At 36.8% G+C, this 68,300-nt stretch overlaps 3 protein-coding genes and 1 long non-coding RNA gene across 7 annotated transcripts; all 4 read right to left on the reverse strand.

Moving 5' to 3' along the window:
* Nucleotides 1–13,168: 13,168 nt before the first annotated feature.
* LOC127153222 (CD276 antigen homolog) lies at nucleotides 13,169–28,673 on the reverse strand. 2 transcript variants are annotated; one of them, XM_051094198.1, is made up of 4 exons: nucleotides 28,651–28,673; nucleotides 16,031–16,071; nucleotides 13,665–13,991; nucleotides 13,169–13,488 (listed from the first exon to the last, which is right to left on the reverse strand). In XM_051094198.1, the coding sequence occupies exons 1-4, from the start codon at nucleotides 28,659–28,661 to the stop codon at nucleotides 13,169–13,171; spliced, it is 699 nt and encodes a 232-aa protein (XP_050950155.1). In that variant the 5' UTR covers nucleotides 28,662–28,673. The 2 variants fall into 2 exon arrangements, with proteins under 2 accessions (XP_050950155.1, XP_050950154.1); XM_051094197.1 differs by lacking the exon at nucleotides 28,651–28,673 and adding an exon at nucleotides 16,242–16,389.
* Nucleotides 28,674–32,606: 3,933 nt separating this feature from the next.
* On the reverse strand, nucleotides 32,607–35,481 carry LOC127153373 (uncharacterized). Its single transcript, XM_051094437.1, is given in 3 exon segments — nucleotides 32,607–33,028; nucleotides 33,031–34,315; nucleotides 34,402–35,481. Coding segments are annotated over 3 exon segments (2,787 nt in total).
* Nucleotides 35,482–37,325: 1,844 nt separating this feature from the next.
* On the reverse strand, nucleotides 37,326–41,387 carry LOC127153229 (uncharacterized). Its single transcript, XR_007825220.1, has 4 exons — nucleotides 41,311–41,387; nucleotides 39,329–39,393; nucleotides 37,951–38,047; nucleotides 37,326–37,516 (listed from the first exon to the last, which is right to left on the reverse strand). It is a non-coding gene; the product is annotated as an uncharacterized LOC127153229 (long non-coding RNA).
* Nucleotides 41,388–57,598: 16,211 nt separating this feature from the next.
* On the reverse strand, nucleotides 57,599–61,570 carry LOC127153880 (V-set domain-containing T-cell activation inhibitor 1-like). Of its 3 annotated transcripts, XM_051095152.1 has the most exons (5): nucleotides 60,886–61,570; nucleotides 60,275–60,315; nucleotides 59,867–60,193; nucleotides 59,640–59,713; nucleotides 57,599–59,209 (listed from the first exon to the last, which is right to left on the reverse strand). In XM_051095152.1, exons 1-5 carry the CDS (start codon nucleotides 60,894–60,896, stop codon nucleotides 59,174–59,176), a joined length of 489 nt encoding a protein of 162 aa, XP_050951109.1. In that variant the 5' UTR covers nucleotides 60,897–61,570; the 3' UTR covers nucleotides 57,599–59,173. The 3 variants fall into 3 exon arrangements, 2 of the variants coding, with proteins under 2 accessions (XP_050951109.1, XP_050951108.1); XR_007825357.1 differs by lacking the exon at nucleotides 57,599–59,209 and having other exon boundaries at nucleotides 59,408–59,713; nucleotides 61,394–61,570; XM_051095151.1 differs by lacking the exon at nucleotides 57,599–59,209 and having other exon boundaries at nucleotides 59,408–59,713.
* Nucleotides 61,571–68,300: the final 6,730 nt, after the last annotated feature.

Consider the following 68,300-nt stretch of genomic DNA (forward strand, 5'->3'; position numbering starts at 1 on the left):
CATTTAAAATCATTATTAAAAATTATTGCTATTATTTTATGAAGGTTTTTATTTCTAGAAGTACAACAAACTAGTTTTGTTCGGATTAATTTTGGTTTAAGTGCAGCTGAAATGCTAATTGTTTTCCTCATTGGTCTTTTAGTACGCTGCAGTGGACTCGAGCCAACAGCATCTGTGTGATTATATTACATGTTCTTGGAGATGATGTGAATTATTCTGAAGAATAAATAGTATTGGGGGAAACTGGGGCTAGTTGTCATACTTTTCCAGTAAAAAAAAATATTATTTCTGTTTAGACATAAAACTTAATTACTCACTTGCATACAAAAGTATTAAGCTAAATATTGAATGTCAGAATAAATACTGAATGTAATATTTCCACCATTAGCAACCAGTGAAAAGATACAGTTTAGAAGTTTATACAGATACACATTAAGCATCATTGTTGGATTCAATGGAAAATATTCCTTTAGTTATCAAGTCTAGGTTTTTTTTTTTGTTTGTTTGTTTTATCTGGTTCATTTGCATTTAGCCTTTAAAATGTTTTTGTATGTAACAAATTAAAACAAATAAATAATAAATGTTATAATGGTCAATCAAATATATGTTGCTATTTGATAAAAGGGAAAAAGTTATTTTGTGGAAATGATTTTTGTAATCAAGAATGTTCTCATGCATGAAATTATACATATCTTATAAAAATAATTATTCTAAACATCAATATACTTATACTTTTTCTTAATATTACTTTGCTTTGTTAGCTTTTTCGAAAATTAAAACATATTTTTGTTGCATATAGTTTTTCTAGTGGCCCAGTTGGGCTAATGGTTAAAATTTTTATTTGCCCTGCCAGCATTTTCACTGGCCCTGGCACTAACTAAACTAACTAGTTGTTTTTGTTGTTTTTAATATAGGGATATGACAACAAAATTTTAAAATCCAGTTTAATTTTACAATTCTGATTAACAATTTTTGTACCACAGCAAAAACTACCAACAATATAATGTTAAAACATTATTAAAGACAAGTGAACAATTAGTAAAAATAAAAAAAAAGAAAGAAAGAAAGAAAGAAAGAAAAAGAAAGAAAGAACAAATAATAATAATAGTACAAATAATTAAACAGATCAAAGACACAAATTAAACAACGCTTTAAGTTTTTCAGGTTTGTAGGTGTTCATGTGCGGAAATGGAATAAGGTTACAGATAAACTCGACTGAAGTGCTAAACCAAAACCAAAACCAGTCATTTGATCAATTGAAAGCCAATGACAAACAGTCATTTATGTATCTCAGTTTATTAACCTCAAATAAAAAACAGCAGCATTGAAATATAAACACTGCTGTACTTCATATGATTATTGTTTGTATATAGTCTAGATATACATATTTAATGACATGTAAACCAACTTTTTACTTGATACTGAAGTTTACATTTCTGTGAATGTGCAACAGTTAATAGACTGTTTAAATCACCATTACATCTTTTGCATTACATTTATAATTATGGAAAATGTTAAAATTTACTGAATTTGAATTTCAAAACTGACTGAATATTATCTATGCTGTGACCAAGCAAACAGGAAGGCGTATGCAGGGTTTTATAAAAAACTTCAGTCCCAGATTTTGATTTCTCTGATTTCTCTTCATTTTAACACGTTTGAAGGCAAAAAACTGGAAAACAATTAGGCTAGCTTAAATCAATATCAGTGAGTTGTGTGAGTTTTAGGGTTATTTCAGTTCAGAATGGCGAAATTAGCCAACATTTATTTATTTGCATCCCTGACATTTCTGTCATTTAAAAATTCAATCGTAAAGCAGATGTCAGTTTGTTAGTGTCAGAGATCTGTGTGCCATTTGGACTGTTTATGTTTGTTTTTCCCGTTGTGCCCATATTTGGTTCTTCCTGTCCTCATTTTGTCCTGATTAGTTAATTTGCTCCACCTGTCTGTGTCTTAATCACCACCCTTTATAAGTTGTTCTCAGTTCTGTTTCTGTTGTCCGATCTCAAGGTTATTTTGGTTGTGTGTTCTCCTGTCATTGTTGGAATTACCAGTTTGGATGTGATTAAAGATGCCTGTTCGTTTTACTCTCGTCATCGTTCGTTTGCTTGCCACACGCAACCCGTGACAGTTAGTTGGTTAGTTAGTTTAGTTTATTTTGCACTATGGCGTTATGCAATATCCTTCCCTCTATCAAGGGTGTAGATTTGCTCTGGACATTGGTGGTTAGTATGTAGCATATCAGTTTCTTTCACAAGACTGATTTCTGACAAATAGTCGTCATTAGATTAGGAGAACTGACAGGATCATATTTATACTTTTACATTTAGCTGTTTAATCTGTTGTTAGTTTTAAGTCCGTATTCACAGACTATAGCCTGCCCTGCTATAATGAATGTGCGTCAAAGCGGTAAAAACAAAAAAACACTAGCATTAACGTTAACTGTTGTCGTTACTTTGATGGACTTTGATGGATTCACTAGCGAACTTGAAGTGACTTACACTTTTCTTTGAAAAAAAGCTCCTTATGTCCAGCAACTGGAATATAAATACTATGACAATCACACTATTTCACATATTGTTCATACAAGATTGCCTTTTGAGCATGAGCTGAGCCTTTTGTACTGCATAAGTTTTTGTAGTGTGATTTTGTATGTGGTCAGATAGCCTTTGGAGTCTTATCAGTCTGGTTCTTAACTACATTCAGTTTGCAGAGGTGGAACCTGGTCGCATTGTACAATGGTTTATATTTACAGTAATGAGTAATGTTGCTGTGCTGACACTCAGCACCAGGATACTGGATTTACATAAATAACATGATATTCTGGTGCTGAGATACAGCTGAGGCCCTAAGAGCCCATGACCCTCAATTGCCCTTAAAGAAACTCGATAAAATGTCCCAAGACAAAAGACTCACACCCAGGATTTGCTTTCATGTTTTTGCACAGTTTCACAGTTTTTTTTTTATTGTCATTATTATTAAAAAATACTTAAAGGCAGATTCAAAGTGACTATTCAAAGTGAACTTGTGAAGTGAATTTGCTGACAAAAGATAAATTGGTCATGGTGAGGTTTTTTTTTTTGTTGTTGTTGTTGTTGTTGTTTTTTTGTTTTTGTTTTTGTTTAAATGAAACCATTTGAATTAAAAATATGTGCCTCTACATATATTTCTGCAACAGTGTGATTATGTACCTAACTGCACGCTTTGCGGCAGTTTCAAATTGAAATGTCCAGAGAGTGGCGCTAAAACACACGTTTAATACGTGACCTTGGCACGTTTTTATTACGTTGGCACAGGCTCATATTGCTGCATTTTTATATGCTGCTTGAGGGAGAGCGGGGCACAACCTAACACTTTTTGAATTTCTCAGTTTGTGTAAATTCATGTGGGGTTCAGAGTATTTTATTTTATTATTATTATTATTATTATTATTATTATTATTATTATTATTCACGTTAATTTCACACTTGTCTTGTAGGTATATGTCGCTTTGTTTCATAATTACAGTGTATACGTTTTTCGTTATTTACCTCAAAAGATAGGAAGTGAAAACACACCCCCAAACACAGTTTTTTATAGAACACGAGACACAATAACGAGCCAAAATACTTTACATTTCTTGAAATAATAATTTCTCAACATTAAACATCGATTGTCAGTCTTTATTCACCTGTTTCTTGTGGTTTCTTTTTAAAACCCATAAAAGGAAATAGTGAAAATTACATGGCTAATGTCATAGAAAAGCATAATAACGGGGCAGATTGTAACGCAGTGTTACAACTTTCCCCATCAGCACGACTGGAATATAAAACTGGTTAGTGTTTTCTGCTGACTTGCCACGCATTAATAAACTATCTGAACTGATAAATAACAGATTGGCGATTAAAATAATAGCAGATTTGTCTAATTTTAAATGAGTACTAAAAAAAGAGAAGAAAAATGCACTTTAGCCAGAAATTTACTTTTACTATGGTAAAATATATATTCAGCGATATCATCAAAAGGCTTTTGAATTTTGGCGCACTTTTTTCTCTGTATAGTGTTGCTATGGCAACTAGTAAATACCGTAAATTTTGTTATGCTAGCATGTGTGGAAATATTTAAACCACGTGTGTTACAATTAACCCCTCCTTAGTTTGTGACGTATTGCAGCTGTTCAGAATTCAAATATTCGGGGCGTGTCGCTAAAGGTTAATGCTGTTTTATTGGAAATATACCCTACACCAAACCCAATCCAACCCTAAACCAAACTGTAGTGTTAACAAAAGCAAAACTGTTTTTTTTAAAAAAAAGCATTTTGTTATGCAGCCGTGCTGTTTTTACTCCAGATTTGTCTGAAGCTACAGCTAATGCTGTTTTTTATTTATTTATTTATTTATTTATTTTTAACAGGGAAGGTACTGGTAATACTTAGCAACAGCTGCTTTTGCTCGTGTGAAATTGCTTAATAAACTTTGCATATGGATGCTGATAATTTTCATTACACTGACACATTGAACAGATTCTGTGAAGACGGTTAACGTTATATTTTTGGACACTTAGTCCACAGTCGTTTTTGTTTGTATCAGAGCTCCTCTGCTGCCCTCTGCAGGTCATTTATGATAGGCAAATAGGTTAACTATATCCAATATTTCCCTGATCATCCAGCATTACGAGAAATAGTCAGTGACCAAGTCCACCAGCTAAACGAAGACCATACCAGTATTAAAAAAAAAAAAAAATCTATTTTTTTCAACAGGTTCATATAGACATCTACTCTTTCATACTATGACAATCACACTATTTCACATATTGTTCATACAAGATTGCCTTTTGAGCATGAGCTGAGCCTTTTGTACTGCATAAGTTTTTGTAGTGTGATTTTGTATGTGGTCAGATAGCCTTTGGAGTCTTATCAGTCTGGTTCTTAACTACATTCAGTTTGCAGAGGTGGAACCTGGTCGCATTGTACAATGGTTTATATTTACAGTAATGAGTAATGTTGCTGTGCTGACACTCAGCACCAGGATACTGGATTTACATAAATAACATGATATTCTGGTGCTGAGATACAGCTGAGGCCCTAAGAGCCCATGACCCTCAATTGCCCTTAAAGAAACTCGATAAAATGTCCCAAGACAAAAGACTCACACCCAGGATTTGCTTTCATGTTTTTGCACAGTTTCACAGTTTTTTTTTTTATTGTCATTATTATTAAAAAATACTTAAAGGCAGATTCAAAGTGACTATTCAAAGTGAACTTGTGAAGTGAATTTGCTGACAAAAGACAAATTGGTCATGGTGAGTTTTTTTTTTTTGTTGTTGTTGTTGTTGGTTTTTTTTTTTTTTGTTTTTGTTTTTGTTTAAATGAAACCATTTGAAAGACATGTGATAAGGAAGTGTACCTCATGGAATGAGTTGTTTATTGGTAAATATTTGCTCTACAGTCACAGCATCTTCTCTCTCTCTCTCTCTCTCTCTCTCTCTCTCTCTCTCTCTCTCTCTCTCTCTCTCTCTCATGAAGCTGTTATCAAGAACACTGTTTTAGACTGTTTTAGAGTAGAGATTAAACAATCTTGTGCTCTTGTACTCTGGATCCTTTTTAATAATAAATAACTGCAGGAAAATTTATCACCAACAATCTCACTGTCATTGTCTTTTCCATTTATGTTGGTGGCAGAGTTATATCAGGAGTGCTATTTTTAAAGTAATCGAAAGTGTAGAATCGATATTCTCAATCTGCTGTGGGTGGAGTGAGTAGGCTGGTATGTGTACACACTGTCATGTCATGGCATTTTTCATATAAAAAAAATGAAAAGAATGCAGAAATTCCAGTTACATACTCAATTCCAAACATGCATCCTTGTCATGAATTCACCTTTCAAACCTTACAAACAAACAAGTTGTTGTGTGTTGCTTATTTGTTTTAATATAACTGGATTCTTCTGAACTCTTTTTTTCTCTAGTATTAAAAGGTCCTGATAATGCTAATATTTGCCTTCAGTTTGACATATTATTCATCCAAGAAATATCATTAATGCAAGTCTTTTGTATTGTATGAATTACAGCGTTAATGTATTGTGTTTTGTATTATAGACTGAAATTATGGACAGTATATGCTTATATATTGATTGTGTGTGTGTGTGTGTATGTGTGTGGCTGTAGGTGATATTCTTCCACATCTAAACTGGGTGAATACCTAGAGATACTGTTCAAAATAAACTTTTAGTGTATTCAGAGTCTACAAGGAAGTTTTTTTTTTTTTTTTTTTTAAACCAGAAACAATGTAAGAGGAAATATACGTAATATCTTAATACGTAAAAAAAAAAAAAAAAAAAAAAAAAAAAATAATAATAATAATAATAATAAAATAAACACTGATAACATTATTTAACACAAAGCATTAATTTTCAAAGAAATACCTTTCATGCAAAATCAGAACATTTGTTTTGTATGCATTATATTATGTGTTTGTATTGTGTTTCTGTATTATAGTAATCAGACTGGTTATATACACATATCATTTAGTTTATGATGTTTCACATTCACTAAGGCGTGGAGTTTCTGTGGTGATCCACGGCTCCAGGAGGCTGAATATATAAACACTGCCACAAATCAAAAGATCCAAAACTGATTTTTCTACTGATTACTGGTGCCAAGATACAGCAGGGACTCCCGGGAACCACCAAGAGCCTCAGTGGGCCCTCAAAAAAGCATGTACAGAGCCCAAAACCATGTCTTTAGGACATTCTGGTCATTTTTCATTCAGCAAGCATTGTTAACCCAACTGTTACAAGTCATGTGCCAAATTCCCACAATATTCAACACATTTAGATGAGTGCACTGTCAGAAAGTTATGAGTTTTTTTTTAGGTGAGTTATATATGAGAAACGTTTACTTTAAGTGAAAATTGTATCATTTATAACACAATCTACACAGTTGATTGGGTCTTGAATGTGAAGATCATTCACATACAATAAATCATGAGGCTCTGCTTCTCTGTTTGTATTTGAGAAAACTGAAGTAGATTCGATAGACACTAGGCAGCATATTTTCACATCCTCATGAAGTTTTATAACATGTATAGACATAGATCTCACGCTCGCTCGCTCTCTGTCTCTCTCAGGTACAGTGTGTTTTATCATACAGCTAAATGTATGTTGTATCAATTTCTTAATCTATTTTGTAACCAGTTTAAGTCTAACTATGACCAAATACTTTTGGTTTCACATCATCATGCTGATAAGGTTTGTTTGGTCATTCTGCAATCCTGCAACCATTTGTTTTTGTTTCTGAAGACAGGTTTGGGACAGGAAAGCAGAAGCCTTTGATCATTTTCAACCCTACAGCACCAATAGGGATTTTGCCTATAGGATGCCAAAATGCTCAGGGATGGTTAAAGAGAAACATTTAAAGAAGTTGTTCTTCATTATTAAGCAGGTCACACTTATGCAATATGAGGAGGAAGAAAGATCTTTCTGAAGATGGCAGTGCAATGTCTAGACAAACTAGTGCAATGTCTTGCAAAAGGCATGAAAACAACTAATATTTCACAAAAACTAAAAAGATATAATCAATTTGTGAATGACTCTCACAGGGCAGCTACATAAAAACCAGCTAAACAGCAAACAGCAGGGTTGTCACGGGCCCCTGAAATCCTTAAAAGTTTGTGAATCTGAAAAAAAAAGTAAAGGCCCTGAAAATTTTTTTGAAAATAAGCATACATAGACACAGGTCCTTAAATGTGCTTGAATTTATTTTGTGCAAGAAGTTTTCTGGAAAAAAAAAAAAAAAAAACCCTATTATTTATTTCCGCCGGACTGCTAATGTGCACTTTAAAAACTGCTGGGTCAAAACAACCCAGTCGCTGGGTACACTGTAAAAAACAATTTGTTGAGTCAACTTAAAATAATTTGTAACCTGGCTGCCTTAAAATTTTAAGTTCAGTCAACTCAAAAAAGCTTATTCAACTTGAAATATTAAATTAATACTAAGTGACAACTTAGATATTTGAGTTGAATCAACTTAAAAGTTTAAGAAAGCTGGGTGAATTACACATCTGAGTTTAGCAAACACAAATATCTAAGTTGTTACATAGCCTAAACTTAACAAAAACTTGACTAAACTTGAAACTTTTAGTTGACTGAACTTAAAATTTTAAGACAGCAGGGTAACAAATTATTTTAAGCTGACTCAACAAATTGTGTTTTTTATTTTTTACAGTGTATGTCCATATTTTACCCAGTGCTGGGTTGCTTTTAACCCAAAAGTTTTTAGAGTGTGTTATTTCGCCAACACTTCATGCCCTATAGATATTTGCTTGCTTTATTTACATCAGTTATGTTAAGTGTTTCCTGCTTGAGGTACTTTGTGTTGTATGTTGCCATGACATTCACACACGCACGAGACTACTACACTCTAAAATCTGCTTGGTAAAATATGGACATACCCAGTGATTGGGTTGTTTTGACCCACCGTTTGGTTTACCTAGAAGGTTGGGTTAAACAGGTAAACATTTAACCCAACCTGGGTCAAAACAACCCAATTGCTGGGTATGTTCATATTTTACCCAGCACTAGGTTCCTTTTAACCCATCAGTTTTAGAGTGTATGGTGCCTCACCGTTTCACAGACACACCATGAAACCATGCAAAAATAGGCTCAAAGCACTATGCCTGGAAAATGCAAGTTTCAAGATATTTGGCCCACCAAAGAAGATTACAAAGAATGGCTTGTAAGATCCAAAGAGATCCAAAGGACCTCCACCAAATATTCTTCAGTTTCTTATATATTCTTCAAAACAAAAATACAACAAATAGAATATCAAATCTCTGTCATATGGCCAAAAATAAATGCCTTGTCCCATTGGTGATATATGTACAATAAAACAAAAAGAGAAGACCTTAATATGTGAGTGCGTATCGTGGTTTTGTATCAAGTGATTTAAAGGGGTCATTGGATGCCCATTTTCCACAAGTTGATATGATTCTTTAGGGTCTTAATGAAAAGTCTATAATATACTTTGGTTAAAAATTCTCAATGGTAGTGCAAAACAACACCCATTTTACCTTGCCAAAATCAGCTCTGCAAAAATCATCTAATTTTAAGGGGTTGTTCTTTTAAATGCAAATGAGCTCTGCTCACCCCGCCCCTCTCTTCTCTCTGTGGAGTGATGAGCTGTGCTCTGAGAGATTGTTTACTTTAGCTGTGAAACTTGCTAACTAGCACATTATTAGGAAAGGTGATTGCAGCAATTCATAAAAAAAAAAAAAACTTTATACTGACTTCTGGTGTAAGTGAAGCTGGACCATGAATGATGTGCGTGAACATAGACGTATTTATTTAGATCGGGAGGCGCATTCCCTTCACAAACAAATGTAATCCACTGCATCTTCAGTGGGTCAGATGTCAGGAGTAAATGACAACCACTATGTTCATTATTACATCCAGCAACACAACACCTCAATCGCTCAATCGGAGATATTCTTGTCTAACTTACATCGCTGCTCTGGCAACCGAACAATGGAGGTCGGACTGTTACAGCTGATTTAGGTGGATCTGAGGTAAGATGCTCATGTCAATCAACTATCGTGGGAGCGGCCTCACACCGACAGGCATCTGGGAATGGCTCGATTTGAAAAAGGGGATACTATTTTTACAGATTAATTAAAAACCACTGCATGGATTTTTATCATTATAGAGTAGATGTAAGCATACACTGTTTTACTGTGTAAAAATGAACTTTGCATCTGATGACCCCTTTATTGGATTAACAAACCCAAATGAGAGATCAAGTGACAAAAGAGTGCGGTGCAAACGGCACTGCAAAAAAAAAAAAAAAAACGGATGCTCTCACTTAAAACATGTCCCCCTTGAATTTAAGGGTATTGGACCTAGAAAGTTCTTGAAAGGTCCTTGAATTTGAAGTTAACCAAGGTGTGGGAACCCTGAAACAGGTATTTGAAGCTGCAGGTGTCTTTGGAGTCTGAAGAGTCTCTGGTATATAGAATCCACCAAAATCTGACAGTTCAACAGTTGTGCATAATGCCGCATTTCAGACCCCTCAAACAAAACTCAACAAGACAAAACGTTTTCAGTGGGCTCAGAAAAACTTATTTTCAAACAGGTTTATTCACAGACGAATATGTGCTATATTGATGGTCCAGATGTATGTAGTTCTGGATTGTTGGTGAATTGTCACCTGTTCCAACAAACTGCAATGTCAGCAAAGAGGCAGCAGGTGATGATTTGTGCTGGAATATTGGGAAGTGGCATGTAAAGTCCCTCAAGAGTCTCTGAGGGAGTCACAATGATCTCTGCTAGATATATAGAGTTCATGACTGAGAATTTTCTGCTGGAGTGATAAAAAGAATCATGCCTTCTGAAAGACGACAATTTTCATGCAATATAAATGTATAAACACTTTGAACATTTATGTATTAATATGATATGTGTTGAGAGCATTCACATCAGGTATCATTAGAAACAATTTCTTCTGGACAACTTAAATGTAGATGCCTTCGATTTGTGTCCACATTGGTATCTGGTATAAATATATATATATATATATATATATATATATATATATATATATATATATAAATTCCCTGACCTCAATCGAAAACCTGTGACATCCTTAAATGGAAGATCTTTGAGGGTGGACAGTTCTGGGAGGCAATACTGGCATCCTCAAATGAAATACAGGTAGAAACTTACAAGTTCAGTGGAAGAGAGTTGCTAACTTAAACTGTAAATAGTTTTGTTGTTGTTTTATTTTATTTATTTTTTACATTTTTTTTTATGATCTGTTAGTACAACACATATGACATATGACCATTATAACCCACTGGACATTTTAAAACTGCATTCTGCATATTTTCATTATCTTTTTTTTTTTTTTTACTTGTAATATCCATGATGTTTTTGTTTTTTTTTTGTCATATGAACAAGGAGAAGTATACACAGTGGAATTTGTTTGGCTGAGACAATCAAGAAAAGTTGCTTTGCATGCAAATGTCTACTAAAAAAAAAAAAAAAAAAAAAAAAAAAAGTTAAATATTTTTATGGGAAAACACACACACTCTTACAGATTCCATTGTATTTAAACATTTTATTGGGTCTTAAAGTACAGTGAAAAACAGAAACACAATGTTCTGCAAATACCTGAGAATACTGAAGTAGATTTGAACAAAATAATTTTCACTATGAATATGTTCACTAACATGAGGTCCAGTGATCCAAAATATGTCTAATTAAAATTTACAAACATTTGTAGAAAAGTGACCCTGGCTGTGAAAACCCAGTCCTTTTTTGTGACTTACTGTTTTCTACATAAAATTATCCTTCACAAGTTAACAGAACAGAACATTCTGTGAAAATGTAACCTTGATATCTTTAACATTGACATTGGCCATGTCAAATCTTGAAATCATAGTAAAATTAATGGTTGAAATCAAACTTTGATGCTTGCTATCTCATAATCAGATTCTGAGACTTTAGCATGGATTTCACAGGCAGGGCCACAAATGTTAAGGCAACAAAATATTGTCAGGCTTATTTTCCTTTAACTATAAAATGCATAATAAGTATAAAAAAAGTTATTAAAGAATAATAAGAATAAGAATGATAAGAATAGCACTTGCAGATGAACATTAAGTTTTGGTAATTATGAGTGTTGTGCTTTGGCTCCATTTTTTCTGCAGGGATGAATCTAATGGTTTGAGCTGCACCACTAAAGTATGGAAGCCCATTTACAACATACAATAAAATTGCCTCACAATTATGACAATGTCGAAATTATGACATAAAAGGTCAAAGGTATTAAGTCAAACTGACAAAAAATTACACTTTGACCTAATTCAGTTTCTTTTTCTCAGTATTAAGACTTGTTCAGTTTTTTTACTTACAGTTTAATTTTTAATTTTTTTCTTTCTTTTTCACATTTGACTACATTATCTCAATTTTGATTATATTATAAATGACTTTTTACCCCACAGTTTCAATTTTTACCAAAAAGTATTTTTTGGATTCAAGTTTTGATTGTTTATCAGTGCGAATGACAGTAAAGACATCAAAATATCAAACACTCCTAAAAAAATAAATCAATAAATAAAAGAAAGACAAACATTACATAAGCAAGTTCCTTATATGCCAATGTTGTTTTGACTTAATAGTAGGCTATTTAACGACAAGCAGATCAAAACAGCATAGACCGGAAATGTTACCAACATAAACATTGAATTGTGAACCTTGTCAATGATCAGGAAATGATGCTATTGCTAAGAAAATGAAACATATTTCAGAAAAATACAGATTCATGTTTTATGGGTACATTCACTTGCCCTTTGTTTGAAAACCCATTTCAGTTTAAGGTTCATTTGTTGTTACTATGACATTGGCGACTGCATATAGTGACAGCCAGTGTTGGGAAGTAACTAGTTACATGTAACGGAATTATGTAATTTAATTTCCAGTGTTTCCTGTCATAACTATGCAAAGATTTGATTTCAAAAACATTATCACAGCGATTAAACTATTTCTTGTTATGGTTTTAAATCTTTATTTAACATCAGAATGATCTCAAAGTAAGTGTGATTTTGTGGTAACTGAGCTTAAAAATTAAACTATTATAATCTTAACACAAGTGATGAAGGATTTTGAAAGTCTTGCAGAGTTGTGTCAGTCATTGTTGAGTATACTGTACATTAACCCATGGTTTGCATGTTTTAAAAATAATTAAAAGCATTAGAAATTTAGAAAAGTAATCAAAACGTAATCAAATGTAATCAGTTACATTACTTTAGTAAAGTAATTGAAAAGTTACACTACTTATTACTTTTTAAATAGGGTAACTTGTTATCTCTAAACTATTACATTTTGAAAGTAACCTTCCCAACACTGGTAGTAGCCTGACCTTCTTTCTACAATTCACAGATACACACACAAAGACACACACAGGCAAATGATGGAAGTATGCAGTTTCCCAGAGCAGAGTACTCTGCAAGCTGATAATAATTTTTAACAATGCTGAATATTTGGGGAATCTGCTTGAATTTGTCATCACCAAGTCACTCTAGACTGCTATGCAGCCTTTCAATGTGCACATGAGGAAAATACAGTAACACACTCACTGCAGCAGCAACAATAAAAGAACCAACTTCCTTCTCTGAGTGCTTGTTTAGTGCAAAAGCTCATGCAATTGCTGTCAATACACAAAGCTGCACATCTGTGTCATTTACTGCTACTTCATCATGATCATCTGCAGTTACTGATTTATAATGTTGGCCAGGGCTCACATCCTCAAGAGCATCTGAACGCATGCAGTGTTCACCTGACATATGGCAGCTTGAGATCTTTTGTCTAAAGATAATTACAATGAAAAGTATAAACAGTATGGGTAACAGAGTGCCAACCAGGATCAAATGCCATGAATTTCCGACACTGTCTGGTCTGGTTTCTTCTTGGTTTTCTTGATCAGTGTTTTCTGTTGTTGTTTCTGCAATAAAAAAGTCTGAAAGAAAACAACATTACTGCATTGTGATAAAGACAAAAGATCAATATAATTTTTATACAGCAATTTTCAGACTGAAACATCACTAGTGGACTAATATTGTATCAAGTTATTTAGTCTATTTACTGTACAGCTTTAGATTAAAAACATTGCACACTACAGCTAATTTTACACACCGTTGATGATCAGCAGCACAGTCGCCTGTTCATCTGAGGGTGTGATGTGACAGATGTATGTTCCTGCATCAGTGTGAGTGAGACCGGTGAGTTTGATGGAAAAATTTTTTCGATCATACTCCTCAGGGAAAGTTTTGATTCTGTTCTTGTATCGTGGGTCCTGTGTCTCTAGTAAATTACTTTCTGGAGTTAAATCACACACATTTATGCTGCTATTGTGTCTCCAGCTCACATCAACCTCTTGAAGTTTAAGATCACGTTCAGCTGAAGAACACGGCAGGACAACAGAACCACCAATGACACCCTCCACTGTGACATCCAGACAAACTGTAATGACAGAAACGTTAGTAAAGAAAGTCTGTGGCATGAATTTATAGTAAGTGCAATAAGTGATTTTCTGAGAAATACTAATAAATGCAATCAAAATGTAAACACAAAATTTACTGAATATTTTTATATTTATATAAATAAATAAATAAATAGTTTGTACATAGCGTATCAGACTGAGCGCCACCACAGTCTTGTAGCCAATTAGCAATAATGAGCATTAGAGAGGCATTGATTGTGAAGGAGGATGCAGAGGTTGCTTTGTTTCTGCTCAACACATAAGTAACACTGGTTTTGCTTAGTTTCGCAGAATCACAATATGCTGTCGTTGTAATGTTAGGTAATGGGAATGTGCTGACACAGGACAATGCATTCTGGGAATTTCATCATGATTTTTTCAACTGCCATAATTCTTCTCACAGCCAGCTCACACTAGAAAGCTAAAAACGCAGAGGTATTTCATGTAGACATTGATAAGAGCATGGCAAGTGATGATACAGTAAGCCTTAACCATTCCAACGCGATAAAGTAATATAAAACGACTACATTCACTACGGAACTTGGATGAGAATGAAACTGAAACTATGTGAGGTAAACAACTCAGCTTTGTGGTAAGTTATTCTTTTACTTCTATATGCTTAATGCTTTCACACTGAGCAGTTTTAGGCAATATGACAATATATAACAACGATAAACGGTCCACCATTTGAGATCTAGCTATATTGTATTTACTCTTCTTTTAAGAAAATTAGCAATGGTTTTACTACAAATAAAACCAAAAAACATGGTTACTAAAGTTAAACTATGGTAACCACAAATGATATTTCTAGTAAAACTGTGTTTATACAAACGGTAATCAACACAGCAAAAACATGATTACTAAATGTTTACTATAATAAAACCGTGATTCATTTTCGTAAGTGCTTTAGCAGTTATATCAGTACCACTTTAGTGAAGGAGACGGAATATTATGTGATAAATATTTGCAGCCTCTCAGATGCAAAAGTGAGCTTTTTTTATATATACATTTAAAAAGATTTCATATTAGTGTATGCAATATGTTTTCCAAAAATGTTTTATATGAAACGGTAGGCTTTTTCTGGGCTGATCTGTGTTTGTTTACACTGCACATGTGTGCTCCTTAACGTGTCCTAAAAAATGCTGACCCTTACATAGAATGCAACGCGCTGTGACTTAGATTGTCATTCTCTAGCCACCTTTTTCCTGAGTAACCGATGAGCGCCCCATGATGGATTATAATTTCTGTTTGGGTGCTCTCATGTTCCATTCTCCATAGAAAACTATGTTGAAACAGGCTAAAAAGGGTTAAGCTGTGTGTTAATTTCACTAGAAACACCAGAGACTGGAAATGTAAAGCATCTTTCTGTTAAAAGGTGGGTGAGACTTCTGTTTTCAAAAAAAAGTGGATATAACAGGACAGTTTGGAGTCTTATTGTCTGTCTGGAGCTGGAGTGCTGGCGATTAACAACTAACTCTTACTTGTACATCTTGTGTCATCTTCTCATAAGGCCAGTTTTACTAAACAGGGAAAACCAGCGCAAAGTAGCGCCTGCTTAAAGACATGCTTTTTGGGCATTAAATAATGGTGCTAATACCAGTAATTGATGAGCGCAAATGTTAATAACTTTCGTGATTTATTTTAATACTCTCCTCCCATAAATTTTGTGTCTGAAATGGAAACTCCAACAAATGCATATTCAGGTGCAAAAAATAACTTATTGTCCATGTCTTTTCAGCACTAATTCTTCACTGCACGTCTTTAGTAAATTCTGACAGTACAATTTTAACGCCAAAAGACTGTTTGTGCCGGGCAAGCTGTTGATAAATCTGGCCCTTTAAAATTTAATTTCTGTTTTTGTAATTGCTGTAATTATGAAACTATGTTTTTGTGTTATAGCATATTTATGGATTTAAGGGCAGCACAGTGAAGCAAGGGATGATTGTTTAGGTGATTACAAGTATTATCAGTATTTCTCAGAAATCACTTACTGCAACTTTAAGTGTGTTGAGATGCTTACCTTTATTTATCAGCACTACAAATATACAGATAAAGCTGCAACTGGAGGAAGACAAAGAAACAAGAACCTGTTAAATATTGTAACTCAACTGGGTATTATTTCCACATAACACAAGTGGAACAAGGTTATAAAAAACATGCTAATGCTAATGCTAATGTTTAAGCATGTTTAAACAGATTAGGGCGTTTCATTCTGAACTCATCAAACGTACCTGATCATCATGGTGCCCCAATATTATCAATATACGTTTTATTAAAATTAAATATATGGCATTTAAATGTGTCTTAAATTAAGATTACATACTTTTTTTTTCTTTTTAAATAACAGATTATCATACACACTTCCGCATCAGTATGCCATGCGTGCTACGGATGACATCAGACGTACGTCACGTCAACAGTAACCACGTGAAAGATACGAAACGCGCACTAGAAATATGTTATATGTCAGGGGTGGCGAACTCCGGTCCTGGAGAGCCGCAGCCCTGCAGAGTTCAGCTCCAACCCTAATTAAAACTCTCCTGCCTATAGCTTTCTAGTAACACTTCAGACCATGCTTAGCTTGTTCAGGTGTGTTTAATTAGGGTTGAAGCAAAACTATGCAGGGCTGTGGCTCTCCAGGTCCGACGTTCGCCACCCCTATATATACCCCATATATATATATATATATATATATATATATATATATATATATATATATATATATATATATAATATCGATTAAAAAAGAAGAGGAAAGAAAAGAAAAAAATAGAAATTTGTTGAACGTATTCAGATTTACTTGACTTTCACAAGCTTTTCCAACATGTACCAACTCTTTAATTTCTACTCAGTCTTCACCAATAGTAATTCTGAACATGTCTCTGCCGTCCGTCATCGCGTCTTGAGTATGTCTGTCATGTCTGAACTTCAGTTCATCAAAAAGCTTTAGTTTTATTTCTCAACTTCATGTCAGACTACAAAATATGTTTTGCCAGTTTCACTGGAAAATTATGGACCCGTTTTACAGACTGTCACCACAGTTATTAAAATAGGGTTAAATATAATAATGAGTAGCCCACATTTGATCAGTAACTTACATGAGTGTAAAGCTTCCTTTCGTAAACCGCTTTGGAAAGTGTACTTTTGATACTCCCAGTGAATCATTTGATGTTTTACATGTTACTGCCGTCATTGAGTTTTAATACATTATTGTTAATACATTATCGACTCCAGTTTTTTTTTTTTTTTTTAAGAGTAGGGAAGATCGCAGAGCTTCCAGTAGGCTAACATCCTCATTCAGGATCCTCAAACATTTTCTATGAAATGCCTTTCAAAATTTGCTTATCGACTCTAACAGATATACAGAGATATTCTATAGATACCTGAACTGAAGTTGTTTTGTTGGTTTCCGTATCTGGGCTCAGTCGAGAAAGTCCTGCCTCACAGTTCTTCTCTCTCGTCTTTTTCCTGACAGACTGAAGAAGTGCTGTAAAGGGACTGTAATATTCTCAGTCTGATGGGAGGAGAAGACTGGTTGGTCAGACCAGATGGGCGGGCGAGAGAGATCACGAGAAGCTTGAGGTTCAGTGAATCTGAACTCCCTCTAAGAATTAACAAAATAATAATAAGTAGTAGCCTACACAGAGACAAAAGTTATCTCTTCACATTAAAAAGAGTCATTCTGGCTCTTTATAATGTGAAGATTTCTGAACTGCGTCTCCCACACATTCCTGCTGTCATTCATGGTTTCCATCACCTTGTTTTTATGACTGCGAAGTATATCGAAAAAAAAAAAAAAACCTTAATTCGCAAAAAAGGTTTCTTTTACACTTGCTTGCGGTGGTTTTTGACTTCTTGTCAAAAGGTTATTTGTCTTAATGCAAATAACCGGAGATGGAAATGCATTTGAATTAATTCCTCCATACGCATAAAAAAAAAGTCATATGACTTTGCCCGATGTCTGCTAGCTCTGAGGCGCAACTAATCTATCATATATGAAAAGTATTATATTCAGTGACGATATTGTTCTCTTTGATGGAAACGGTGCTTATTCGTAAACGTTTTATGCGATATTGCAGTTTTGCGTGTAAGTTAAATTCGCAATTTACAATGTCAGGAGTTGACTTCGGTTTATCGTCACTGTAATATTACTCTCATTTGTGACTCCCAGAGAAACTGAAATAGAGAGAACTAAACAACATACAGACTGGCTTTTTCATGACTTGCCTTTTAAATGGTTTTCGTTAAGTTCAGCAAGTCTCACAGATACTCTCTCTTTCAAATTTATTCTGAGACTGATATTCTCAATTTGATGTTCTGGTGAGAGGAAAGAGTCTGGAGAATTGTTATCAGACCAGATGACTGTCATGTCACTGGTTTTGTTTATCGTCAAAGTAAGAACATGAATAGAATGCAGAGATTCCAGTAACATCCTCATTCATGCAGAGGAATTAGGAGAACAATCTTCTTAAAGAGATAAAAACAAAAGTCCCATACATAAACCTTATAATGAATTTGCCTTTTAAACACTATTTTTAAGCAAACAGGTGGTTGTGTGTTGCTTGTTTGTTTTCATTCAGCTGAATTCTTCTGAACTTTTGTTCATTGCTATAATGTTGTGATAACGTTAATATTTGCCCTCAGTTTGACATATTATTAAGCAAATAATTGTCTTGAATGCAAAAGCAGAGCCTTTTGTATTTTATGTATTACAGCATTGTGTTGTATTTTTGTATTATATAGACTGATATTATGGACCGTGTATGCTTCACAAAAACAAATGTGTTTGTGTGTGTGTGTTTCTTCACCAGGAAGTTTGTTATATATATACTGCCACAAGTAAAAAGAGACCAGTGAGAGACTGTGTCAATGATCTCTCATAATAACAGATGACTGGGGCCCTTAGCAGCCCTTAAAAAGTTCTAATGCACTGCCTCAAAAACTCACAAAACAGTCTCTCCTGCACCGGAAAGAGTCAACCAATACTAAACTAATTCAGCTCAAAGCAACTTTTTAACTTAAGGCATGGTATAAGATGGTGATTAATTATAATGGTAATTAGAAAGAAATGTAAGAAAGGTTCTCTAGTAAATTACTGTTGGGAATTTTATCACACACAGTTGTGTCTCCAGCTCATCTCAGTGATATTTAAGATCACATGGACAAATGTGACAGGAAAATAAAAAACACCACTAACATTTTTAACATAAAACATTCATCCAAGAAAAATCAGAACATTTGCATTGTATGTATTATTGGATTGCTGTATTGTGTTTTTGTATTATGCAGACATGAAGCCTGTTTTCAGAGTGATCAGACTGGTTGTTAAATACATAGACGTGTCATTTAGTTTGCAGTGGTATGCCAGCTGATAACCTGGAGATAAACATTTAAAGAAGCCAAAAGGGCCTAAACCCATTTCTCTTTAAATGTTTGCTGCTATTATATGGCTGGGGTTCCCAGGGGCCGTAAAGAGCCTTAGGTCCCCAGTGCATGTAAATAGCCCAACATCATTTCTATAGTACATCTTGGTAATTTTTTCACTTACCAAGTTACAGGTCTAACTATAGTTCTAGTCTAACTACAACTAAATACTGTTGTTAAACCCTTTTAATTATAAATTATGTGCTAACATGTTTGATTCAGTATTAACTACTATGCTACTTACTGCAATAGTCACACCATGGCAATCTATTTGCTATGTGTTTTTTTTTTCTAAGCACTTTTACTTCCGTCATCAGTGTAAGTTGCAGTGGGTTATAATGGACAAGAAATATACACCATCTTTCACACCATCATACTGAAAAGTTTGTTTTAGTCATTCTGCAATCCTGACGGGAGCTCGGCTCACCCTCAGCCATGGTGCAGTGGGCAGAGCTTCCCTCTGTGCTCTTGCTGTTCATGGCCAACTCCCTCATGGCGAGCGCAGTAGCTGGCTCGCACACCTGATCAGATGCTCTGAGAGGCTCAGGCTCTGGCACATTCTCCAGCTTTGTTGCTCTACTTGGGGATGGCTCATAGATTGTGGCGGGCATGGGTTCTCCATCCGCAGTGGGCCCGGGCTTCAGCTCCACGCAGCGGGGTGATGGTGGGCTGGGCTCTGGGTCTGGAGTGGTTCTGGATTGGGGCCAGATGCTCTCCAGACATCTGATAATGGCCTCAGTCTCAGTGCAGTGGTGTCTGGGAGGTCGATGGGACGATGGTAATTTGCCACGATCTAGAACAGGGAGTTCAGCGCTGCATCGTTTAATGCTGTTAAAAATGGCAAGCAGGCTGAACTCAACTGTAAACTCCAACATGGGCAGGTCTTCACAGGCTAACTTGGTGAATCTTGCAGCGATATCCATGACGAGGAAACCAAATGACACACTTTCAAAAAACAAAAACAAAACTTGGGGAAACGTGCCACTTACTTTCTCTTTTTGATCTGGTATTCTTTTAGGGAGATGTGGTCTCACAGGACACACATCGGAGATGAAGGAGATATAATACAAAAATCTTTAAAAATCCAGGCAAAGGGTAGCACAAGGCAGGCAGGCAGGGGACACAAATAGCACATCACATTCAATACTGGAAGAGGATCACAGGACAGACTACACTATGGGCTTGTTTCACAGACAGGGCTTAGACTAAGCTAGGCTTAGGGCACAGTTCAATTAGGACATTAGGACATAAAGTCATTTTTATAAACATGCCTTTATAAACATGATCCAACGGTAGCTGCACGGATCTCAGACTGCCTGGCAGACATGGATGTAAGAATGGATGAAAGAACATCACCTACAGATCAACCTGGCAAAGACTGAGCTTCTTATCTTCACTGCCACTCTGACTATACAGCATGATTTCACCATCCAGCTAGGTTCATCAAAAATTACCCAATCAAGTTTGATCAAAAATCTTGTGCAATACTTTATGACCAGCTGACATTCAAAGACCATATTACAAAATCATTGATCATGCAGGTTTGCATTGCACAACATCAGAAAGATCAGGCCCTTTCTAACTGAGCATGCTGGACAACTACCAGGCCCTTGTCATTTCTAGGCTGGACTACTGCAATGCTCTTCTGGCTGGACTTCCATCATGTATAATCAAACCTCCCTAAATGTAAATGTAAATAAATGTAAACTAATAAATAAGGGCAGTGATAGAGGCTATCAACAGCAAACGCAAATAGCAATATATGCTATTTAAACTAAGTGATAGATGCTCTTTACACTAAGTTCAAATAGCAACATATTCTATTTACACTAAGTGAAAATAGCAGGATTTTCTTAGCAATATGCTATTTATACTAAGTGCAAATAGCTAAAGATTCTATTTATACTATGTTAAAATAGAAGGATTTTCTACTGTTTATACAAATTATTGCAAATATTTTGGCAGTTATCTGCACCTCAGTATTGGAGTACATTTTTAAACAGTATGTAGTAATAATTTTTTTGAGTGTAAAATATAATTTACTCTCCCTACACCTACCTTAACCCTACTCAATACTTTATTTTTAACTTTTAGATTATTTCCTTCATTTTTGTTTAGAATAAATGTCTTTCCGACATAATATGAGATTTAAAAAGGGAGGAAAACTAAAGGAAAAAGTCGATGGCAACTACAGCATGTGCTTTACCATACACCACTGGAGCTGTTATGTGATAATCATCTTTTAAAGTGTTTACTAGCCCAATCATACGTAGGTGGGCAGAGTTAGTGCAAATAGCCTCTGCCAACAAATAGACACTCCGATAAAAGCAATATGATTTTAATAAATAGTGTAACAGAAAAAAAGATGCCATTTCATTTAAACATTTTATTAGGTTTTAAACATAAAGAGATCATCAGTATTCAATGCAACACAATGCTCTGGAAATACCTGAGAATACTAAAGTACATTTTAACAATTGCGAGCAAACAGATATTGCTGTTGGCCGGTTAGCCAGAGACCTACAAGCTGTGCGGAGCGAACACAACACACACAACTAAATACGTATTTTGCATGCTACAGAGTACACAGAGTATGAATTAAAGGTTAAAATGCAGTTTCAATGCAGCTTCAAAGGGCTCTAAAGGAACCCAGCTGAGGAATAAGGATCTTATCTAGCGAGCGAAATATTTATTCTATGTTTAACCACAAAATTGTCTAGCTCTGCGATGCACATGCATACTCTATACACTCCGGTTCAATCCAGTTAGGGTATGTCGAAAAACTCTTTTCTCCTCTGTAAGGTTTACAGAACCTCAGACACTTGGATCTTCTGAGACGGACAATACACACACAGTGTATTAAGATACAGACATTTTTTCCACCTCTCACTGACAGAAGATGTGAGAAAAGTCCCTTTTTTACAAATTCCTTCCATCCACTTCCCCTCACCAATCTCCTCTCACTCAGCTCAATAGCATAATATAATGTTCTACATGAATACAAGTGATATCCATAGTCATGTCTGGTAATATTTGAACTGTCACTATGTGTCTGGTACAATGGTCTCATTCTCACAAGAAGTAAACTAAAAGGTAAACAGATTCTAAGAGTTCAGAGATATATTGCTCATTGATGAGGGTGTACTATTTCCTAGTGTCTTTCATGCTAATTACCATCTGTCCCCAAAAAGGTGCAAACGATCAAGTCTAGGACTTGATCAATGCAAAATCAAATTGTTACTTCCTGTCTCCATTTGGGGGGGGGTGCCTGTCTGGGTCTGAAGTACTTAAAGAGGTGTAGCAAGAAGATCAGGCCACTTTCTGTAGCCAGAATGAGCCCATGGTACGAAGTGTGTTGACTATTTTTTCAAATCAGGTATGCATCTTATTCCTAGATTCATCTTGGAGAGCTTGATGTCTTTTATTGATTTGATATATTTGAATTGGCTGTATAATTGGCATAATACATATTTACCTGACTGACAATAAACTGCTACATTTGATTCTATTCTGACTTAATCTAACCATAATCTCTGGTTATTGTTTCATCTTTATTCAATGTAGTTAGATTAACTAAATACTTTTGAAGTATTAGCATACTTCATAGTGCTAGCCATAACCTCTGATTTAGTTTGAGCTATAACTAAGGTGTTACATGGGTAACTGTATGGGGCTAAACAGAAACACTATTTTAAAAAATGACAAGCATGAGGCGGTCTATTAAATAGTTAGCCATAACCTCTGATTAATGATCAGACTGGAGGGTTTGTGATCGTGGGGCCCATGTAAATCGGCCGACATGAGGCACCCTGAGCGACATAGATTCCTAATGAAAGAGTAAATATAAAGTAAAGAGTTAAATAGAATAAGCGAATGTTAGTATAATAATAATTACAAATGGAGAAACAACCAATTCATATGACAACCTAAATTCGAGGTCATAGTAAAATGGAGTCAGATTAGATGATAAAATGGAGTCAGATTGAATTTAACTTCAATTAAATAACTTTGCGCACTGGAAAGACCCAACATGCAAGAAACCTTCATCCACCATTGAATACCTCCACTGGGCCAATTGCGTGGACCTTGCACCTCCAATTTTAAAATACCCTAAATGTACTCTAACAGACCCCTCACAGTGCAGAGTACAGCATCTTTTCGACATGATTCATTTTAAAAACAACTCATTTAAAGAAGAACTCCACTTCCAGAACAACAATTTACAAATTATGTACTCACCCCCTTGTCATCCAAGATGTTCATGTCTTTCTTTCTTCAGTCGTAAAGAAATTATATTTTTTGAGGAAACATTTCAGCATTTTTCTCCATATAATGGACTGATATGGTGCCCCAATTTTGAACTTCCAAATCTTCTTTGCATGTTCACTTTGCAAAGACTGTGTCGGTACTTCTGCAGCGATGTAGGATGCTTTTGAAATTATTTTTGAAGTTGAGGGAGAAAATACAATTGGAGTTTTCCAACATAGCCTAACTGTCTTGAGTCAGAATACACAGAGTTCAGGGAGAGAAAGGCAAGACGAGTGTTTGAGATTAAAAAGTATTTAAATTGTATTATTTTAATGAAAATAGATAAGACCCTTCTTCCTCGGCTGGGATCATTTACAACCCCATCGTTTTAAGCTGCATTTAAACTGCATTTTGGAAGTTCAAAATCGGGGCACTATATCAGACCATTATATGGAGAAAAATGCAGAAATGTTTCCTCAAAAAACATAACTTCTTTAAGACTGAAGAAAGAAAGACATGAACATCTTGGATGACAAAGGGGTGAGTACATTATATGTGAATCTTTGTTTTGAAAGTGGATTTCTCCTTTAAATGACTCAGTGTCAACTCTTTGTTTTGAGAGACAATGACTTTATACACTTTACACTTTCAGATTCAAAACTTTGCAGGATGTTTTCATTTAACAGTAAAAAAAAAAAAAAAAAAATGCTACAGTAAGAACCTGTCAAATGGTTGATGGTAAAAATTTACAGTAAATAACCATAAATTGACATTCCCAGAATTCCCTGTGTTACATTTTTTTTTTTTTTTTTGGTAGAATAACTCTTTCTTAGTTTTTTCTTAGCAGGTTTGTACATTAGGGTTGTATGTTACATCTAATGTTGTTAAATGAATGTTTATTGAATTATTTCAGATTCATGTGTGTTACCATGATGGTGTTTAGTGTTTTTGTAAATGACACTGTGCACCTTCTATATATTTAATATTTAAAAGTTGTTTGTAATGAGCTTTGGTTCATCGTGTGACTTTCTCATCACCACCTGCTTTTGGTGGGGTGGTTATCAGTGTATTACAAAGGTACAAAACCAATTTCAGTACTTCAATAGGTTGATACATTAACATTATTTCAGTTAATGAAATTCAAACGTAAAACGTTGCTACAGTATTTTGTACAGTAAAATTTCGGCATCCACAGCTGCCGTTTTTTACTGTAAATTTTACTGATTTTTTGTTTTACAGTGTACGGCCTTTCTGGGCCTTGAACGTGTGTTGTGTTGCTGTCTGTCCAGGGTCCGAAAGCTCTCGGATTTCATCAAAAATATCTTCATTTGTGTTCTGAAGACGAATGAAGGTCTTACGGAATGGAATAGCATGAGGATGATGAATTAATGAAAGAATTTTCATTTTTGGGTAAACTATCCCTAAATGTAGCCACCAGGAGTACTTCAGAAAACCACTGTCACAACAGAGTCTGCCGCTGCTTTGATAAATTTGAATCTCTGTTACTCTAGAAGAAAGCCAAACATCAATTCTATGCAGTAATGCCACAGAGTTCTCTGGGCCAAAAAATCTTCTCAGATAGTCAAAAAGACAGTGGAAGAAATGTGTGCTGTGGTCAGATGAGTCCACATTTCAACATGCTTTCTTAGAAAAATGGACATTTATATGTCTTTTTTTACCTCTTGATTTCAACTTGGTCATCTTAGAATTATGTTTCACAGACAGGGTTTAGAATTAGGCCATAGTTTAGTTAGGACATTAAAGTAATTTTAATAAACATGGCTTAGAAAAAAAAAAAAACATTACTGGTGTGCATCTTGAGACAGAACAAGGACACTGACATATTTCAAGATCATTTTAGTCCGTGACTAGGCTTAAGCCTTGTCTGTGAGACACATTCTTTCTTTTTTTATGTGGAAATGGGCCTACATATTGGGGCCATGGTTACAGGTGATCACTTTATTTTATTTAAAAATAAAAAAGTTTCTTATATGCCACTGTTATGATGTTACCAACATAAACATTGATTTGTGAACCTTGTCAATGAACTGGAAATGTGATTTTATGCAAATTATACAGATTATGTTTTACGGTGGGTACTGTCACTTTCCCTTTGTTTAAAAACTCTATTTGGTTCAAAGTTCAATTGATGTGGCTTCAAGCTACTATGACATTTCAAATACAAATATGATTCACAAAGACAAATAATGGTTCAGTATTCAGTTTCCTAACAAAATCCATCCCAACAGCTATAAAACATAATTTTTACAGGCTTTCCATAGTAATTTAGTATGAGCAGAGCTTACAATATATTTTTTAAAAATGCTGAATATATAGGGGCCAGGCTTGAATTTGTCTGAAATAATATATGACCATTTTACTTTAGACTGCTATGTAGCCTTACAGTGTGCACATAAGGAAAATATAGTAACACACTCACTGCAGCAGCAACAATAAAAGCACCAAGTTCCTTCTCTGAGTGCTTGTTTAGTGCAAAAGCTTGTGCAATTGCTGTCAGTACACAAAGCTGCACATCTGTGTCATTTACCTGCTACTTCATCATGATCATCTGCAGTTACTGATTTCTAATGTTGGCCAGGGCTCACAACCTCATGAGCGTCTGAACCCACGCAGTGTTCACCTGACATAAGGCAGCTTGAGATCTTTTGTCTAAAGCTAATTACAATGAAAAGTATAAACAGTAAAGGTAACAGAGTGCCAACCAGGATCAAAAGCCATGATTTCCCGACACTGTCTGGTCTAGTTTCTTCTTGGTTTTCTTGATCAGCAGTTTTGTTTCCTTTTTCTGTTGTTGGTTAAAAAACAACAACAAAAAAAACATTACTGCACATCACTAGTGAATTAATACTGGATCAATCACAGAAAACTTCATTTAGATTAAAAACATCACATATTACAACTAGTTTTACACACCCTTAATGATGAGCAGTACAGTGTTCCGTTCATCTGAAGGTGTGATGTAGCAGGTGTATGTTCCTGCATCAGCGTGAGTGAGACCGGTGAGTTTGATGGAGAAATTTTTTCGATCATACTCCTCAGGGAAAGTTTTAGCTCTGTTCTTGTACTCTGGGTCTTGAAAATCTTTACATTCAGCTATATCATACACAATCTTGCTGTCACTGTGTCTCCAAAACACATTAATGTCTTGAAGTTTAAGATCATGTTGATTTGAAGAACACGGCAGGACAACAGAACCACCAATAACAGCCTCTACTGTGACCTGCAGACACGCTGAAATCAAAGAAAATTTGATTGTAAACCCAGTCTGTTGCAAGAATGTATCTTTTAAAGGTGCTGTAAGCTATTTTTGAGAACACCATCGATAAAACAAAAATCATCACGCAAACAAACAATTGTGTGAATATTTGCTAGCTTTCCATCTTTTTTTTTTTTTTAAAGGGAAAAAAATAAAATAAAACACTGCTCATTGGTTGCTCTTCTTAAGTTCAGGAAACTTGATTTGTGACTGAGTTGAGTTGTGATTTTCATATATCTCTCATTTTAGTAATGAGCAGCATTTCAAATGGAAAAAAAGAGTCAAGACTAAGAATGTGGTGGAAGAAACTGAATATCTCTTTACTCTCTTGCTGCAAATCAAATCTCCATTATAGGAATTTCACAAGTTCGCACTTACATAGGCCACATTCACACAGCAGCAGAATACGGTTGTCAGTCCTGTATCTGTTATGTTCAAACACAGTATGGTTATTTACAGGTGTGGCAACCACATTCTATAACCGAACTTACACCTGTAAATTTTTAGTACTCACAACCACATTCTCTGAACACTCACGCTGTGTGAACGAAATAATGTTTCATCAACAATGTTCGGGAGAAGCACGTTCAGCCAATTCACCTGTAAGTAAACGCAGTTGTCCGTCCCAAAAACTGACAGTGTGAACATAGCCACATAATCAGATTTAACAACTAGCAAGCAGGGTGCGATGTGCAACTCCAGTAAGACTATAGCCTAGTAACCTAATGTTACAACACACATTATAAACCTGTCTTTTTAGGCGAGTACCGGATTATGAGTGTCATGTCATGAAATGTTATCCAAACAACGAATAAATTATATAGAGAAAATCATTAAAATCATTCAAAAATAATTCAGCAGAAGCAGATCCATCACCCGGCAAGCCCTGCGTTTTTTGTTTTTTTGTTTTTTTTCTTGTAAGATATTAGAAAAAGTTTTTGCCTCCCAGTTACAGGCCAATTTAACAGCCCTTTAAGTCTGGCTTTTTTCCTTTAAACAGCACTGAAACAGGTCTGGTTAAGGTTCTTAACAATCTTCTCTTAGCTTCTTAGCTTCTGATTTAGCACTCTCCTTCTGTTAGGGCTCAGCTCAGCTTTTTACACAGTTTATATGCTACCAATTGGACAAATAATCAAAAGCTATGGGTTTAACTTCCACTGTTATGCTGATGACATCAAGGAACTCAAGTTTTGGTTGGAGGCAAATGACCTGAAATTCGTGTTTGTTTAGGTGATTACAAGAATTAGCAGCATTTCTCAGAAATCACTGCACGATGTTTAAATGTGTTGTTGAGATGCTTACCTTTATTTATCAGCACAGCAAATATGCAGATAAAGCTGCAACTGGAGGAAGACAAAGAAACAAGAACCTGTTAAATATTGTAACTCAACTGGGTATTATTTCCACATAACGCAAACAGTATAAGATAGTAAAGATAACACACCAGATGACAATGCTAAATGCTAATGCTAATGCTAATGCTAATGGAAAATTACTTACGCTAAAAATATTTAGATAAATCTGATAATCATTAATTAACCACTTCATGTTTAAAGTATTAATAATGTTAAGGTTTTCTTAACTAAAAGTTTTCCCTTTTAATTCTAGTTTCAATAAAGCATTTGCAAACAACAGTACAACAGAAACAAAAATACGAAGACGTGTTTGTCCAGTTCATTCTGAACTCGTACCTGATCATCATGGTGCCCCAATATTATCAATATGTTTTAATATACTGCATTTAAATATGTCTTCAATTAAGATTACATGCTCTTTTTTTTTTAAATAACAGATTATCATACACACTTCCGCATCAGTATGCCATGCGTGCTACGGATGACATCAGACGTACGTGACATCAACAGTAACCACGTGAAAGATACGAAACACGCACTAGAAATATGTTAAATGTATTCAGATTTACTTAAGTATAACCTGAGACAAAAGTTGACTTTCACAAGCTTTTCATCACATGTAACCACCTCTTAAATTTCTACTCAATCTTCATTATTAGTAATTCTGAACATGTCTCTGCCGTCCGTTACCGTGTCTTCAATCATACGTCTGTCATGGCTGGACTGTTATTTTATTTTGGATTTAAATTTAAGATATAATTTAGTTAACGCTGCTGTTTGGGGGTTTCTAATACAACAGCTGAGGAAATTATGGCAAATTTTTCTCTCTTCTGACAAACATAATTAACCTCTGACTTCATTAGTTATAGTTGGATCTTAAGGTATAGGCGTCCTTACATGTTTTCATTTTTGTGAAATGAAAAGGATTAAACGAAATAATGAGCAAATGTAATCAGTAACTTACATGAGTGTGAAAGTAAAGCTTCCTTTCGTCAACTCCTCTGGGAAATTTTGTATTTTTGATCCTCATGTGAATCATTTCTCTCAATGATGTTTCATATATTTCTGCCGTCAGTGAGTGTTAATACATTATCCTGTTTTGGCTTGAGTTTTTTGTCACTGTAAGAGCAGGGCAAAATTGCAGATCTTCCAGTAACATCCTCATTCAGCTCATGAGAAACCAAGAGAGAGAGAAATAAAAACCTGGACTTTCCATGAAACGCCTTTCAAAAACAGTTACTCTTTATTTAAATGAATACTGATATAGATTCCTGCACTATTTTTTTTCTTCTTCGTTTTCGTACCAGTCGAGAAAAATCTGCCATATAGTTTCTCTCTCTCGTCTTGTCAGACTGAAGAAGTGCTGTGAACTGACTGTAATATTGCCTGTCAGTCTGATGGGAAGAGAGACTTTAGTGGTCAGACCAGATGGGCGGGTGAGAGAGATCATGTGTTTAGTGAGAAACAGATGACAGCAGCTTCCTTTGAGGTTGAGTGCATCTGAGCTCCCTCTAAGAATTATCAAAATATTTACTGTCTCGCACATTCTAGCTGTCATTCTGTCATGAGTTGACTCCAGTATCTTCATTCATGATCCAACATTTTTGGTATCACAAACAGGATGAAACCCGCGTGAGCACTGAGCAACTTCTGCACAGAGTCGCAGTATTTAAGGTAGAGAAAGAACAGAATTGGACAGACTAGACAGGTAATGCTGATACGTTTGAGGTGGCATTGATTGTCGGTCTTTATGTTCAGACCAGCGTCGTTGGCTGCTCCTAACCCGGGTAGAGAGGCAGTCTCCAGAGGTCATGGGAAACTTGAGCTCATCTCTCTTCATGTACTGCTGGTGAGTATAACCAGTAGCTTCTGCTTTGAGGAAGAATTAAGAATGGACGAGTTAAAGTGTGGGGTGGAAGACTCTGATTACTGTAAAATGCAAATGTGCTATTGAAATGTTTAGAACATCTAGAAAGAGAGTTTGAATATTCAGAAACATGAGGTGAAGCTGTTAACGAGGTTTAAGATAGATAGAACATTTATGGAGAAGCTTGGACAGTTAATTAACTTGTGGAAGTTTTTACAGAAACCATGAAAAAATAACCATCAGATGAGGTTGTGCATGCTCTGATTTTGAAAAGCAAACAATTGAAAGGAATCATGAACATGCAACAAAAGAAAGAACTGAAAGAAGTTCATTATAGGGAAGTTCAAAAACTACAAAATACTATTAATTCACTATATAAGTAAATCAGTAGCATGACTGACAACACGATCTAAGTTTGAAGAAGTTTGGTAAATAAAAAGCTTATAAGTTTGGAGGAGTAAATGAACAAGCACCTCAGGCTTTATTTCACAGTGCTTATACATACAAACCATTACAGCCCGATCAAATAGTTTATGACAACCCATATGAGACAATGGAACAGCTACAGGAATAGGCTAATGTGTATTCATACTCCTTTAACGACATGTTAATGATGCTAAAACTTGTCTTAAAAAAGCAGACAAATGCAAATTGATCAAAATGCATGCCATGCACACTGTCAAAGTGGAAAAGGCTAGCATACAGATCATTTCTACATTTTTGAAAAGACTAAAGAGAGTCAAAGTTGATTTTGGGCAGATAAAACAGAGCCCAGGTAAAGCATTAGAGGATTACAAACACAGAATCAGGATTGCCATACTGAACCCTAGTGACATGGCCAGGACAGAACTGGATGCAGACAGATTCCTGGCACAAACTGCTAATGATGGTCCCTGGTGTCCACTGTGGGTGAAAGGAATAGAGCATGATCTATGGTCATCTTAAGTCTAAAATGAAAACTGTGTGCCAACTGGTTGCAAGTAACAAAGATGCCCCATAACAGGGTTCAGGGCTGAATCAGATGATGAATGCTGTCCCTCTGTGCCCTGGGAGGAACATTAACTGTGATTGATCACCATCCTTATGGCTTTTATTGTACAGCTTTGATTGACAATTTCAAAATTGATTTATTAATTGACACAGGGGCTGAGATTACAGTAATATCTATTATAATAACCATTCTGGTATTTTCTATTACACAGGAGACTATCAGAGTGGGTAGTGTTGTAGAAAAATCACATCCATTGATTGTACGAATGTATTGGCTGCACAATGGGTATGGGCACTTTTACGGCCTCCACTTGGCCTTGACATACTGTATAGACTAACAAGAAATCTGCAGCTGAATAGGAACAAATTAATCTGGTTGAGACAGGTCGCCCCTTTTGAGGAAAACCCGATTATTGAGGAGAGCGTTGTGCATCCAGAGGGAGTTTGGCCTCATGAAATGAATCCTGTGCTATTCACTGTTAAAGTTTCCCCTTGTACCTCTCCCAATCCAACAATTAGGAGAGGAAGCAGAGGTAGCAGCTGCCGATAGGGGGTGGAACAGGGAATAATTTGAAAAACATCCTCCAGCAGTAACTCACCAGTGTGGCCTGTAAAGAAACCAAATGGCAAATGGAGGCTAACAACTGACCAAAGAAGGTCAACAAATATGAAAGACACCATTAGTGGCTGACCATTCTATTTATTTTTAGGTAATAGAAATATCCAATAGATTTTGGTCAGAATCCTGTCAGGACTGGTTAGCTCTCACATGCAAAGGTCTTCATAACAGTCCCACAGTTTACCATCAGGCTCTAAAAACAACAACAGACAAATGGGACAGACAGTCCCATTTTTTTTTTACTGTTTTTACAAAATATTGGCAATTGTGCCTAGGTTCATGAAGGTCAATATATATTGAAAGGCATATGCATTTCATTGTTTACTGCACCATTGACCATATGTTTTAAATCTGACAATGAATCATTACCCAGCAAACATTTGGACGTGTAAGGACCGTCGAAAAGACGTCCCTCCGACACGTCCTGTCATGGTTGAAAAATAGTTCCACAAGGAAAGTTGAATCGACGTCTTTGACGTTATTTGGACGTGAATTGCACAACTTTTTCTGTGCGTCCCTGGACGTCTAAATGTGTCTTCTTCTGTATCTCTATACTATGTGTTAATTTAATGTGTTAATATAATTTTAGTATATAAGCTGTCACGGGGTGAAGAAACACAGGACAGAAAACTCAGTTTTATGGCCCCGGAGGGTGGGTTTTATTTAACAATGTGCAGAAAAAAACAGAATAATACGTGGGGTGAAGTAGTGAGGCAGCGTGCTCTCAGTCTCTCTAGTGCTCCGTGTGGGTCCAGTGAATGGTGGGTAGGTCAGTCTTCAGCTGCTTTCTGGGAGGTAAAGAAAGGAGAGAAAACGTTAGTGTATGTTTCTCAGAAGAGAAGCCTCTCCCATTGAGCCGGCGCCTCGCTGCTTATGAGGACGCCGGCTGATGAGGCGCAGCTGAGACTGATCCTGCCGTGACGAGCGTGAACGGGCTGTGCTCGTTGGTTTCCAGGGCGACGCTGATAGATCCTCGGGACACTCGTCACACTCCCCCCCCCCAAGCGTCGTCCTGGTCCTGTGGATGATATGAGTTAGTAGGGGAGAGACAGGGGGTGGGTGGGGAGTGACACCTGACAGACCTGCAAAAGCTGCCCAGATCCGAGAGAGCCCGTCGGCGTTGGCATTTGCGGCCCCGGCCCGATGTTTGACATCAAAGTGGAAGTCCTGGAGCGCAAGAAACCATCTGGTTACCCTGGTGTTGGTGTTCTTAGCTCTGGCCATCCACTGAAGCGGGCGTGATCGGTGACCAGGGTAAACCTCCGGCCGAGGAGATAATACCGCAGCTCCAGGACTGCCCACTTGATGGCCAGGGCCTCTTTTTCTACTGTGGCATAGTTTCTCTCGGCTGGGGTCAGCTTCCTGCTGATGTAGAGTACCGGATGTTCCTCTCCCCCCTGGATTTGGGAGAGGACGGCCCCCAGGCCGGAATCCGAGGCGTCGGTTTGCAGCAGGAAGGGACAGGTAAAGTCCGGAGCGCACAGGACCGGTTCCGAGGTGAGCGCATCCTTAATCCGTCGAAACGCCTCGTTCGCTGCTGGTGTCCACTGAATCTTCTCCGGCTGTCCCTTCCTGGTCAGGTCTGTCAGGGGGGAGGCTAAAGAGGAGAAGTTAGGGATGAAGCAGCGATAATATCCCGCCAACCCCAAGAATGCTCGTACCTGGGTTTTGGATTTGGGCTTGGGCGTTGTTCGGACGGCTTCCACTTTCTTTTCCTGTGGGCGGATTTGTCCTCGTCCAACTTGGTAGCCCAGGTACTTTGCTTCATATAGAGCCAAATGACATTTTCGGGGGTTGGCGGTCAGTCCAGCCCTCCGCAGCTCTGTCAGCACCCTCCGCAGCCGATCGAGGTGATCCTCCCATGTCTCAGAGTGGATGACGACATCATCCAAGTAGGCAGCGGCGTATGACTGATGTGGCCGGAGGATGATGTCCATTAGCCTTTGAAATGATGCTGGGGCCCCGTGGAGACCGAAGGGGAGGGTCCGGTACTGCCAGTGGCCACTAGGAGTAGAGAAGGCGGTTTTAGGCTTTGCAGACTCGGAGAGCGGCACCTGCCAGTATCCTTTGGTCAGGTCTAGGGTGGAGATGTACCGGGCCCGTCCCAATCGGTCCAGAAGTTCATCCACTCGAGGCATGGGGTAGCTGTCGAACTCGGATATCTCGTTGAGGCGTCTGAAGTCGTTACAGAACCGGAGGGTGCCGTCCGGTTTTGGAACCATTACGATGGGGCTGGACCAAGGGCTGCGTGATGGTTCAATCACCCCTAACTTCAGCATTTGTTGTACCTCGTCCTCGATAGCCTGCCGACGAGCCTCAGGGACCCGATAAGGCCGCTGTCGGACGACAACTCCTGGCGGTGTCCGGACGTCATGGTGTAGCACGTTGGTCCGCCCGGGAGGGTCGAGAACACATCGGAGAATTGACCGACCAGGTGTTGTAACTCTCCCTTCTGGGCAGCCGAGAGGTGGGGGTTGACATCTACCACCACGGGTTCGGTGGCGCTGAAGGCGGCGAGCTGGTCTCTAGTCCCGATCCATTTTTTAAGGAGATTTATATGGTATAGTTGGTCGGTGCGTCTTCTGCCTGGTTGTCGCAGCCGATAGGTAACGGGCCCGATCCTTTCCAGGACTGTATAGGGGCCCTGCCAGGTAGCGAGAAATTTGCAAGCAGCGTTGGGGACTAGGACCAGAACTCGCTCACCCGGTTGAAATACCCGTGGTTGGGCTGCCCGGTCATAATGTCGTTGTTGGGACCGCTGGGCCTGGACCAGATGTTCCCGGACTAATGGCATCACTTGATCGATCTTCTCCCTCATCTGTTGGACGTGCTCGACAACAGATCGGTGACGGGCAGGCTGCTGCTCCCAGGCTTCCTTGGCCACATCGAGGAGGCCACGGGGTTGTCGGCCAAATAGGAGCTCGAATGGGGTGAAGCCAGTTGAGGCCTGGGGGACTTCGCGGACGCCAAACAGGATGTACGGCAGCATCAGGTCCCAGTCCCGTCTGTCCTCCGCGGTGACCCGTCGAAGCATCCGTTTTAGGGTCTGGTTAAAGCGTTCGACGAGTCCGTCCGTTTGCGGGTGGTAGACCGTGGTCCTCAACTGCTTCACCCGCAGCAGCCTGCACAGATCAGCCATTAGCCGGGACATGAAGGGAGTACCTTGATCGGTCAATATCTCCTTTGGTATGCCAACTCGGCTAAACAGCTGGAACAGTTCCTGCGCGATGGACTTGGCGGTGGCCTTCCGGAGGGGCACAGCTTCCGGATACCGAGTGGCATAATCGACCACAACCAGGATGTGTTCGTATCCCCGGGCAGACTTCGGCAGCGGCCCTATCAGGTCCATCCCGATGCGCTCGAAGGGCACGTCGATGACGGGCAGAGGAATCAGCGGAGAGGGGGGAGGTTTCCTTGGTGAGGTCCGTTGACACGTTGGGCAGGCCTGACAGAACCGTTTCACTTCCGCGTCCAGTCCTGGCCAGTGGAAACGGTCCCGGACGCGTTGAACTGTATTCTCCTGTCCCAAATGTCCGGCCATAGGATGAGAGTGCGCTAGCTCCAGGACCGTCTCTGTCTTACCTCGGGGCACCACTAGGAGACGTTTTCCTCCCCCTTCGCTGTGCGACACAATACAGCAGGCCATTCTGGACCATGAAGTGCGGGACGGGATGAGGAGCTGGCTGGACATCGCGGCCGTCAATGCAGCGGACTTGGGTCCAGCAGTGCTTCAACCGGTCATCCTCCCGCTGCTCCCGGGCGAATGAGCCCCCCCCGGTCACCTGCTGGAAGACATCATAAAAGACGTTAGGGCATTGAGAGGGGGACTCACCGTCTCTTGCGCTATCGGAGGCCAGCAGCGCGGGCGTGGGCGAGGTCCTCAGCGTGCCTTTCCTCTTGGGCGGCTCCCTCTGGGGCTGACAGGCTGGGTGGTGCTCGCGAGCAGGCGGTCAAACCCTGGCCAGTCCCTTCCTAGGATCACGGGGACTGGGAGATCCTTCACTAATCCAACTTCCAGAGGCCAGGAGCCGGGGCGGCCGAAACGGTAACCCGTCGGGCTGGGACTTGTCTAGTTTCTCCATGTACACAGGTGATTGGTAATACCGCTTTTGAGTCCCCGCGGGGAAGGAGATGGGACTGTACCAGGCTGACCGCACTGCCGGAGTCCAGGAGGGCGCGGAAGGTCTTTCCATTAATTTTGATTTCCACCTCGGGAGCTCCTGATGGGACATCGGAGTGCACGATGCAACCTGCCAGCCAACTTCGAGGAGGAGGCGCTGGTGCTTCAGTCGGCATGGGTTCGTCGCGGGGGGAGCCGCCGGCCTGCTGTATGGTCGCGGTGTGCCCTCCGGCGCGCGTCGCTCCTGAACCACCCTCCGGGGAAAAGGCGGCGCTCGCTCCCGGCATCCCGCTGTAGGGTTGCATCCGCCAGCTCGACGGCCTCAATGAGGTCTTGGAGGTTGTTCGGGCTTCTCATTCCAACGGCTTGGCGATGTGAGCGAGGCAGTAGTCGTAGCAAACGATCGATCACCACACGCTCCGCTACTTGTTCAGCCGAGGGATTTCCTTCGAGCAACCAATGACGCGCCAGCCGCGCGAGCTCGACGACCTGGGCACGGGCGGGGAGACGAGGTTTATATTCCCATTCAGCGAAGAGTTGAGCAGCACATACGGGCGAAAGACCCATCCTTCCGAGTATTTCTCTTTTTACATCCTCGTAGCGTTCAGCCGAAAGAGCCGGGAGTGAAAAATAAAGTCGTTGAGCTTCTCCGCTGAGGAGGGGTGCCAACGCCCGCGCCCAGTCTTCTTGCGGCCAATCTTCAGCTACGGCGGTGATTTCGAACATTTGTAGGAAGGCTTCGATATCGTCATGGGGCGTCAGCTTCGGCAGCAGACGGGCAGCTTGTGCCCGCGGATCTTGTAGCGGAGCACGTTGGGCGGCGGCGGTTTGAAGAGCCGCGACTTCCTGCTCAGTCTCGCCTTGCCGGGTGGCGAGATGCTCCACTATCTGTTGCTGGCGGATGCTAACCTCTGTGAGCCGTTGTAGAAGCTGTTCCATCTCGCGGGAGGAGCGCACGCCTATCACTGTTGCCGCCGACATGGTGAGGAGAGAGAAAAAAGTTTGCACGTGTACATTACAAACAATAAAACATTTTGTGGTCTTAAGCAAGAATTAGACCGTTCTAATTTACTACAACATATTTTGTGCATATTACATTTTTTTCAAGGTCTTCCATTTGTTAAACAGCTACTATTTAAACATGAAAATAGAAATAGTATAATGTAGTTAATTCTAAGCATGCACCAATTTTCTCAAAGCTTTACATTAATTTTAAGCAGCCATTATTCAAACACGAACATAACCAAGGTAACGGATAAAAGTAAACACATATGTATATTTATAATCTTTTATTTATTTATCATTATTCCAAAATGTTTACTATCATTTTGTTGCTCCACAAGCACCTGCTCTTCCAGAAGCATTATTATTGTGGCAGTACTCAATTTTTTTAATTGAAACAGCATTAATTTTAAACAGCTATAAATCAAACAAGTACAAAACAAAAATACTGGATTAATGTAAACACACATGTAAATGTCTCTCAGAACAGCTTATTTCTTATAACCATGGCCCCCAGCTCTTCCTGGAACATGTTTTAGGTGTTCCGCCATTGATGCATCAATTTCGGAGTCTGTGGCAGTTGGACTCCACCTCTTCAGAGCATCTGAGGGAAGAGAGCATGAATATTTTAAGATATTTAAGAAACAAAATGGCAAAATTGAGTTAAATGACATGCACTTATTTTGAAAATGCCTTTAAGGTTATACAAATACATTTAAAATACAATGGAACAAGACTTTTTCCGTTTCATGAAAGAAGCATTAGTAACAAGTAAACAATAAGTATTATATGTTATTTTAGTCTAGAATAATCTTATGTCAATAAAAGATTTTCTGCATTAGATGTGTGCTAGAGTACATAAAAAACAGCATTAGTCCACTGCCTCTTCAATATCTCTATGGTGCTCTTGAAATAAAGTAGATGTGTAACTGTGTGAACGTGAACAGGACATTTCTGATAAAGACAGGTGGTCTTTTAAATAAATAACGGACAAGGAACATGAGATTTTTTTTTTTAATGTCATAAGGCCAAAATTACCTTAAATTACATAGTACAAAGCTGTAGCTTTGAAAGGCTTTGAAAGTTGGCCACCACCCCTCATACTACATTTGGCCATTAGGCATTTGACATGACTCTGTGAAAAAAATGATTCAGTATTACTTCACTTCATGAACATTTTAACATATGGTCAATTTTACAAATTAACAGTAGTGTGCATCATGGCAATGTTAAAATACGAGAGCCACTGACCTGCTTGTTTTCCAACTATCCATGCCTTACTTACTGCTGATTAGTAATGGAACAGGTGTGTTGTCAGACAGAAGCTGGAAGGGCAGGGACAGCTGCAAAACAAGCAGGGCAGTGGCTCTCGAGGACCAGGGTTGGCTATAAGTGAAGGTAAAGTAATAAGGCTGCTGTGCAATTTTACTGCATTAGTTACTGTCAAATTAGCTGGCTGTACTTTAGCTCTTGTTGAGCAATGACAGACATTGTAGCCTCTATATTTTTAACTGTATGAATTCTGATTCAGAGAAATGTATGTATTTATACATTAGGCTGTGTTGGTATTAAGGTATAATGTGTATAAAATAAGATAAGATAAGATGCAACAGCAAAGTTCTCACATACACTGGGGGGTCTTCTGGGACTGGGATGGCAATGAAGCATTTGGGACTGGAGACAATACTATATAGACATTAAAAAGAAAAGTGTGAAAAGTAAGAATTTTAATGCAGTTACATTTTTTTTTATAAAAAAATGACATCCTCTTTATGTGAATGACATGACAAAAATTGCAATACCTTGTTCGGTTGTGGCACATGGCCTGACAGATGGCTGTTCGTTATGTGACCCTGCAAGACAAATCGCACTCTAATGCAAATTAATGAAGCACAAAAGACATAAAAATGTGTTTAAAAATTTCACAGAAGTTAATCTTTTGAAATGTCTTCTAATGTTAATCTTACATTGTGGTTAGAGACTTTAACAGAGCAAATCTGAGCCAGAGCAAACTGCCTACCAAAACTGTTTCTACTGCCCAGTGTTTGTTTTCTCTACAATGACGAGGGGAACGATCATCTGAAAGTTTACTTAAGGTCTGATGTACTACTTACAATGACAATGGAGTCGTGACCTGAATTGCACCCTTGGAGTGTCAATAAAGTGTCATTAACCATGTAATCTTTTGATTAGTACTACAACATCTTAGAAGTGTCACTTGGACATTCAAAATCAAAACATATTCTTCAAATTTTTCTAGATGCTGTAGCTGTTATTTCAGGGCAACATGGAGTTCTTTTAACATTTATTCTGTAATTGACAGGACTGCGTTTGTCTTGCCCTGTAACAGGGCAAAAAAGCAACTTCGTGGTTGTACACATTCGGATCATTAATTTTTTTAAACATTAGCACTTACACCTCAACATGTGTCCATGGGTCCATGAGTGTTGTTGACGTTGATGGTGTCACGTTGTGCATCCACTGTTGGAAAAAATAAAAGCAATGGAAATAAAGGACCACTTTATGGAATTTTGAAGATGTTTATAAAGAGCTTTGCAATCCCTTAAAGTTATATACACATTACCACACTGTGAAAATTAAAAGAAATTAGTAAACAATGTGTTATCTCCTAAGTTTATCTGAAATATTAGTTGGAGTAAAGTTTGGGTATTACCTAACAAATATCTCATTACAAACAAAATAAAATAAAATAAATTTCATTTAAGATACTGCACAAATTTTACCCTGATAAGCATTTGTAAACAGATTTATTGAAAATATAGATGTAAATTGTTCATTATGTACATTATACCCAGAAACGGTACCTCATATTTTCTGGCACTGTCAATATACAAAGAGGTTACAGTGGGAGGTTTCTGGATTTATAAATGACAAAGTGGTGTGTAACTTTCTTTTACTATAGGAACATGTAATATGTGGCTCAGCCGTCGAAAAATGAGGCTTACATTATCAATCACTTGATTAATTTACTTATTTACTTACTAATCGTTGCAAAATTCAGCAATTAGAAAACTTTTTTTTTTTCTGTGGCACTTAAGGAATTAGATATTTATAAGAGGACCATAAAGGAGATTACAAACAAAAAAAGCTATAAAATCGATGTATTTATTAGGTACTTTTAAGTTATTGTGGATTAGGAAGTCCTTTCATTTCATTATGTTATTCTATGCAAACATTTTGCATACCCTTGGCACTTTAGTTATGTATTTGTTGTTCAAGCATTATTTACGGTGGCCGAGAGAGCTCAACGTGCTGCAACTTAAGAAAACACATGCAAACAGAAAAAAACGACAACAAATTAAGAAAACATCTGGGTGCTGCAAATCCTCGCAACACAAACACAAATACGGAAACGCGCTGCAAATTCTCACAACACAACCAAACACATTAACGCGCTTAAATCAGCACGCACCATACAGTGGAAATGTTTCAGGGGGACCTCAAAAAGTAACCCGGCTGGGACGTGATTATTATTATTATTATTTATTTATTTATTTTTATTATTCAGTTTCATCATTAAACAAAAAAAACAAGGCAACATTTCAAATCGCAAATTCAACTGCAAAAAAAAAAAAAATAAATAAATAAATAACAGCAGAAAGAGAAAACACCCAAAATGAACACAAACATACCAAAAGAAAGAAAAAAAGAAAGAAAAAAAAAAAGGAAATTCCAGGGCAGTTACATACATTTGAAAAGCTTTCAAATTTGGGCAACAGAAAAATAAATGTTCAATATCTGGACCTGATTATTTTGTTTAACATCCTGATCATACGATTCATTGGTCTTTTGGATATTATTAGACTAATCTGACGAATTACACACTTAACTGTGAAACGTTATTAACTTAATTGCAAATAAATATAGAAATAAATAAATACATGCAAATAAATATAACGTTCAAAGTTCACGAAAAAAAAAATGCAACGCTTCATTAATGGTTAAAATCAGGTCAAAATTCAGGTCCCAGCTGGGTCCGTCACTTTTTGAGGTCCCCCTGAAACATTTCCGTTGTGGTCCGTGCTGTTTGCAGCGCGTTCGTGTGTTTGGTTGTGTTGTGAGAATTTGCAGCGCGTTTCCGTATTTGTGTTTGCGTTGCGAGGATTTGCAGCGCCTGTGTTGTCAAACTGATGAAGATGTTTTCTTAATTTGTTGTCGTTTTTTCTGTTTGCATGTGTTTTCTTAAGTTGCAGCGCGTTGAGCTCTCTCGGCCACCGTAATTATTTAAAAAAAAAACTTCTAGCACACCAGCTAATTTTAGCCAAACTCAAACTACGTTTCAGTTGACAATGTGCGCATTATTTCTTCCTTTTCCTTCGTGTCAAACAAGTACAACTCGACCACATTAATAAAAAACTACAAAATGTACTTACCCACCAGTAGATTTTTTAATAATTCGTAAAGCTTTGCAACACAACAACGCGCTCTCCTCGTGGTTATGGAAAGATAAAAACGTGTTAAATAGGGATGGGCGGATCGATCCTGAAATATCGATACTTTCGATACTGACGTTGTATCGAAAGGATCGATCCTCACATAAAAATATCGATTCTAAGTGCATTTTTAACCATTAATTTTATTTATTTAACAAGAAGTTTGGTGCATAAAATAAGCCTCTAAGAGGAACAACAGACTATTAAAGAAGTATTGTGTAGGATAGAACTATTTCTCCTGCTCATCGGAACACACGCAAATGCTGAAAGTCAGAACCAACCAATCACAGATAGTGTTCGCTGCTGACGCTTCATTCAACATTGATAATAATCGGAAATTATGTTTCTTCCTCTTGTTCTCATGGCATTGAAATAATAAAGCATTATTTAAAAAAAAAAAAGTTTCTTGAGTAGCAAAGTATATTAGAATGATTTCTGAAGGATCATGTGAAACCGAAGACTGGAGTAATGATGTTGAAAATTCAGCTTTGGTCACAGATGCTTTTTAAATTACATTTTTCAAAGTATATTAAAACAGAAAATAGTTATTTTAATTGTTAATTTTCCCAATCTTGCTGTTTTTACTGTTAGTTTGTGTAAGTAAATTTATTTAAACTGGTTGTTAAAAGTTCAGATTGGTTATTATATCCTGTAATCGCTGTCTGTAAGAAACAACTTGTGCTAAAGTTTGACCTGGCAGCTTGTTACACACACACACACGCACACACACACACACACAAACAGTTTTGCTACAGTAACCACAGTATTTGTAGTAAAACTGCAGTAACAAAAAATTTACCATGGTTAACACTCTCTCTTTTGGCTTGCTTCCTTTTACCATGGTTAACACTACAGGAACATTATTTCAAGCATAATATTTGTAGCAAAAACCATGGTAATAATAATTAATAATACTACTAATAATAATACTACTACTAATTATTATTATTATTATACATTTTAGTACTTATGTAACACCATGGTTGTTTTTCATCAAGTACCCTCCAAGGTACACCTTTGTACCTTATCTACCCTTAATATGTGTGTACTTGTATGGTACTAGTATGCTCCCTGGCTTTTAGGGGTAAAGAAAGGTGCACCTTTGAGGTTACTGCCCAGTAAAGAGCTAAAATACAAAATTTTAGTACATTTTATTTCTGACAGTGTTATCAAAAAAAAAAAAGGAAAAAAAAAACACTTATGAAATGTTTAAAACACATGACTTTCAAATATAATGTTAAGTAAGTATAATTACTGATTTTATTCTTTTAATAATCTAAAAGATCAGTTTAGTTTAGAGGTATCGGTATCGGTATTGATATCGACGATACTTGGCTTGAAAATATCGGTATCGGATCGAAAATAAAATATGAGGTATCGCCCATCCCTAGTGTTAAAGCTTTCTCGCGAGATAATGTATTGTATTGCCAGATAATCTATCCCATCGCGAGATAATCTATCCCATCGCGAGATAATCTATCCTATCGCGAGATTTGTTACAACATCTTGGCAGCACAGTTTTGGCAATCTACACCCAACTCAGACTTCAAATGGTGACTGGAGATATTTGTTTTATATGTATATGCATAAACTTAAAATAATAAAATCGTATTGCAATTTAAGGAAAACGGGCAGAATTATGACTAAAATTCAGTGGCTTTGCAATCACTTAACCACACAGCACTTTGTGAATATTCATTAAACAAGATATAAATACAAATTACTTGTATTTCATTACGATTTCCTGTTTTTATTTATTTATTTACTTATTTATTTATTTTTAATGGGTAATGCTTGACTAGACGAGGTCGTCTATTCACAGCCTCTTAAAACAACTTGGGGCACTTAAATTATTACAGCAATAATCAAGGTGTAAGCACAATTGCTTTAGCATATTTCATACTGATTTCATATAGGGTCATGATGGACTATAAATGCACGTGTAAAGGACGTCACCTTGTGGACGTCCTCTCACAACTGGTTCACAACAGTGTATATACTGAACTACACGAAGCTAAAACTTAAAAGTAACAATTATACATGCAACCCCAGAGAACTGTAGATATGTACAAACGTATCTGAATGCATTTTTAGGAAGTATTCTGTGTTACATATTTGTACGGATTTATGCCGTCCTACCGCGACTATTTTTGGCCAGGGACACGACGTTGCCGTCGGACCAGTGTTAGCTGGGTAGTAGAAGACAAGATGCAGCCTCTTGCTTATCGTCTTAGAAGTGTGACGAACTGACAGTAAGTCTTCAAAATAATATCTGTCAACTGACTGACTTCAGATTTAAATTTTAGGCTTCAGTGAGCATGTTGGTCTCTTCATACAACTATTTTCCCCCAACACAGGCTATATGTTATTTTTATATATATATAATAAATTTATAATATATAATATAATTATATATTTATAATATATTGTTATATTTATAATAGAATAATTAAAATGATCACACAGAGACCAAATCAAGGTAAAACGTTTTTTTAAATGTGAAAGTTGACCTCTGCTGCCCTCTAGAGGCTGTATATGTAAATTTCAATGGTTTACTTAATGAGAATTAAATTATTTGTGACGCTGGACCACAAAGCCAGTATTAAAGGAGAAGTCCACTTCCAAGACAAAAATGTACAGAAAATGTACTCACCCTCTTCTCATCCAAGATGTTCATGTCTTTCTTTCTTCAGCCGTAAAGAAATTATGCTTTTTGAGGGAAATATTTCAGCATTTTTGTCCATATAATGGTCTGATATAGTGCCCCGATTTTGAACTTTCAAAAATGCAGTTTAAATGCAGCTTCAAACAATCGCAAATGTGGTTGTAAACGATTGCAGCCGAGGAAGAAGGGTTGTATCTAGCGAAACGATCGGTTATATTCATTGAAAAAATACAATTTAAATACTTTTTAATCTTAAATGCTCGTCTTTCTCTCCCTGATCTCTGTGTATTCGGACACAAGACAGTTAGGGTATGTCAAAAACTCCAATCGTATTTTCTCCCTCAACTTCAAAAATCATTTCAAAATCATCCTACATCACTGCAGAAGTTCCGACCCAGTCTTTGCAAAGTGAACAAGCAAAGATCAAACACCCTTAACAAAAAGGTAAAACAGCGATATAGAACAATTTTAAAGTTCAGGGAGAACATGAAGATATATCGTAACTGTTACAAACCAGAACAAAAACAGTCCAGGCAGAGCGGGACAAGACAAGCTTTTGGCATTAAAAAGTATATAAATTTTATTATTCTTATGAAAATAACCAATTGTTTCGTTATATAATTAAAATCATCTCATATTCTAAATTTGTATAACTGTATTGTGCTTGCTTAAATTAATCATTGTTTAATGTAGCAGGTCATGTTGGTGAGTTTACACCTCCCTCACATCTTGGAAGTAGCAAAATGGTGGCGCTATGACCTTTACCAACAAAGTGAACCAGCCAAACCTTTGTCACTTGGCAGAACTTCTTAACGCTTCTCTTTCACTGTTACTAGGCAGAGCAACTCTGTCTCATGAATTCATAAGTTTTTTTTTTTTTTTTTTTGAGTTGATAAGATGAAACTGGACAAATTCAAATGTAAACTCGACTGTGATTACAATAGCAAAAAATAAAATAAAAAATATATTTTTAAAAAACGTTTTTAAACAATGTAAATCATAAATTCATAAAAATCTTACCACCTTGTTTGACATATTATGTGAGTTGTCTTAAGAGTTTGTGTTATGTGACAAATGTGCTTGATAATATTGCAATTTACTATCATATTTAACTTGATTAACAAAGTGATGATGATGGTGGTGTTAGGTGTTGTAAAAACGTGTGTACAATGTGGTCAGAGCAAACTTGACTTCCTCTGCTGTTTGCTTCAAGGTTGCAGAAGGCTTTATCTTAAATGTTGTGAGGAGGGAACCACAGTTTTATTAAGCAAGAACATGAAGATCATTCAGCTTCAGCTCTGTAAGTTTATTACTGTACATGTTATAAATATAGTTCCTTGTTGCTTGTCCTATTTATTTTTTTTTTTGTTTGTTGTTGTTAAAGGTTCACAGTGATTGTAAGTGGCTAATCGTAATTATGATGCTTTTTTATCTTTTAGATGTATTAATCTGTTGTCAGTATTCAGTGTCAGATCTACTGACTGATTTGGGATCAAATGTGATCATAAACTGTGATCTTGATGAAGATGAGGTTCATTGGATTTTACTGAAAACACCAGATCCTCCAACAGTGATTCTACGATCATTCTCAAAACCAAAATCACCTTTTTACCACAATAAAACATTCAGAAAGAAATATTCAGTGCAGTTCAAACATCGTCTGGTTATAAATAATGTCACTGCTGATGAATTAGGAGTTTATTACTGTATGAACACAGAAACACCTCCAAAACTCAGCAACAGCACCAGAATATACATTACCGGTGAGTTCATTTACTAATCCATTTTGATGATCACTATAAATTCATTCCATCTTATTTTTTTATTAATTTATTCCATCTCAATTTACTTCATCTTAATTATTAATTAATAATATGTTTGTAATTCGCTACTTCAGTTTTTAGAACACTTATAAAAATCATAATTAGATGTCTTATTAGTCGGTCCACATAGAGTTGAATATGTTAGATATTTACATCAGTTCTATAAAATTGCAATCATTGTGCTACAAAGGATTGACAGTAACAAATGTTGGACACTTTCATTACAGAGTCAGTTCAAAAAACTGAGTGTCTGAATCAGACCCAATGGCAGACTATCATCATAATATCTGGACTGATGAATGGGCTTCTGATCATTGCTGTGATTGGTAGGTTATCAAAATCATGCTCTTATCCATAGGTAGCTTAAGTTAAATTTTTTATTTATTTTTATTATTCAATTATTTTGGCATTTAGCTGATTTAATTAGTCTTAATAATAATAATAATAAAATAATAATACAACATTTAGTAAATACTGAACCTAAATATACTGTTCCAATTTTAGGACTATTAAAGGTTTTTGTTGTTGGGAACAAAAGGTCTCCAGAACGAACACAACAACTTAACACTGATCTACAACAGACACGAGTTATAGAACAACTTCCGGACCAATTACAGGTAAAAATTTAATTATATTGATAATAATTCCTGCTGACCTTTAACTCCAAACGTATCCTACTGTTTGGTAAATAAACTTTCATTTTAGACCATGTAGAGCTACTGTATAGTTTATATGATTTTCTACATTGTTCTTTCAGTACGCTGAGGTGGATTTTTCCAAGCTGCGTAGAAATATTCGGTCCAGCCAAATCAACAGCACCTATGCTGCTCTACAGCTGCCAAAGTTTTGAACACATGAGTATAATGGGCTTCATTTTTGGTGTATAGACTCTGGAATGAACCTCTAACCACAAACAGTTTGGCAGCTCTGATGATACAGTAGATTTAGTAGATTAGTAGATTTACCATGTAATATTCTTTAGATCAGGAGTTTTCAAACTGCAATGGCATGCGTGGGAATGTTCAGACAAAAGAGTAAAACTAAAAATTAAAAATCAAAAACTTAAAATTGACTAAATTTGATATACCTTTATAATTGCTGTACAAATAATCTATAAAAAAAAGTAGACAGCATCAGCTAAGTGACAAAATGTTTATCTGCTTGGGTTTTCAAAGTGCATTTTACATTGAGAACAAAAAAGTGCTAGCAAATGAATGGCGTAAGTATTTTATGGATGTAAAAACATTGTGCTTGTCTTGTAAATGTACTTGTTTCTTTAAAACTGATGGTCAAGAAAACAATATTGATATGACTGCTTTTAATACCTTCCATTCAATACAATAGTTTTAAATATAGAAATAGTATATGAATGGTATAAAATTACATTTGAATTACATTCACTGTCTTTTATGAAAAATTAATTCAACTGCTGAAAACAATTAAACCTTTCAATTAAAATCTCTCCTGTAAAGTTGCTGCTTTATATTAAATAAATAAGATTTGCTTGTATACGTGTTTACATGTTTGTGTATGTCAGAGGTCTATGAGTAATAAATAGAAATGAAAATTGTTTCGCTAGGTATTACCAGTTTGTCCAGTATTATTATACATATTCATGTAAACAGTTTTTTGTTCAATAAAAAAAAAAAATAAAAAAAAAATAAATAAACTTTTCAAACTCATATTAAAAATGTCACTATTGATGAATTCAGTCTTTATGGTTGTATGAAAACAAACACACATCAAGCATAATGTCAGATTCATAAATAAAGGAATAATAAATACTAAAACAAAACACAAAAAAAAACAAACAAAAAAAAAAACGGAAAGAAAAAGAGCCAAAAAGTTTCTTTGGAAATGGCATGGTATCAGTCACACCTCAAATTTGTATCACTTCTACTATAATTTTACTGATGACATATTTGTATACATATTTATATAGTACATATACTGTGATAGAGTAAACAACTGGCTTATTTTTTTTAAACTTAAGTTAAGTGCTAAACCAAAACCATAAAAATGTTCTACTGCATTTGGCACTTGTCAGCCAGTGACAAACAAGGTCGCTCACCATCTCGACTGGGGGTTTAACCATGAACCGAGTGCAGTGTGTGTGTTTTTTTATACCTTTATGCATTTATGCATCTCAGTTCTCACAGTTGTCTTAACCTCAAATGGAAACATTAGCATTGCATGTCTGTCAAGCTTGCCAAGCATGTTGATGCATAAAGCACCTTCTCTTGATACTGAAATGCATCTTGATCAGTCAGATCGGAAAATTTAAACAAACATCTTTTAACAACTGAAAGCTTTCTAATTCAGATTCTTTTCAAAGGTGGAATGTGAAGAAATATTTAAGTGATAGGCAGTGAAAAACAACCAATTCAGACTTAGAAATTCTTCTTTCAGTTGTTTTCTGATGCAGTGGTGTCCTGTTGGTAAATATCCATACCTGATTTATTTTATTGATTATAACCTAGTGTTTGTATAAATACCTTTTTGTTAGTCATTTTATGTCTTTGGTGTGTGAAAAAAATGACCCTGTATCACTGCTACCAGAAGTCCTAGTTTACTCCACAAAGTCAGTTTATTCATAGCATCATGTTTTCAAAACCTTCATTATTTTTTTTATTTTTGGCATTTGTACTGACAGGACAGATCAGAAGTGACAGGAAGCGAGGTGGGAGAGAGAGATGGGGGCAGGAGTGGGGAAAAGTCCTCGAGTGGGGATTCGAACACGGGACGCCTGGAGTGTAACGCCGCTGTATATATCGGCGCGTTGCCCACAAGGCTATCGTCTCCGACGTAATTGCTTTTTAAATTGTGTTTATATATTCTGAAGTGCTCGAAGATTTTCTGACTGTTCCTTCATCTGTTATTGGCTGTAGAAGAGAGATTGCAGCACACCGTCTAACAAGACCTGCCTCCATTAAGATGACGAACAAAACAAGAACAATGACGGGGCAGTCATTAGACAAATGAACTTACATATGACTCATATTTCAGTGGGTATTTGTTTGAGCGCATTTTGTCGCCGAAGAATTATAAGGTTCTATCTGCATTCTGAGCACTTTTGAGATATTGAGCTTCAAAGTTTTTGCGTTCCATAGACTTATGTAGACAGAACCATTTTTTGTTTTCTAAAAAAGGCCCAAAATGTACACATCGTACAAAAGAAACATCACGTAATGTAAATAAAGTGGCACCGAATATGAATATGTGATGAACTCAATTTTGACAAAAATGTCAAATAGAACCTTAGAATTCTAGGTTGACAATTTGTATGCTGCTTTAAAAAAAAAGTTACCACCTCCTCTGTGTCTAAAGTGGAGAGTATGTTTTTTAGACTCTCTGTGGCTTGAAATCACATGAAAAGCTAAATGAAAACACATTTATTAAGACATACAATTAAAAGAAAATCCAACTGATGACTGAACCAATACAATCTGTTCAAATCTAGTGTGAGAAACTCAGTTGTAAAGCTGTATGATCTTCATTCTGTAACCCAGATTTATTTCCTCTAAGCAGTCACCCAGCAAACATCTCTTTCTGACTGGAAACACCACAGAGCTGTAAATGACACCTTAACCACACAGAGAAACACTGAACGCATACTCACAACAGTTCTATTTATTCTTTTTATTTATTGTTTTAGATTTACATTGAATGTGTTTATTTAAAATGATTGAATAATAAAAATTGAATCTTTCATTTTCAGACGAAAGATCGTATGGCTTCTGTAATGACAGTTAAAGTGATACTTCGGATATTTGCAAGTATATGTTCTATGGTATCAGAGTTCCTCTACTGCCCTCTGCAGGTCATTCATGATAGTTCATAATGCCATATCATAAGCCATAAACTGTGAAGGCTTGTGAATGTTTTTTTGTTGTTTTTTTTGTTGTTGTTGTTGTTGTTGTTGTTTTGTTGTTGTTGTTGTTGTTGTTGCTATTGAAATTATCCTGATTTTGATTGCTATTATGATTGGTGATATGCTGATATGCTGATATGCGTGCATATGGACCTCATAGTGCAAAGACCTCTTTGGGTCAGTGGTTTATCTTTACCTGAGGAGTGGTGAAGAGACTCAAAATTCAGCTGTCACAAATAATTACAACTCTTCAATCAGAAGCTTGTCACTGAGATTTGGTATGAATCCGAAGCATTGCGGGTTACAAGTGGATACTTTATTTTATGCGCACACTCTGGGGACTGAATACTTCAGTTTAGAACTGGAGTGTTTAGCATTAGGGACCTCCAGAGGACCTTGTGAAGCTAGAAGTAGGTTGCTCTTTGCAAGGCAGGTGGGTTGAAAGCAAGGGGCGCCCTAGATTGTAACCACAAGTTCTTTTATTACTGTGTCTCCAAAGACTCACATAAGGCCCCTATATACGTCAAGTAAAACTGAAGAATACGATTTTTTTGGGAGTTTGAAACAACTTGTCAAAGCAAATTTTTTTGGTAAAGTTCGCTCTGACTGTTAACACCTTCAAACTACCATTGCTCCAATGCGATAACATTATAGGTAAGTTTGTTCTGTGGCTCCAGCTTCTTTGATGTGGTAGATAACTTAAGATAAGTTCCCCTTCAGTCGTTCTCTATGATGTTACCTCATAACTGACGTATTTGGGGTCTCCCTTGGGAGGCCAATCACCTCTGAGTTAACTGGAAAGGGCCAATGAAAATTGGCGAGTGGATTTTGCATGCCAAGCCACTCCCCCGTACATACCGGTTTATAAGACGGCGGCATGCATCCACTCATTCAGATTTCTGCTTCGGAGCTTCACCCGCAAGCTGACTGGAAACTCATCATTGGATTCTCTCGATGCTGCGTAGCCGGCTGTATCTCTGCACCGGTAACTTTGTATTACAGCGAAGAACCCCTCTTGAGTGCATGCTTGTGCTGCGGACCTTCCCTGGGCAAACCAGCAATAAAAGAGCAATTTTCCAACGAAGTACGGTTGTTGAGAGTGTCTTTTTCAAGACGCATCTCCGATTGTGTGTTTTTAGGGAGCGATAGTTTCCTTCCTCATGACGGACACAATCGCTGTCTCATAGGTCTGGGTTGTAAACAATGCACGTTGAGATGGCGTTTGTGGATGGGTTATACTCGCGCTCGGGGGCAGACCCATTATTACGCTTGGTCATAGCTTACATTTGTTATGTGGGCTACCTTTGTGCTCTACCCTTTCCGGTTTCGTGGGTCGCTGACTCCCGAGGCTGCATTGGCTAGAAGCATGGGAGACCTGAGGATTACAGTCTGGGCCCCCGCGGAGGTCCAGCTCCTCTTAGCGTATTGCCGTCGAGTTTCTGAATGCCGATGCCGGTTCGTCTTACCACGAGCCCTGCGTCTCGTTTAGTGCTCATGAGGACGCTAAGATGTCTATCACCGCATCAGCGGAGCGGTTCGTCTTCTGACGCAGAGGATTCGGCCGAGCGGCCTTCCGTTGTGGTGACTGCGCGGCTGGTGTCTTAGGCTAAGTTGACGGCCGTAACGATCAGGCCGGAGGTTGGGTTTCCGCCTTCCCTGGCCGTTCGCGGTCTAGCGATTGGTTTTCAGCGACGGATGCGGCTTTTGCTGCGCCCTCTCAGGTACCTTTCTTCCTGGAGGTTCAGGAAGAGCTTAACTACGTGTTCACCTCTTTCCCCGCATTCTCCTCACGGGCGGGGGTGGCCTGGAGCACGTTGATGCCCTCTGGTGGAGTGTGTGGTTGCAGTGCAAAATGCCGCCACCTGGTGGGCTGTCCGTGCTTCCCTCCTAGCTTTTAAGCACTGCCAGCCTTGGCTGTAAAGCAGGGCTCGCAGCGCTGCAGGCCTTGACACCTCTGCTCTGCACACCATGGCCCTCCTGCATTATTTAGGTCATGATTTTGACGTGCACGAGGATAGTTCTGACTTGAGGTTGAGGCAGGAACTGCATATGGTGATCGTAAATCTCGGTGCAGTCCCTCGGTCAGGTGATGTCCATCTTTGTGGCCTAAAAAAAAAAATTCTGGTTGAACATGGTGAGATGTACAACACTGACAAAGCTCGCTTTCTTGGTGTTTCATCTTTCAGGCCAGCCTCTTCGGCGATACTGTTCAGGACTTTGCCCAGCGGTCCTGGGCAGTTCATATACAGATAGAGTGCCCATGGTAGGGCCGCGTTTTCGTCTGCCTTCGCCGAAGATCCACCCCGGTGGTCCCAGCGGGACTTGCTCTGCTCCCCTTCGGGGGTGTTGAGCTGACCACACCTAGGGGTGGCAATCTGCCATCTGGGTTGCCTTGTGGAAATAATAGAAAATGGGGCTTCCAGGAAGCAGGCTACCTGGGGATGGAGAAGATTGCTCGACGGGGGACTTAAACGGCTTCACTGCTGCCGCCTACCTTCGGGTCGGTGGTACCCAACCACTCACAAAAAGAGCAATTTTGTAAATCTCTGGGTTTTTCACCCCGAGTTCAGTTTGTCAGCGACGCTTTGCCTCCTCAGATCCAGACCCATTGGGTGGTTGATGCCATTACCCTGGCTACCAGTGTCAGAGTGAGCTGTGCCCCCTGGGAGTTCGGAGTGTCGCCTCCTCCTGGGCGTTGGCGCATGGCGCCTCTCTAGCAGACATCTGCAGAGCTGCGGTCTGGGCGACACCAAACATCTTCGCGAGACTTTACAATCTCCGCGTACAGCCTGTCTCCTCCCGTATGTTAAGGTAACATCAGGTAATTGCGGGAGGATGGCTCGGTGTCGGCTTGCTGCGCCATTCCTTTTGGATCCGTGCGCTTTTTCCCAGTTGTTCCCCTACGTGAACTCTGGGTCCTCCTGGCCCCCACAGTTCGGATTAGGATGGAGTTTTCTGGACTGTAGGGGGGTTCCTTCACCCCTCCCAGTCATGGCATCATGTCTTAGTCCATGGATTCTTCCATGTTACCCTACCCTGCCATGTTTTCCAGTCTTCTCCACATGACTTCATCCTTATCATCGTGCTCCGAAGCTGGATATCTGGCTGGTGAACTCAAAGCAGATTAATCATCCCCAACCTCAGTAAGATGTATTTACTCACCCCTTTGTCATCCATGTCTTTTTTCTTCAGTCAATAAGAAATTATGTTTCTTGAGGAAAAAAAATAAGGAATTATCTCCATATAATGGACTTCAATAGTGCCCCCAAATTTGAACTTCCAAAATGCAGTTTAAATGCAGCTTCAAATGGCTCTAAACCATCCCAGCTGAGGAAAAAAGGTCCTATCTAGCAAAATGATCTGTCATTTTCGAAACAAACTGACAATTTATATACTTTTTAACCTCAAACGCTCATCTTGTCACATGCATGTGTCATGCAGTTAAGTTCATGAGACTCATTTTAGCTTTCCAAAGGTAGCTGGTGAGCACCCACACTGAGCACAGCTTCAGCAGAGCCACACAGAGATGAGCTCTGCAGCAGACTTCTACCTGACAACAGTTTGGAATAAAAGAGTTTAGGGTGCGATTGGAACAGGGTCACAATATGCCCACCTCATAAGTCACTACTACATCACTGGATTCACATGTGTATCCATGGTCATAGAAAACTTACTTATTCTTTGATTCTTCATTGTGCAGCTAGAGAATTTAAATTTCCTTCAGATGGCTAACTTTGATTGGTTTCTGGGCCATGGGATGAAGGACTGAGGAGTGAGTATATGAAGAAGCATCAGTTTGAGTATTGAGAAGCACCCATTATTTATCAGGGCCAGTATGTATACAACTTCTCAGAAATGCTTTTAAGAATACTCTTAAACTTTGACGTAAGTGTCTAAAAAATAAGATAAAAGTAAAAAGTGGGACTTTTCTAAGAATATGAGACTTTTATAAAGAAGCTAAAAGCAACTTTCAGTAAAGTCTAAGGCCCCGATGAGATGATTATTAATGTTTTGAAATCCTTTTCTATTGGTATATCTCCTTGTTTATAGTTGGAGCAATGATGTGAACATGAGTTCCATCAACAGCTCCAACAACTCCAAGAAAGCCCACAATCCTCATAAATCATCAATCAAGCATGGCTTGACGGTCAGTCAATGAACTGCCATATAGAGTGGCCAAGTAGAAAAAAAAAATGCCAATGTCAGTGTTGTCAGTTTAGTGATAAATGTTTAGTGACTTCCTCACCCCTTTTGAGATTTTATTCAAAAGCCTAGCAACAAAATCAATTTCTTGGAAAAACCTTATTTAGATTACAACACACTCCCACTGATTTTATATTTATTTATATTTATATTTAATATATAGATGAAATATATAATACATAGAATATATAGATGGTTCCCTCTAAAAAGGACTTATTTTGACATGGTAAAATGGGTGTTTTTTTTACATTACCACTAAGAAAATTTTAACCAAAGTATGTTATAGACTTTTCCTTAAGACCCTAAAGAATCATATCAACTTGTGGAAAATAGGCATCCGATAACCCTTTTAAACCTTTGAAAAACTTCCTTCGAAAAAAACCCAAATAACATTCAAGAAAATAATTAAAATTTAAGGGGAAGAAGTGGTCATAACAAAAATAAGCTCAAGATATTCCCTAAATAAGATTCTGACTTATAGAACATTTGTACAGCATTAAAAAAAAACAAAAAAACAAATTGTAAAACAAAGACCAAAGCTTATTACATGTATGACAATAAATTTAAATTTTAGCTGTATACATGATAAATCAATTGCTTTAACAAGTATTTAACAAATTATTCTTATAGGTCATGCAGACTGTTCAGAAAATGAACTCTTGACACAAAGATTAAGTGAACAACCTAGAGAACAATAAAAAAATAAAAAAATAAAAATAAAAATAGAAATCAAGAGACGGTGTGTGAGAGATGTGTGTGTGATATGTGTGTGGTCTGTGGTGTGTAATACTTATACTATAAAGTCCCACTCAAAATCCATCAAAAAAGCAGACTGGAGACACAAGGGTTCACTTTTTGACGCACAGGGTACCTCTTTAGCGTCATTTTTCGATGTGCAGGGTCCTGTATTGCTTTAAATAAGAAACCTTTGGTGCCAATATGCCGACGCGAAAGGCATTTGAAATATACTGATTAATATTGAGTGGAAGAATTGAATATATGAAGAAATATCTTCATATATTGAAAAATATGGGACAGTATTTTCATATATATGTCACTCAATCCATTAAGTTGTAGGTGTACAAATTTTCATTTTAACCCACCATGTTGCCATGAATTTAGCAAGACTGTATAAAAATCCAAAAAATGGATTAATAATAATAATACAAAAAAAGTTAACATGAATTTTTATGGGGCAAAGCCAAAGTGAAGCGATATATTGTTTAAGATATTCTGTTCTCTGCTGCCCTCAAGAGCCACCCATTTTTACCAAGATCCACCCACTGAAGATTTCTGGTCTCACCACTGGATGGCAGCAGCTGTTAGTGATGGAGTCTCTGTATGTTTCATGTGGTCGGTTGTTCACTATAAACGTCACAGTTAAAAGTTCATTACCTGTTCTTCCCTTGTTTATTTATTTATTTATTTATTTATTTCATTGTTCTGTGTATTTAATCTCTGCTCTTTGGTTTAGCTCTAGTTCTTGTCATTTTAGATTCAGTCTGCATTGTTCGGTCTGCCATTCTCATGCATTCCTGCTTTATAATGTGTCTATTGTTTGTTTCTTAACAAAAATGGCAACTATAATACTAACTGTATCAATGGTACCCTCCAACAAAGCAATATCTCTGAAGTAAGATTAAAGGTATTGAGGTTTTAACCACAGCTTTAAAAATGTAGAGAAATCCAAACAAGATATTTTATTAATTAAGTGATGATGGTGATCGTGCATTAGGTGTTAAAAAAATTGTGGTCAGACTTTGACTTCCTCTTATTGATGTGGGAAGGTTTCTTATTTCTTCCTGTCTTTGTTTCAGAGCTGCAGAAGATTTCATACCCAACAAACATAAGACGTCCACCCGACGTGCAGATCATGTCTATATTCCGACAAAGACGTTGAAATGACGTCGTTTGGACGTACAGTGCTCAGTGGGTACTGAAGTGTTTTAATCACAACAACAACATGAAGATCGTTCAGCTTCAGCTCTGTGAGTTTATTATGTGAACATATTTACATATTCTTTGTAAACATGAAATAGTCAATTGTTTAATGCTCTGCAGTGCTATAAATCAGATAATCTTAATTGTGAAATGTTTTATTTATTTATTTGACAGATGTGTTAATCTGTTGTCAGTATGCAGTGTCATATCTACTGACTGATTTGGGATCAAATGTGACCATAAACTGTGATCTTGATGAAAATGATGTTTATTGGATTTTACTGAAAACAGCAGATCCTCCTACAGTGATACTACAATCATTTTCAACCACAACATCACCTTTTTATCCCAATAAAATATTTAGAAAGAAATATTCAGTACAGCTCAAACATCGTCTGGTTATAAATAATGTGACTGTTGATGAATTAGGAGTTTATTACTGTATGAACACAGAAACACCTCCAAAACTCAGCAACAGCACCAGAATATACATCACTGGTGAGTTTAATTGTTCATTCAATCATAAAGATATTGATGATCACTCATGATTTTTTATTAGTGATTATTTATTTGCTACTCAGTTTTTAGACATATGAAAATTATTTCTCTTGTTGCTCCAATCAGACATGATTTTTTTGGATATTAAAGCTGTATGTATGTAACTGCAGCCATTTTGCTCCACTTGAGTCTGACATATACTGTAACTGTGGAAACTTTCTTTACAGAACCTGTTCAGCTAAATGAGTGTCACAATCATACAGTGGTGGAGTTTATTGATCGGAATCAAACACAATGGCAGATTATTATCATCATATCAGCTCTGATGAATGGGCTTCTGCTCATTTTACTGATCGGTGAGTTAATTTTCTTATTGTTCTAAAAATATACATTTAATTTTCTTCTCCGTAGACAGGTGAAATTTTTAATTACACAGTCTTTTGACTATATGGCTTGTGTGTGTGTGTGTGTGTGTGTGTGTGTTTGTATATTTTGTATATTGTATATTTTATTTTTAATTAAATTGTTAGTAAACACTGAATCTGAATTCTCTGTTTCATTTTTAGTTTTTGCTGCTGGAAAAGCAGAACGATTGAAAAAACACATTCAAAATGCTGATCTGCAGACACGAGTCATATATCATCCTCAAGATCCAAACCAATTGTAGGCACAATAAGGTAAATGTGAAATTATATTTTTTATGTATTTATTGCTAAAATGTCATCACTGTAGGAAAAATTCTAAAACAAACAAACAAACAAAAAAGCGCCCTGAATTCATTTGAATTCAGGTTAAGCTGAATTTTAATATTGTTTTCATTGTTACTCTTTCAGTTCACTGAGGTGGAAAATATTCAGCAAGCATGTGTGACACATATGGGGCCATATTTTGATGTCTCAGCTACAAAAATATATTCTTAGTCATTTTCAACCAATTATTTGCATGCATAAATGATTTGCTAACATTTGTTTGGTAAACTAAAAATGTAATGTCAAGTGACAACTTTAGGTCAGTCAGTGATACTCATGACTATGTATTCATTTATTAAAAACATAAATAAATAAATAAAACATATTAACAAATCTACACAGTGTAACTACACAGACACACAGTGTGGTTAAACTCAACTGAAGCTCTAACCAAAACCATAAATATGTTCCACTGGTTGGTCAGTTTATCACTGGGCAGTCAATGATAAACAGGGTCTCTCACCTTTGTCTAGAGTGGAGGTTTAACCACTGAGTGCCAGTACCTCTAAACATTTCTGTGTCTCAGTTCTCACAGTTGTCCTCAACTCGTCAAAATGCTCCACAAGTTTTCAGATGCATGTATAAGCTCCTTCACAAACATTTATATTGCTTTGAATGTCTATACCCTCATTTATACTCCTGTAGTGTATGACTACAGAAAACATGTTCTAAATAGTGCTGGGCAATGATTAATTGTGATTAATCACATCCAAAATAAAAGGTACTGAAATCTGTTTGGTACCTTTGTACCTTTGTAATACACTGATAACCAGCAAAAGCAGTGGTGATGAGAAAGTCACACGATGACCCACACTGTAAAATCCAACAGTTTATCTTACTTAGATATAATTAGTTATCTTTACTTAGTTGTTATACTTACTAGGTTTCATTAAGTTACAGCTACTTTCAAGGCAAATAAAACAACTTACTTGCTGTTTTGACTTACTTAAACTATCCAAGTAACCACAAAGGAAGCAATGACATAAATACACCAGTGAGAGGCAGCAGTGCACTAATATGTTGCTGATGTGCAACATAACAATAGAAGAAGAAAAGAAAAAAAAAGAGCTTGCTTTCTTTCACCACAAACAGTAAGAAGAAAAGGAGACCTGGTCATTTATAAATGACGCTAAGAAAATTTAAATACAATATTAATGTTCAACCAATGAAATTTAATTGTAGTGATGTCACATGACACCCCATTTATTAACATTTATTAACATTTATTTGCCATGTGCTTCAATTTTTTGGTAACAGTAGCAAAGGAGACATGTCAGGTCACATGCTCTCAATGCTCAAAAGTAAAAAATACATATACATCTAAGTTATAAAAATATAATTGCTCATCCAAAAATGTTTTCTGAAGTGTTTTTGTTTGTTTGTTTGTTTTGGGGGTTTTTGCCAATTTTACTAATGATGACTGCACAAGTCAAAATCTGCTTATGTGTGGAATATGTGTGGAAAAAGAAGAATCGTGTTGACTTTCACTTGTCCTACGATAATTAATTTGAAATTTTAAGATGAAACACAATGTTAAAGTTGTTTTAATGCTTTTGAAACACTAAGACATGGTTTCCAGGCAGTGAAATTGCATCCAAATTTGTGTCATTTAGACATTTTTACTTGTGAGTTCCATATCAAATAAATCATAAAGATTTTTAATGTTTTTTTGAAACAGTAAGACCTTAAGACCTTTTCTTTTTTTTTTTTTTTTTTTTTTCTTTTTTTTTTCCAGAAAAAGCATTTGATTGTGTGTGAAATTTAAGACAATTTAGCAAAAAATAATTTACCCTAATGGGACAAAGTCAGTTAACTGACTTTGTCCCAATAGGGTAAATTATTTTTTGCCAAAAATCCTTAAAAAAAAGGTCGAAGGTCATATGTAGAAAACAAATTTTGGAAATTGATTGTACTACTAAATATATGTAAAATATTAAGTCAATTATTTTTTTAAGCTGTGAATTCGCAATTTATTTTAAAACACACATTTATCTGTATGTAATAAAACATGAGGCATTACTTTAAACCAGTATGGGGGCTCTGGAGTTACTGGTATTTTATGCAGAAGTTAGTTGTGCTCTTCTGACATCAGTCTGCAAAGAAATAGATGTCAACCGTCAGCAAAATCTGTTTTATCTTGTGCATACAGTGTGCTGAAATACATATCACTGATGTGTTATCAGTAACGAATTGTATTTCAGAGTGAAATGGATGCAAGAAACATTTTTCCCTGTTGTGATGTATATTAGAGTAAAATAGCTTCTTGAACAAGAAAACATGTAGGCTGTAAATGTAAATATTTATTTATTAACTCATTTGATTACTAACTGTAGTGCAAACAGCAAAAATATAAGAGCACAAAACACTGTTTAAAGTAAGAAAGGAACAAAGAATATGAAAAGTGCCTTTTACAGGCAACTTTGTTCAGTCATGACAGAGCATAAGGTAGCTTGAATTCTGTTCTTAAAGAGAAAGAGAAATGTGATTAAACACTGTAACTAATACTGGTAATACAGTGTATACCCAGAACAATGATGTCCTCACACTGCCTGCTCCTGTATCTGTTCCTTGATCTTCTTGGACAGTTGATTTGGTTCCTTTTGTGTTGCAGAATCAACAGAAGAAACAAAAAAACAACAAAAAAAAAAATTACTGCACTGTGATAAAGACAACAGATCCCGGTCATTTATGTGCAGCAACATTCAGATTACAACATATATATATGAACTACATTAACTAATTTCACACACCGTTGATGATCAGCTGCACAATCTCCCATTCATCTGAGTGTGTGATGTAGCAGATGTATTTTCCTGCATCAGCATCAGTAAGATTGATGAGTCTGATGGAGAAGTTTCCTCTAACATACTCATCAGGGAAAGTTTCAGCTCTGTTCTTGAACCGTTGATCCTGTTTTGCTATTAAGTCTTTACCTTTAGTTATATCATACACAATTGTGCTGCCACTGTGTCTCCAATGCACATTAATGTCTTGGAGTTCATGACTATGTTTAGCTGAAGAACACGGCAGGATAACAGATCCACCAGTAACAGCAACTATGGTGACCTCTAGACACACTGAAATCACACAAACTTGAACTGTAAGCACACAGTCACTGGCATGTATTTATCTTTCAGATGTGTTGTTCAGATGCTCACCTTTGTTTATCAGCACTGTGAATACACAGATGAAGCAGCAACTGCAGAAACAGAAAAAAAATAAATAAATAAAAAGATGTTGTTTCTTAAACTCAACCAGTAGAGCATTACACTAGCAATATTGTTCTTATTTTGTGATTTGAGTTCTTATCTTTAAATGGGATCTTTGACGCCCCTCTCAGAACTGGAGTAGAAGGTATTTTTCATTAGACTGAGATTCAATCATTTGAATTATTATTTTTTTGTCTACTAAATTAACAAATTTATCTCCTTTAATAATGTATTAGGTTTTGCACCATTATCCTGTACATGCTAAACTCACCTTTATGAGTTAGCATTAAATAGCCATTGTCATTAATCTGAACCTTGAACACAGTGAAACAATCACTTTCAAAAAAATCCTCCTCTGCATTAAACATGTAAATTATTATTTAAACAATATTTGTAATGTATTAATGGTCCAAAAGGTTTCCTGTGCATTTTTTAAGTTTAAACGAAGCAGCTGAGGCCAAACAAAGGAAAAACACAGAAACAAGCAACAGACCGCATGGACACGTTAAGAAATCAAAGTTTGAACCAACCGTCTTATATTCAGAAATCATCAAACATACCTGAATTTCATGATGCCCTAATAATATCATATAGTGTATTTAAACAAATGTTTTTGAACTTAGGTTAAATTGCACGTAAACTTAAGGTATTGTAAACTCCTTTGCATTAAACTGCTACGTCTGAGGAAATGAAATCAGCTGTGACGTCAGCAAGCATGCACACTATGCACTCGTTTCCCTTTTGTTCGTAAACTTTCTCAAATTTATTTTAATATTTTCAAAAGACTCCAATGCACTCTGTGCTTCAGCATCAGCATGTATAACACATTGATCATATTTTATAATATAAATATAAATCATAAAATGTGGCTGAAATAAGGTTAATGGCTTCCTTGATCATCCAGAATCACAAAAATAACAATGACTTTGACTAGGTCTATCAGAAAGACCAAAACTAGACCAATATTAGACAGCACAAAAAAAAAATAATAATAATAATAATAAAAAAATAAAATAAAATAAAAAATGTATAAGAGGTGGCTCTGTAAGTAAAACAGAAATAACTTACATGATTTTGAGAAGGACACCTCTTTTTGTCAGCTCCTTTGAGAAAGCATGTTATTCTGGATAGTGATCCTCAAGTGAATCACTAAAGTATGAATTTGCTTTTAAAACTTAGTTTTTACTTAACAACAACAACACATGCAGCTGATAGTGGAGAAAAACAGCAATTACTGTCTCCTGAGAAGAAAGTGATTGTTGTTACATCTGTGCTCAATCCAGAAAGATCTGCGTCAAAGTTCCTCTCCCAAGTCCTGTAAAGACACAGTTAAACATTGAATATGATGGGAGGAGTAATTTAACGTTACTACTCATTATATAGTTGTCAAACCAGATGAAGAGGGTGAGGTAGCAGGTACAATGTGTAGTGGAAAAAAAACAGTGAGTACGTCCAAACAAACACCTAAGTTTGTTGTTTATTTTTCAGGTTCACCTGGTTCATCCAGTCCTGACGGTTAACGGTAGATTTTGTGTACTTCTCACATGATAAGATTGAATCAGTTATATTTGAATGGTCATGTGATCTAATGATGTCACTTTGCCAGTAATACACCTTCAAAAATGCCAAACCATCAACATAGATATAGATATACCTTTATTGGAATATGTCCATGGCCTTTAGTATTTTAAAATCTCATGAAAATTATAGTTAAGTTGAGCAAACTTTCACCTGATGTGGGCATGAATGTAGGCTCCTAAACTTATGTTTCCTCACACAAATTTAAATATGACACCACTGAGCATTCTAACTTACAGCTGAATTATTAATAGACATATTTGATGGTAAAGTGGAGTATGCATTAGTTTAGGACATTTGAGGCCTGTTGTCTCATAGAGCATTGTTTCTCAACTCCAGTCCTCGAGGCCCACTGCTCTGTACATTTAACACACCTGATTCAAATCATCAGCTTGTTAGGAGAAAGATCCATGAACTGAACTGAGTGTGTCAGATTCAGAAATATACAAAATGTGCAGAGCAGTGGGCCCGAGGACTGGAGTTGAGAACCACTGTCATAGAGACCTATGTTCAAGATTGGATTCATGTCCTGATTGTTTTCTCCCACTGTTGTTCCTGCATACACTCCACTCTTCTAAAAAAAAAAAAAAAAACAAAAAAAAAACAATGAAATTAAGATTGTTTGACATTTTTTACATAAAATTCCTATTTTATGCATTTCTTAGAAAAAGCTGTTAAAGCCTGGACCACCAAATTACACAACAGTATCAGTAACAGTACAACAAATAACTATGGACTATCAGGTCACATGACCAAGAAGTAAAAAAGTTAAAACAAATGTATATTCAAAAGAAAAAAATAAAAAAATAAAAATGTACTGTGTATGAATATAATACAGTCAGTGTGGCAACATGAGATCACTTGATGAGGAAGTTATATAGATTTTAATATTTTAAAAGTTCACAAACATGTGTGTCCGGACAACAATAATAACAATCCAGGGTGCTTCAGACTTTCAGTCCAGATGAAGTCCTTCAACAAAGCCATTGTTCTTATTGGTTTGAAGTTTATAAAGAATTCAGTAGATTCAAATTACATTTTAATTTCATGTTTAAATGTGAAAATAATAATAATAATAATAATAATAATAATAATAATAATAATAATAATAATAATAATAATATTAATAATAAAATATAAAATTAACATTTATAAATATGCTATTTAGCTAACGGGAAAATACAGCTTTTAAATTAAACATCACTTTCTTTTTCACAATCATGAAAACCATGACATTTCTATACGTAATTCAAAATTATGATTTACTTTATTCACCCCTTGAAGCCATTGAGGCACTTTTTTTTTTTTTTTTATTAAGGATGGATAGACTTTAATGGACTTGTTTTAGACTGTTTAAGAGAAACACTCGCCCATGCTTGGAAGTGCCAGGATAACTTTTAATATAACTCTGATTGCATTTGTTTGAAAGAAGAAAGTCATATACACCTAGGATGCCTGGAAGGTGAGTAAATAATGAGCTAATTTCCATTGTTGGGTGAACTAACCCTTTAATACCTTAAATGTTTGATAAAATCAAGAATGCCACAACAAAATGTCATTGTGTGAGAGCATTTCCAAAACTTGGTTTAACTCTTTGTCAGTTCTTATCATCATAGACTAAGCCTGTGTTGTTCAGTCTGCCATTTTTTTTAACAAAACAAACCATAAAAAAAAAAGTCTGCCATTTTTTTTAACAAAACAAACCATAAAAATAACTGTATCAGTGTTATCTTCCAACAAAGTAATATCTCTGAACTAAGATGTCAGCTGGGTGGTTTTAATCAAAGCTTTAAAATAGAGTAATCCAAATAGCAGCCATATCACCCTGTTGCCCAAGACTGATTGCCCAATGAAGCTAAGTAGGGTTGAGCCTGGTTAGTACCTGGATGGGAGACCTCCTGGGAAAACTAGGTTGCTGCTGGAAGAGGTGTTAGTGAGGCCAGCAGGGGGTGCTCACCCTATGGTCTGTGTGGGCCCTAATGCCCCATTCTAGTGATGGGGACTATATACTGTCAAAAGAGCACTGTCACTTGGATGAGATGTTAAACCGAGGTCATTAAAAATCCCAGGATGTCCTTTGAAAAGAGTAGGGATGTATCCCTGGCATCCTGGCCAAATTTGCCCATTGTCCTCTGAACATCATGGCCTCCTAATCATCCCCATATTCTGATTCTGATTGGCTTAATCTCTCTGTCTCCTCTCCACCAATAAGCTGGTGTGTGGTGGGCATTCTGGTGCAATATGGCTGCCGTTGCATCATCCAGGTGGATGCTGCGCATTAGTGGTGGTTGAGGAGATTCCCCCTGTAAAGTGCTTTGAGTGCCCAGAAAAGCGCTATATAAATGTAAGGAATTATTATTATTATTATTATTATTATTATTATTATTATTATTATAAATAAAATATTTTATTAATTAACTGATGCTGATGGTGCATTAGGTGTTGAAAAAAGTTGTGGTCAGACTTTCACTTCCTCTGATTGAAGTAGGAAGGTTTTTTCTTCCTGTCTTTGCTTTAGAGCTGCAGAAGATTTCATACTGAAGTGTTTTAATTATGACAACAACATGAAGATCATTCAGCTTCAGCTCTGTGAGTTAATTACATGTGAAAATATTTTCATGTTCTTTGTAAATATGAAACGGTCAATTGTTTTATGCTTCACAGTGCTTTAAATCATATCATCTTGATTAAGATTTATTTATTTATTTTATTAATTTATTTACTTGCATGTTTGCATTCGATTTCTTTTATTCCAGAAATCAAACTGGAAAGGTGAAGCCCACTATTGTTGAGTGATGTGCCGACAACCGCAGACCTCAAAATGAAATGTGGAGGCAATATATAAATGCATAAATAAATAAATAAATAAATAAATATTTTAATACATATTTTAATAAATAAATAAATAAATATTTTAATACATATTTTAATAAATTAATAAATAAATAGTAAATAAATAAATATTTATACATTTATTTATGCTTTCAATAATTAAATTATAAATTTAACGATTTATTTATATATTTCAACATTTATTTAATTTTGAGTAATTTTCCCAACAATGGAAATAAGCTCATTATTTACTCACCTTCCAGGCATCCTAGGTGTATATAACTTTCTTCTTTCAAACAAATGCAGTCAGAATTATATTACAAATTATCCTGGCACTTCCAAGCTTTATAATGGCATGGTCCATTATAGTCCATTAGAGTCCATCCATCCTTAAAAAAAAAAAAAAAAATGTCTCAGTGGCTTTGAGGGGTTAATAAAGGCCTCCTGTAGAGAATCAATGTTTGTGTAAGAAAAAATATCCATATTTAAAACACAATAATCACTTTAATCTAGCTTGCACCAACTGGTTGTACACAGACGTAGGATGTATGCGTTGCGCCAGTGAGTCTCGCAAAAGCCAACTTTTGTTTACAGAAGCAAAGGGAAGCTTCCTTGCTTTAGCAAAGGAAAATCAGTCTCCTCTTGGCTTATATCGAAATCCTCTGACAAATCCTCATGTACAAATCCTCGTTTTGTACTTCTGACCATTGTTTTGTTTTGGTCACTCCACTGCACGTACGTGTTCGTCACTTCAGAGCGACGTCCTACAATAAGGTCAGCATGAATTTGACCTTTCACTGGCTCTCAGAAGTGAATATCACATTCATATCTTTCATATTGTTAGTTTTGGATTAAAGTGATAATGGTGATTAGAAAAAAAATAGAACGGGGTGGGGGGTGTAGAAAAACTGTGTGGTCAGAACAAATTTGACTTCCTCTGTTTGATATGGTTTTCTTTCTTCCTGTCTTTGCTTCAGAGCTGCAGTGATGTGATTTTAACTGCTGTGTGGATAAGTAAGGGTGTTTTAATCACGTCAACAACATGAAGAGCACTTCAGTTGAATTTTACCCGCATTGTAGTTACACGATGTAGACTTTTTAAAATTCATGCAGACTCAGAAATGCTTGAATGATGATGCATTTGCGAAGAGGACGGTTAACAGCAAACTTGACTTCCTCTGTCTGATGTGGGAGATTTTTTTTTTCTTATGTCTTTGCTTCAGAGCTGCAGTGTAATGGACAGGGTTTCATTATTTTTAGATGTTTTATTCACAGCAACAACATGAAGATCCTTCAACTTCAGCTCTGTGAGTATATGAATTGTTATGAATAGATTTACATTGATTATAAATTGTTTTACATTAAATGTTCGCAAAGTTTTAAAGCAGGTAGTCTTAATCATGATGTTTGTTTATTCATTTGTTTATTTATTTATTTTTAATAGATATATTAATCTGTAGTCAAGCTGCAGTGTCAGATCTCCTGACGGATTTGGGATCAAATGTGATCATAAACTGTGATCTTGATGAAAATGAGGTTTATTGGATTTCACTGAAAACAGCAGATCCTCCAACACTGATTCTACAATCAATGTCAACTACACCGTCTCCTTTTTACTTTAATAAAACATTCAGAAATAAATATTCAGTGCAGTTTAAACATCGTCTGGTTATAAATAATGTGACTGCTGATGAATTAGGAGTTTATTACTGTATGAACACAGAAACACCTCCAAAACTCAGCAACAGCACCAGACTATACTTAAATGGTGAGTTAATTTACTCCATAATCACTGTGATTATTTACTTTCATTATTTGTTATTATATTTACTTCTATTATTATTTTTGTTATTACTTTTTTTGTTTCAGTAGAGACTGACAGTAACAGACTTTGGTCATTTTCTTGACAGAATCAACTCAGTGTCACAATCATTCGGTCGAGGAGTTTTTTGATCTGAATCAAACACAGTGGAGGATTATTATCATCATATCTGCTCTGATGAATGGACTTCTGATCGTTGTGGTGATCGGTGAGTTATTATTTTTATTTTTTGAAAAATTATCAAATTAAATACCAATAATATCATATATCAATTAAATTAAAAACTATCAATATAATGCTGTTCTCCCTAGTCAGGTGAAGTTATTGCTTGGTTATTTTTTTATTTATTTTGTACATTTACCCAATATTATACCTGTAAACAATAATATGCCATTAGTAAAGACTGAATCTGCATTTTCTGTTTCATTCTTAGTTTTTGCCATTGGAAAAACAGAACAGTTGGAAAAACACATTCATAATACTGATCTGCAGACAAAAGTGACATATCAGTCGTAAAAACCAAACCAAATGCACTAATTGTAAGGTAAAATCAATTTCTACATGGGCACATTTTTTAAAAGTCTTGCCTAAAAATTATTGACATTTTATGGTAAATGATCTTTACATTATTAAGCTTCAATAAATATTGTCAGAACAGTAAGTTTTTCTTTTATCAGTCACAATTTGTGCTTAGCAATAAATTCACTTTTTTATGTTAGAATGAGACACATTTGTACAGTTTCTGATTCATTCATGTTGGGTGAGATTTCTGTCATAAACCTGTAAGGAAAAATGATGTCTTATATATATATATATATATATATATATATATATAATCAGAGATAAAATGATACATTCATGACTATTTATTTATTTAGTATACTGTTACATTCAACTTAGGTTGACAGTCATCCTCAACCTCTCTCAACAAACATAGGAACAATCCCTGATGCTGCTGTTCTGCTCATTAAAGTTTGCTTTCATTTATTGGTGACTTGTTTTTTTTTTTTTTTTCCACTGAATTTCAGAATAGGCTATTCTATATATATATATATATATATATATATATATATATATATATATATATATAGTTCCCCTTCGGGAACTCGAGCTGCGTCCGAAAACGCTAGGGGAACGCCTCCAGCGTGACCACGCTCTGAAACACGTGTGCAAACAGTCCAATGGAGAAGCGAGACGTCACAGGCGGGGTGACGTAGAGACCAGAGAGCTTAAAGCACGTGCGGTGCATGCAGCCGGCAGCTTCTGTCTTTCAGCAAGCGCTCTGTGTGTGTGTGTCACTCTGTTTTTTGTGCTAGTTTGCACAGCTTTTATTTGAGAGTGTCACTATGTCCTACAAAGCATTCTTACGAATATAAGCAGCGGCATTTAGACTGTGTGTTCCTCTCTACCTGCGCTATTTCAGGTGGCGATACACACAATCTATTTGTTGTCTGTCTGGGAGCGAAGCATGGGAGTCAGTTCTCGAGGGAGCTGACTGCCCGCGTTTGCGTTCCCCGCGCTCAGCTCCCGCTTCTGCCAAGGCAGGGCGGCGGCTGTGATCGTGGGGATCGCATTTAGATCTATGGACGGGTTAGAGACGGGTCCGCTCTATCTCTGCCTTTCTCCTTAGATCTATCGCGCTCTCTCTCTGGGTCGGAAGCCCGCGCTGCGGTTCTTCCCCCTTTGAGTCAGAGCTCGCGGCGAAGCAGGCTGTGTCAGCTCCCGAGGGAGTTGACGGCCCAC

Source organism: Labeo rohita, chromosome 22 (assembly GCF_022985175.1).
Source record: "Labeo rohita strain BAU-BD-2019 chromosome 22, IGBB_LRoh.1.0, whole genome shotgun sequence".
NCBI classification, from domain to species: Eukaryota; Metazoa; Chordata; class Actinopteri; order Cypriniformes; family Cyprinidae; genus Labeo; species Labeo rohita.

Bases quoted from the DNA above. Each gene is read 5' to 3' on its own strand.
- LOC127153222 (XM_051094198.1), bottom strand. The intron at 13,992-16,030 runs GTAAGCATCTCA...CTGTCATTACAG, and splicing joins TGTAGTGCTGATAAATAAAG to TTTGTCTGGATGTCACAGTG. The intron at 13,489-13,664 runs GTGTGTAAAATT...GTTTTCTTTCAG, and splicing joins TGTGCTGCTGATCATCAACG to ACTTTTTTATTGCAGAAACA.
- LOC127153880 (XM_051095151.1), bottom strand. The intron at 60,194-60,274 runs GTGAGCATCTGA...GTGTGATTTCAG, and splicing joins CACAGTGCTGATAAACAAAG to TGTGTCTAGAGGTCACCATA. The intron at 59,714-59,866 runs GTGTGTGAAATT...GCAACACAAAAG, and splicing joins TGTGCAGCTGATCATCAACG to GAACCAAATCAACTGTCCAA.